A 72,089-nucleotide genomic window follows, 5' to 3' on the forward strand; every position below is an offset into this window, starting at 1 on the left:
GACATGCACTCATCATTATTTTTCTAGAATGCTCATAGTGCTTCACATATATCTTTTGAGCTAGATACTTTTGCTCTATGTGCTTCACTTATATCTTTTAGAGCACGGCTGTGCGTGACTTGGTAGTTGGCATATGCTATGAAAGTAGTCCCCAAAGTGATAGGTATCCAAAGAGGATACAAAAACCTCCATCTTCATGTGCATTGAGTAGAAAGACAAGTCTTTATTCCTCTCAGTTAGTTTTGAGACGTGGATTTGGTAATATTAAGAGCTATGTTAGTAGGGTGTCGTGAATCTAGAGATACTTGTGTTGAAGTTAGTGATTCCCATAGCATGCACGTATGATGAACTGCTATGTTAGTAAGTCGGAGCATAACTGCTATGGTATAGATGCACTTTCACCTTCCACCATTGTTAGCCTCTCTAGTGCCGTCCAATTCTCGTCGGTGCACAAACCCATCATATGCCTTCCTCAAAACAGCCTACCTACTATGGCATTTTCATAGCCATTCCGAGATATATTGCCATGCAACTCCCACCGTTCCGTCTCATGACTTGTGCCGTAACTCTCATATTGCCATTGCATGATCGTAAGATAGCTAGCGGGATGTTTCGATGTCATAAGCCATGCTAGATCGTTGCACATCCCGGTACACTGCCGGAGGCATTTCCTATAGAGTCATCATCATTTTGAGCTTTGAGCTGTGAGTAAATAAAAGTGATGATCATCATTATTAGAGGATTGTCCCATGTGAGGAAATAAAAAAAGGAGTCCAAAGAGCCCAAATAAAAAAAGAGAAAAAAAGAGGCCCAAGTGCCCAAATAAAAAAAAGAGAAAAAGAGAGAAGGGACAATGCTACTATCTTTTACCACACTTGTGCTTCATAATAGCACCATGTTCTTCATGATTGAGAGCTTCTTGCTTTGTCACTACCATATGCTAGTGGGAATCTTCATTATATAACTTGGCTTGTATATTCCAATGACTGGCTTCCTCAAAATTTCCCTAGGTCTTTGTGAGCAGGCAAGTTGGATGCACACCCACTAGTTCTCCTTTTGATCTTTCACATACTTATAGCTCTAGTGCATCTCTTGTATGGCAATCCCTACTCATTCACATTGATATCTATTTATGGCCATCTCCATAGCCCTTTGATACGCCGAGTCAATGTGACCATCTCCTCCTTTTTTTCTCACAACCACCACCACACTTTATTCCACCTATAGTGCTATATCCATGGCTCGCACTCATGTATTGCGTGATAGTTATAAAAAGATTGAGAAAGTAAGAGTGTGAAAGCAATTACTTGGCCAATACTGGGGTTGTGCATGATCTACATTAGTTGTGTGAGGATGATGGAGCATAGCCAGACTATATGATTTTGTAGGGATAACTTTCCTTGGCCTTGTTATTTTGAAAGTTCATGATTACTTAGCTAGTTTGCTTGAAGTATTATTGTTTTCATGTCAATAGGAAACTATTGTTTCGAATCTTACAGATCTGAACATTCATGTGACGTGAAAGAAGTTGCAATGTACAACTATGCTAGGTAGCAGTCCACATCAAAAATTCATTCTTTATCACTTCCCTACTCGAGGACGAGCAGGAGTTAAGCTTGGGGATGCTTGATACGTCTCCAACGTATCTATAATTTTTGATGGTTTCATGCTATTATCTTGTCAAACTTTGGATGTTTTGCATGCCTTTTATGTATTTTTTGGGACTAACTAATTAACTCAGTTGCAAGAGCCAGTTCCTGTTTTTTCCATGTTTTTGACCCCTTTCAGAGGAGGATTTTGAACGAAGTCCAAAGGGAATGAAACTACCAAAAAGATTTTTTCTGGAACAGAAAAGATCGGGAAGCTGGAGAATCAGGGAAGGGGGCTACCAGGGACCCCACAAGCCCTCATGGCGCGGCCAGGGGGGCCCGCGACCCCCTGGCTTGTGGGCTCCTTGAGTCTCCTTTGCCCTAGATTTTGCGCCTATATATTCCCTTAAACTCCATAAAAAATCTGGAGATCATAGAAAGTACTTTTCCGCCGCCGCAAGCTTCTGACTCCGCAAGACCCCATCTGGGGATCGTTCTGATGCCCTGCCGGAGGGGGATTCGGACACGGAGGGCTTCTTCATCAACACCATGACCTCTCCAATGATGTGTGAGTAGTTCACCATAGACCTACAGGTCCATAGCTAGTAACTAGATGGCTTCTTCTCTCTCTTGGATCTTCAATACGAAGTTCTCCATGATCTTCATGGAGATCTATCCGATGTAATCCTCTTTTGCGGTGTGTTTGTCGAGATCGGATGAATTGTGGATTTACGATCAGATTATCTATGAGTCTTATTTGAGTTTCTTCTGATCTCTCTTATGCATGATTTCATATCCTTGTAATTCTCTTCGAGTTGTGGGCTTTGTTTGGCCAACTAGATCTATGATTCTTGCAATGGGAGAAGTGCTTTGTTTTGGGTTCATACCGTGCGGTGACCTCACCTAGTGACAGAAGGCGTAGCGAGGCACGCATCGTGTTGTTGCCATTAAGGGTAAAAAGATGGGGTTTTCATCATTGGTTTGAGATTATCCCTCTACATCGTGTCATCTTGCTTAAGGCGTTACTCTGTTCGTCATGAACACAATACACTAGATGCATGCTGGATAGCGATCGATGTGTGGAGTAATAGTAGTAGATGCAGAAAGTATCGATCTACTTGTCTCGGACGTGATGCCTATATGTATGATCATTGCCTTAGATATCATCATGACTTTGCGCGGTTCTATCAATTTCTGGACAGTAATTTGTTCACCCACTGTGATATTTGCTATTTTGAGAGAAGCCTCTAGTGAACACTATAGCCCCGGGGTCTACTCCACACCATATTTTCAGCCTTACTCTTTTTACTTTGTTGCACTTTCCGCCTTCAGATCTCACTTTGCAATCAATCTTGAAGGGATTGACAACCCCTTTATAGCGTTGGGTGCAAGCTCTTTTTTGTTTGCGCAGGTATTCTGGACTTGACAAGATTCTCCTACTGGATTGATACCTTGGTTCTCAAACTGAGGGAAATACTTACGGCTCCTGTGCTGCATCACCCTTTCCTCTTCAAGGGAAAAACTGACGCAAACAAGAGAAGTAGCAAGAAGAATTCCTGGCGTTGCGAGGGAAGGACTTTTGTTGCCATAGCAGAGACATCTTTTTTTGTTACGTCCAAACAAATTTTCTTGAGATTGAAGCAAATTATGTCATGAGTGGAAACAAAGTTTTGCTGCATATTAAAAGGAAAATAAAATGTTACATGGGATGCATTTTTCATCGAAGCAAATTCTCTCTATACAAGAAGCAAAAAATGTTGTCTAGGAAAACTATTGAATGAAGCCCTTCAAAAGAAGATACTATGTAAATAGAAGAGTTGAGATGGAAATAATCCTTTAGTCATTGCAAAAATAATGCTACGATCGAGATGCTTCCATTGCATAAAAGTCGATACAAAAGATATGTCTATTAAAAAAAGATGCTTCCATAGATAAAGAATAATGCTTTCCATGCCATCTTAGTATGCTGGGATGCCAAAAATACATCTCCAATAATAATTATTTTCTTGTATTTATTGTTGATTAAACCAAATCACAAATTGCCAGAAAAAGAATCTGAAAATAAAGATATCTGGCGTGTTTTTTTTTGCAGGCAATATCTAGTGTGATTTATGCGAAGCAATATCAACTAGCAGACAAGTAGAACTAATATTTTACGTACTAGGAAGCAAACATGGAAGCAAAGGAAGTCGGCGAGAGTGTCGGACGTGTTTACCAAAAACAGTTACACAAAGCAATCAATTAACGAACCAATCTAACAAACCATGTGTGGGCCATGATAGCAGATTGGACTACTGACACGCTTGTAATACAATGGTCTCGGACTAGTCTGATGGGAGGCAAGGGATCAGTAGTCTAATCCCTAGCGCTGTCCTACAAGTTATCCCAAAGGTTTAAGTTGGCACAAACACCAATTTAAACACAAAAACACAATCATTACAAAGGCAATAATCATATCATCACACCTAAGTAGGATGTAAAAAGAAAAAAATTAAGATAACTGTTGGGTTGCCTCCCAACAAACGCTATTGTTTTATGCCCTTAGCTAGGCATAATGTATATGATCAAGTGTTTTCATCTTTGACACTCAATAAATAAGTAGACCTCATGATAGATTCATAAGGTCGCTTGTTTATATTTCTAGGAAAGTGTTCCATCTCTTTCTTTAATGGTAATTGGAACCTTCCGTTGCCCTCTTTCATATCAATAATTGCACCTATGGTTTGTAGGAAAGGTCTTCCAAGTATTATTGGACAAGTCGGATTGCAATCAATATCAAGCACAATCAAATATACAGGCACATAATTTTTATTTGAAATAACGAGAACATCATTAATTCTACCTAAGGGTTTCTTAATGGTACAATCCATGAGATGCAAGTTTAGGGAATACTCTTCAATGTGGGTGAGACCAAGCACATCACAAAGAGATTTAGGTATTGTTGATACACTAGCACCAAGGTCACACAAAGAATTGCATTCATATTTATTCATCTTTATTTCGACAGTAGGTTCCCACTCATCATGCAATTTTCTAGGAATAGAAACTTCAAGTTCAAGTTTCTCATCATATGCTTTTATCATCGCTTCCACTAAATGATTAGTGAAAGCCTTGTTTTGTTCATAAGAATTGGGTGAACTAATAATGGATTGCAACAAGGAAATACATTCTATTAAAGAGAAACTTTCATAATTAAAGTCCTTATAATCCAAAATAGTGAGCACATCACTAGATAAAGTTTTGACCTCTCCAAGCCACTTTTTTCAATTTTAGTATTAGAATCATCACCGTCCAAGCAAATTGGACGTTCACTAGATAAAGTTGACTAATTTCCAGTCCCTTTATCATTAGCATTCAGATAAGTAAATAAGGATTCAATAGGAGAAGTGCCAATCATTTAAAGTTTTTCAACATGGTCGTTAACGGGATAAGATTCCGGTTTGGCGGCAATCCTATCTACTAGAGTGGTTTGCTTATCTGAGATTTTTCCTAACTAATCCTCGGTCTTAGAAAATTGTGATGGGAGGTTAGATACTTCCTTATTGACTTCATAAAGTTGATTACTAATAGTATCGAGCAAAGTTGAGTGTTCTCTAATTTTAGAAGCAAATAATTCATTATGCTCAAATTGCGAAGTCGTGAAAGTTTTCATAGAGTTTTATATTTACAAGATTCTTAGGTAATAGGAGATATTGTGGAATCTATCTTGGGACATGGGGTGACCAAGCAAGCAAAACAACAAGCAGGACAAGTAAACTAGAGAGCGGAGATGCAAACTAGTGACAAGCTAAGCAAGCAAAGGTAAATATTTTTGATTTTTTTTAAACAAGCAAGATATAAAAACGGATAAAAAGGAGACAAAGTGAATGCCAATTTGTGTGAAGTTACTTTATAGTTGGGGATGATATTCCCCGGCAGCGGTGCTAGAAATCGTTCCTAATGCTTGTGATCTGCGTTGGATTTTCCTTGAAGAGGAACTGGTTATAGCAGCATAGTGCGGGTAAGTATTTCCCTCGATAAAGAGACCAAGGTTATCGAACCAATAGGAATATTAATCCTCAACCGTTTTCAGTGGATACACAGAAAAGAGCAAACAACTTGCACCCAACGCGGACAAGAGGGTTATCAGTCCCCTTGTTCTTGTTATTTGCAAGCAAGTGAGTTCTGTAGATAACTGTCGAGAATAGTAAGTAAAATAAAAGATAAAATAAGGCAGTAAGGAAAACATAAGTTTTATGAATATATAAGTGAATAGACCCGGGGGTCGTAGTATTCCCTAGTGGCATCACTCAAGAACGAAACATATGATGGGTAAAGAGATTAATGTTGGGGAATTGATAGAACAACAAATAGTTATGCAATTTTCACGGCAATGATCATGTGTATATAGGCATCACGTCCATAAGCAAATAGGAAGACTCCGGCCTACAGCTACTACTATTACTGCATCCATTGACCGCTATCCAGCATGCATCCAAATTATTAAGTAAAACAGAGTAATGATTGGGGGATGATGACATGATGTAGATATAGTAAACTCACTCAATATGAATAAATCCCATCGTTTTATCCTTAGTGGAAACAACACAAAGATGCAACTTGCCCCCTTCTGTCACTGAGATATAGAAACTCGTCAGGTTGAACCCCACTACAACACACATCTACCACTGAAGAAAGATCAAACTACTTGGCCAAAGAAATTTGATAGATAGGATAATTTTTTACGCTGTGATAATCATGCAAATGAGAGCAACAATAATTCATAGAAGACTAAAATATTTTTCATGAATAATCTGGACATATACCCACAATTCATCGAATCCCAACAAACAAACCATACAAAAGAATTACATCGGATAGATCAAAGCAAAGATGTGATGATCGTTGTATTGAAGATCAAGAGAGAGAGAGAGAGAGATTGCATGTAGGTACTAACTACGGACTCATAGGTATGAGGTGGACTACTCACACATCATCATGAGGGCATAGAGGATGATGAAGAGGCCCTCAATGATCGATCCCCCTCCGACAGAGTGCCAGAATAGAGATCTGGATGGGAACGTCGTGGAACAGAGACTTGTGGCGGTGTAAAAAGTGTTCCGTGGATGCTGTCGTGGGAATGAACCTAAAAGTAGATGTGTTGGGGAACGTCGCATGGGAAACAAAAAATTTCCTACGCGCACGAAGACCTATCATGGTGATGTCCATCTACGAGAGGGGATGTGTGATCTACGTACCCTTGTAGACCGTACAGCAGAAGCGTTAGTGAACACGGTTGATGTAGTGGAACGTCCTCACATCCCTCGATCCGCCCCGCGAACCGTCCCGCGATCAGTCCCACAATCTAGTGCCAAACGGACGGCACCTCCGCGTTCAGCACACGTACAGCTCGACGATGATCTCGGCCTTCTTGATCCAGCAAGAGAGACGGAGAGGTAGAAGAGTTCTCCCGCAGCGTGACGGTGCTCCGGAGGTTGATGATGATCTTGTCTCAGCAGGGCTCCGCCCGAGCTCCGCAGAAACGCGATCTAGAGGTAAAACTGTGGAGATATGTGGTCGGGCTGCCGTGGCAAAGTTGTCTCAAATCAGCCCTAAAACCCCACTATATATAGGAGAGGGAGGGGGGAGCCTTGCCTTGGTGTCCAAGAACCCCCAAGGGGTCGGCCGAGCCAAGGGGGGAAGGATTCCCCTCCCAAACCGAGTCCTACTTGGTTTGGAAGGTGGAGTCCTTCTTCCCTTTCCCACCTCCTCCTTTTTTTTCCTTTCCTCTTTGATTTTCTTCCCAATGCGCATAGGCCTCTCTTGGGCTGTCCCACCAGCCCACTAAGGGTTGGTGCGGCACCCCAAACACCTATGGGCTTCCCCGGGGTGGGTGGGCCCCTCCCGGTGAACTCCCGGAACCCATTCGTCATTCCCGGTACATTCCCGGTAACTCCGAAAACCTTCCGGTAATCAAATAAGGTCATCCTATATATCAATCTTCGTTTCCGAACCATTCCGGAAACCCTCGTGACGTCCGTGATCTCATCCGGGACTCTGAACAACATTTGGTAACCAACCATATAACTCAAATACGCATAAAACAACGTCGAACCTTAAGTGTGCAGACCCTGCGGGTTCGAGAACTATGTAGACATGACTCGAGAGACTCCTCGGCCAATATCCAATAGCGGGACCTGGATGCCCATATTGGATCCTACATATTCTACGAAGAACTTATCATTTGAACCTCAGTGTCAAGGATTCATATAATCCCGTATGTCATTCCCTTTGTCCTTTGGTATGTTACTTGCCCGAGATTCGATCGTTAGTATCCGCATACCTATTTCAATCTCGTTTACCGGCAAGTCTCTTTACTCGTTCCGTAATACAAGATCCCGCAACTTACACTAAGTCACATTGCTTGCAAGGCTTGTGTGTGATGTTGTATTACCGAGTGGGCCCCGAGATACCTCTCCGTCACACGGAGTGACAAATCCCAGTCTTGATCCATACTAACTCAACGAACACCTTTGGAGATACTTGTAGAGCATCTTTATAGTCACCCAGGTACGTTGCGACGTTTGATATACACAAAGCATTCCTCCGGTGTTAGTGAGTTATATGATCTCATGGTCATAGGAACAAATACTTGACACGCAGAAAACAGTAGCAACAAAATGACACGATCAACATGCTACGTCTATTAGTTTGGGTCTAGTCCATCACGTGATTCTCCTAATGACGTGATCCAGTTATCAAGCAACAACACCTTGTTCATAATCAGAAGACACTGACTATCTTTGATCAACTGGCTAGCCAACTAGAGGCTTGCTAGGGACAGTGTTTTGTCTATGTATCCACACATGTAAATGAGTCTTCATTCAATACAATTATAGCGTGGATAATAAACGATTATCTTGATACAGGAATTATAATAATAACTATATTTATTATTGCCTCTAGGGCATAATTCCAACAAGATGTGTAGGGTGCGAATGGAGAGGGCAGATTCCTAGCTATGGCAAGCTTGTACGCAAGATGTATGAGTTCAGGCCCCTCTCGTAGAGGTAACAACCCTACGTCTCAGTGCTCGGGAGCTCTTGCAGTGTGGAATGTGTGTTACAGGGGGTGTGAACCCTTGTGCCGGAGGGGAGGGGTGGCTTATATAGAGTGCGCTACCCTTCATCAAGGCCCCCAGCATCTAAGGGTTGATCAATAAGGTTTAAAGGTGTACGTTACTGATAACATATGTAGGTAATTAATGCTATTCACGATCATCAGCTGAACGCTCGCCCATTGGCCTCCCTGGAGGTGGCTTCTAGTCTTCTGCGTCAACTGGTGTCTTCCGAGTGGAAGTTGGTTGTCGAGTGAAGAGGAATATCTTCCAAGTGACTTTTAGATGCCATGGCCATCCAGTCGGAATCGTCTTTGTGACCCTCCAGCTAATAATGAGGTATCCTTAGGTAGGACACTTAGGTCAGGCATGTGACCCTACCCTAGGTACATATCCCCATCATTAGCCCCCGAATGGATTGGGGTTCGAGTGAGGAAAGGGTCGATGTGGATTCTGTTGAGCCATACTGATCTTGAATATACTTCTGGGTTTGATAGAACTTCGTGTCGACTGAAATCTTCGTCATTCACCTTGATCGATTCTATTGCAAAGCATGTGCAAGTGAATTTAAGTAATTGAAGTTAATCCGAGTGACTGACGAGATCTTGAGACGTGACAGATCACTTCGTCAGGTCCGAATTTCACGGGATTCAAAAATTTTGGTTTCGCGTGCTGCGCGTTGATGACGCAACCACTAGGGCAAGTGGGGCAAAGACGCCTAGATTATCAAGCCTTCATTATCTCCATGTGTCACATCTCCTCTGTTATCGAGATATGCAGAGATCTGGGGGGCTACCTGTCAGCGAATCACTCGGGCGATTATATAAATCCGGCCGGCATTAGGGTTGAGGCAGTGCTTTCTCCTGTTTCTTCCTTGCCTCCTCTCCACCTCCGTTTCGCACGCGCTGCTTGGTTCATCTCCACCACTGAGGCAATGACAAAGGGTAAGACAACCAAGCTTGAGTGCGCCAAGAAGGGCAGGAAATCGAAGAGAATAGGCGGCCGAACTGCGCTGCTGCTGGGGAATGTTCAAGCACATCTTCTCTGTGCGATCCCAAACAGTGAAGAAAGCGAACCCGAGTGACAATAGGACTCACGTCATCCAGTTATGAGGCGGTCTAGGGATCCAAAAGAGGGGTAGGAGTACGTATCCCCAATTGACCCTTCCAGAATCGGTCCGGAATTGACAGTCGACATGGTTCTATTGCAATGAATGTGAAGAGGGGTAGGAGTACAATCCAACAGCTACTCCAAGCAAGACCTTAGCATCTAGCAACAGGAACGTGAAGCACGACACGGCCGTTGCGACTGACTGTGTAGAAAAGGCTGCCAAACAGCCTAAGCCTGATGCGCCCAAACCTCGGAAGGCTCTGCCCCGTATGAGGATTGTCGTGCCAGTTGCTTCAACGTGAGTATTGATACGTCCATTTTGCATCATGTTTTCATGTTGATATTGATCGCATCTTTGGCTATTATTTCACTTCACGGTACTATTCTTATGCCTTTTCTCTCTTATTTTGCAGGGTTTACATGAAGAGGGAGAATGTCGGCAACTTGAATTCTGGCCTGAAAGTGGAGCAAAGTTGAGATACCTATTCTGCGCAACTCCAAACGCCGTAAAAATAAACGAAGAATTTGTTCCTGATTTACAAAAAATACTGGGTCGAAGAAGTGCCATAGGGGCACCAGGGGGTGCCACAAGCCTGCACGGCGGGACCACCCCCAGGCCGCGCCATGAGAGCTTGTGGGCAGCCCACTGGCCAACTGGCCCCCCTCTAGAGCTCAACTTTGGAGGATTCGTCCAGGAAAAAATCAGAGAGGAGCTTTTTCGTGATTTCACCGCCGCCACGAGGCGGAACTTGAGCAGAACCAATCTAGAGCTCCAGCAGGACGATCCTGCCGGGGAAACTTCCCTCCCGGAGGGGGAAATCGTCGCCATCGTCATCACCAACACTCCTCCATCGGAGGGGACTCGTCACCATCGACATCTTCATCAGCACCATCTCATCTCCAAACCCTAGTTCATCTCTTGTAACCAATCTCCGTCTTGCGACTCCGATTGGTACTTGTAAGGTTGCTAGTAGTGATAATTACTCTTTGTAGTTGATGCTAGTTGGATTACTTGGTGGAAGAGTTTATGTTCAGATCCTTGATGCTACTCATTACCTCTCTGGTCATGCATATGATTATGCTTTGTGAGTATTTACTTTTGTTCTTACTTTTGTTCCTGAGGACATGGGATAAGTCATGCTAATAGTAGTCATGTGAATTTGGTATTCGTTCGGTAATTTGATATGTTGTATGTTGCTTTTCCTCTAGTGGTGTTATGTGAGCGTCGACTACATAACACTTCACCATTATTTGGGACTAGAGGAATCCATTGGGAAGTAGTAAGTAGATGATGGGTTGCTAGAGTGACAGAAGCTTAAACCCTAGTTTATGCGTTACTTCGTAAGGGGCTGATTTGGATCCACTAGTTTAATGCTATGGTTAGACTTTGTCTTAATTCTTCTTTCGTAGTTGCGGATTCTTGCGAGAGGGGTTAATCATAAGTGGGATGCTTGTCCAAGTAAGGGCAGTACCCAAGCGCCGGTCCACCCACATATCAAACTATCAAAGTAACGAACGTGAATCATATGAACATGATGAAACTAGCATGAGAGAAATTCCCGTGTGTCCTCGGGAGCGTTTTTCCTCCTATAAGACTTTGTCCAGGCTTGTCCCTTTCTACAAAAGGGACTGGGCCACTTTTCTACACCGTTGCTACTTTTGTTACTTGTTGCTTGCTACGAATCATCTCACCACACAATCACTTGTTACCGACAATTTCAGTGCCTCCAGATTTTACCTTGCTGAAAACCACTTGTCAGATCCTTCTGCTCCTCATTGGGTTCGACACTCTTACTTATCGAAAGGACTACGATTGATCCCCTATACTTGTGGGTCATCAAGTATTCATCTCTCTTTTTTTGTCATTGTGACTTTCTATATCTTTGACGACCGAGTGAAATTTCCATGCGAGAGCTGCTACCTCGATGACGACGCATGTCGGGGCCAAAGAAGATCCCATGGACTTGGATGATGTGGACATGCTTGCTCCTCAACAAGGTATGGTAAGTATTTATTTTGCTCTATTTTTTAGATTGAATCCGTCGACTGAACTTAACAAACACTATTGATTGACAACCTCAGACGTCATTCTCTTGGATGAAGAACAAGAACCAGAGCGTATGGCTATGGAACCACCTCAGGCCATGCCTGCAACGCCTATGTCGAGTGTTCCTCGAGCCAGTTTGACTGCTCTGATCATGGCTCCTCTGACTGGTTCAACTGTTGTGACAGCTGGGCCGACTACGCCTCCTCCGGTAACTCTCGTTACCACTGCTGCCATACTGACGCCTTCAACACTTGCATAGTCTATGCAACATGTCCCGGAGGATCAAACTGGAGCTATGAAAGAAGCCATGATTCAAGACGGACTGATGATGCAGCGGACCCGAGAGGCGTACGAGGCTAGTAATTTCGCATATGATGCCGGTTCGGTGCTTCAAGCGAACATCCGAGTAAGTGCAATTGTAAGTTAATTTCTGATTGGATCTTGTCAATCTTGCTTTCCGATTGAATCTTGTCATTCTTGCTTTTACACCCACAGGGGGTATACTATGAGGTTGTTTGTCTTTATTCCAGTGGGGGCACGCTGAGTGAACCCACTGGGTGTAGTCGCCGAGACCGTTGTCGAATGCTTGCATCGGCAGGTGTCTGATTTCAAAAGTTATTCTTTGTTTCGGACTCGGCCAGGTCGGACCTGGTCAAGTGGTTTTATATCTAGTGGGGGCACGCTGAGTGCACCCATTGGGTGTAGTCCCCGAGAGTAATGTCGATCGTTTACAAAGGGCATTAGTCTTAAGAACTTGGGTGGGTACGGTGGGCCGCTATTTGGTCAAATAAACTATATTTCTCCACTCGGAAGTAGAAAAAATACCAGTGTCGACTAAATGATTCCCTTGATGTTTTTCAGAAAGCCTGTGAGATTCGATCTAATTATGCCAAGGTGGATTCAGAGATGAACCAGCTTAAGCTGGATTTGGAGGTGAAGAACAAGGACTTTGATGCCTTGAAGAAGACACTCGAAGACAAGGACAAGGTCCTTGAAGAGGATAAGGAAAGGTTCGAGGCTGCTGAGAATAAGCTCTTGGACGTTGGTAAGTTGGATGACGAAAACATGAAGTTGAAGAAACAACGACTCGAATGGGGAAAAAAGCTTGATCAAATGGAGAAGAGGGGAAACGCCATGGAAAAGTTTGTGAAGCACTTCCTGACCAACATGCTCGTGACACTTTGTGGTATGCTTCCTTCATCGAGTGAATATTTACGTACTTTACCGAATGAATTGTGACTGATTGTTCATTTTTTTCCCTCGCACTGAATTCTACCCGGACTTCGACAAGGAGACTAATGAGGTGGAGCCGTATCTAGATCCCACCAAGTCACATGTTCCAAATGCTACGATCATAGACATGTTCCGTGTCAACGCTCACCTCTTGAAGGTCCAAGGGTACATTGCTCGACTGCGAGCTGTTGTGGGGAAGATTGACAAGGAGTTGTGGCATGAAGATACTTTCCAAACTGATCTGAAATCTATGATGAGCCACATGGGTCAGATTCCCGATATAGTGTAGGCGTGGAAGAAGTCTGTTGCATGATGCAGAGCTGATGTGACCCTTTCACTTGTCAGAGTACATTGTAAGGAAGCAAGAAAAGACAAGTTGAAGGCACTCCAGGTGGAAAATACGAAGAAACTCCAGCTTGAAGATTTTATGAAGACCTTCATCAGTGCAGCAACTCGCATTGCTAATGGGATCGACCTTGATACCTTCATTGAGCCTGCAAGTCCTGCTGAGACTTGAGATCAAACTATGATCACTTCAAAACTTTAATTCGCCTCGGTATGTCGAGTGTTACTGTATCATTAAAACTTCAATCGGGTGTGGAACCCGAGTACCTTTTGTCTGCATGGACGACGTTTAATCCGTGTTGGATTCCTTTAAATTTATCTGCATTTGGGATTTGCTTGATTTTTGAATGTTCTCTAGTGAAGAGGTTGCCATTTATTCTGAAAAGTTTTTGAACTTAGGCGATTTATTCGCGGCTAAGCCCCCGAGTGAAAGGATTTCCCTTCACTCTGAGTATATGTTATACTTAGGCGATGACTTGTTCGCAGCTAAGTGTCCGAGTGAATACGTTGTTATTCACTCGGAAGGGGTTTTAACTTAGGCGAATACCTGTTCGCAGCTAAGCCCGTGAGTGAGAGGATTGTTGTGCACTCGGAGTAGTTTCTATACTTAGGTGAAGGCTGATTCGTAGCTAAGCATCTGAGTGAATAGATTGTTACTCACTAGGAAAGGTTTTAACTTAGGCGAAAACATGTTAGCAGCTAAGCCCCCGAGTGAGAGGATTGCTCTTTACTCGGAGTAGTTTCTATACTTAGACGAAGGCTGATTCGCAGCTAAGCATCTGAGGGAATAGATTGTTACTCACTTGGAAGGGGTTTTAACTTAGACGAAAACATGTTCGCAGCTAAGTCCCTGAGTGAGAGGATTGGTCTGCACTCGGAGTAGTTTCTATACTTAGGCGAAGGCTGGTTCATGACTCTGTGACAACAGACCTTCCCCTGCAACGGCACTAGAAGAATGCTGCTAGCACTCCCCGGCAACGAAACTAGAAGAATGTTGTTGATGGCCCACCAGCGCGTGGGTTCGCAGCAGTTTTCGAGGGTAGAGTATTCGACCCAAATTTGTTGATTCGCCAAGCAGGAGGTGAGAGGATACTCTCGAGAATTAGCAGCTGAATTTATCAGATTCAACCACACCTGAAAGATTAGTATCTGCAAGCAAAGTGTCTGCAGCAAAGTAGTATGATAACAATGGTGTCAAAAACGATCTGTTGACGGCAGACTATTCCTAACGATTGTATCAATGGCGCCAGAAGTTGCCCGTTGACCGTAATTGTCTGTTCCCGTCAACGACCAGCGAACCAAAATTGTAGCAGGTAGCAACAGTGTATCGAGTAATAGCAGTGGCAAGGAACAGCAGTAATGGCAGCAGTAGCAAGTAGCAACAGTAGTAACAGCAGTAGCAGCACGGCAAGACAAGCAACAGTAGTAGCAGCAGAGCAAGACAAGTAACAACATCAGTGGGACAAACTCATAGGCAATGGGTCGGTGATTTGTTTGGATGATATTCATCATGCATAGTAATAACACAGAGAGATATGTGGCTAGCTCCCGTTCGTCAATGTGATGTAGGCATGCATTCCGTGTGTCGTCATACGTGCTTAGGGAAAAGAACTTGCATGACATCTATTGTCCATCCCTCCCGTGGCAGCGGGGTCCAAAAGGAAACTACGGGATATTAAGGTTCCCCTTTTAAGACAGAACCAGATCAACGCATTAGAACTTGGTGAACACAAGAACTCCTCAAACTATGGTCATCACCGGGAGTGGTTCCGGTTATTGTCACTCCGGGGTTGCCGGGTCATAACACATAGTAGGTAACTACAACTTGCAAGATCGGATCTAAAACACACATATATTGGTGACAACATAATAATTTCAGATCTGAAATCATGTCACTCGGGCCCTAGTGACAAGCATTAAGCATGGCAAAGTAGTAGCAACATCAATCTGAGAACATAGTGGATACTAGGGATCAATCCCCGTCAAAACTAACTTGATTACATGATAGATCTCATCCTACTCATCACCGCCCAGCGAGCCTACGAATAGATTACTCACGAACGATGAAGAGCTTCATGGAATTGGAGAGGGAAGAAGGTTGATGATGATGATGATGGCGACGATTTCCCCTCTCCGGAGCCCAAAACGGACTCCAGATCTGCCCTCCAGATGAAGAACAGGATGTGGCACCGCCTCCGTATCGTAAACACGACGAAATCTTCTCTCTTTATTTTTTCTAGGACGAAAGTGAATTTATAGAGCTGAGATTGGGGGCGGCAGAGCCACGTGGGCCCCACAAGCTTGCTGGCCGTCACCAGGGGGTGGCGGCTACAGGGCTTGTGGATCTTTGCACAGGTATTTTTCATATTTTCCAGAAATATTCTCCGTAAATTTTTAGGACGTTCTGAGAACTTTCATTTCTGCACAAAAATAACACCAAGGCAATTCTGCTGAAAACAGCGTCAGTCCAGGTTAGTTCCATTCAAATCATGCAAATTAGAGTCCAAAACAAGGGCAAAAGAGTTTGGAAAAGTAGATACGATGGAGACGTATCAGTTCGCAGCTAAGCATCCTAGTGAATAGATTGTTAATCCCCCAAGCTTAAAACCTTGCTCGTCCTCAAGCAACTCAATTGAGAAACTGAGAGAGAAAGAAAAACTTTGACAAACTCTGTTTGATCTTGTTGTTGCAACTATGTCTAACTTATAACCAGAATTTCAGCAAGATCACAAGTTAACCACATAAGCAAGTGACACAAAGGTCTCACGGTAAACTAATATCAATGGCATAATCAGCTAACGAGCAAATAATAATGAGTTTCAAATACAAACACTTTAATCAAAACAAGCATGAAGCAATACGAATAGGTGGTATCTCGCTAGCTCTTTCTGAGACCGCAAAACATAAATGCAGAGCACATTCAAAGATCAAGGGTTGACTAAAAATTGTAATTCATGGCAACGTAGATCCAGTCATAGTCATACTCAATATCAATCAAAAGCAAAGCATAAAAATGACAGATGTGCTCTCTAATTGGTGCTTATAGAAGAAGAGGATGACTAAACAGGAAAATAAATAGACAGACCCTTCGCAGAGGGAAGCATTGATTTGCAGAGGTGCCAGAGCTCAAGCTTTGAAAATAGAGATGATAATTTTGGGTGGCATGCTTTCATTGTCAATGCAATGACCAAGAGTTCTCAATATCCTCCATGCTACTCATGCTATAGGCGGTTCGCAAACAGAAAAGTAAATGTTTAACTCCCCCGCCACCAATCAATCACACTCCACTGCTAGCCGAATCCTCGGGTACCATCCATACTAACATCAGTCCGGGGGGAGTCTTGTTTTACAGTTATGTTTTTGATTTAAGTGTGGAACTGGGCATTCCAATTACCGGCCTCTTTCTCGTGAATGACAGTGAATAAACACATGTCGAGGATAACACTCCTAGCCTGGAAGATACCAATAGCTCCCTATCACCACATGAGCGGTTCGGGCATGCAAACCAGATTATTTCTTGAAGGTTTAGAGAGTGGCACATGCAAATTTACTTGGAACGACAGGTAGATACCGCAAATAGGTAGGTATGGTGGACTCTCATGGAAAAACTTTTGGGTTTATGGAAGTGGATGCACAAGCAGTATTCCGCTTAGTACAAGTGAAGGCTAGCAAAAGACTAGGAAGCGACCAACTAGAGAGCGACAACAGTCATCAAGATGCCATGAGTTGGACTAACATTGAATGCAAGCATGAATAGGATATAAATCACCATGAACACGAACATCATAGAGGCTATGTTGATTTTGTTTCAACTACATGCATGAACATGCGCCAAGTCAAGCCACTTGAATCATTCAAAGGAGAATACGATCCTATCATACTACATCATAGTCATCTCAAAATCTATGTTGGCATTCAACACAAACCATTATAAACCCTCAGCTAGTTAAGCATGGCATCAGAAACTATGATCTCTAAGTTGTCATTCCAAACATGGTTCTCTCACAACAAAGTTGAATCAGGCATGACAAGCTAGTCATATTTACAAAAACAAAATAGATAGAGTTCATACCAGCTTTTCCAGTCTCAGTCACTTCATCATATATCATCATTATTGCCTTTCATTTACAAGATCTAACAATGTGAACAATAATAAGAGTGCTCGTGCAAAGGACTAAGCTGAATCTGCAGGCAAACACAAAGGAGAAGACAAAGTAATATGGCTCTTTGAAAGCTAAATAGGTATGCATGCAAGAGCCACTAAACATTATAACCAATATCTTCTACTTTGACCCAAAGAAAAAGAAAACTATTTACACGGGAAAGCTCCCAACAAGCAAATGAAGAAAGAAAAAAATCTTTTTGGGTTTTCTCAAAAGGACACAAAACAAGAAAACAAAAATAAACTAGCATGGATAATACAGTGGCAAAGTGTAAACACGGACTAACAAATTGAAAGCATAAGCATGAATGTAGGGTCGGTGAGAACACGTACTCCCCCAAGCTTAGGCTTTTGGCCTAGTTTGGTCTACTCCCAAGGTGGGAAATAACCAGGTCCGGGATACTCCGGAGCAGACTATGGATGCCACTGCTACGTGAGCTCCTCTGGCTCCCACGGATAAACTGGCGTCTGGTAGTCGACTGGCGGCCTGGGCACGGGCACGTGTGGTTGGGCCAAGCCCCAATATGCGTAGATGTCCGAGGGCATAATAGTGTACCTGCCTGCATGAAGATCGAACGAAGAAGGAGCAGGCAAAGTAATAGTCTCTCGAGTACCCTCACTAAATACCAGGTTATAAATCATCCGTCTACTAGCATCTCTATCTAGAAAATCATGGCGAACCATGCTGTCATAATCCAGATATTTCTCAGGGAGAAGCATCTCTCCTTCCTCTCCCAGTCTAACGGGTATCTCAAAGTGTCTGGCAAGACGAGTAGCATAGATACCTCCATACACGACACCCTTGGAATGGTTGGTGTTCAACCGCTGGGCTACTATAGCACCTAGGCTATAAGTCTTATCGTTATAAAGGCCTTCGCGCAAAACCGCAAGGTCTGGAGAACTAAGAGATCTAGCCTCCCCACGGCCAATCAAACATTTTCCCACAAATAATGAGAAGTACCGAAGCACAGGAAAATGTATGCTAGCAATTCTAGCGCGAGACACTCCCCTCTCCTCTCCAACAGCAATAGTACCAATGAAGTCCTCCAAATCCCGTGGACGAGGGTCACGGATATCCCCAACATAAGGTAATTTGCATACGTAGCAAAATCCTATAGCGTCATGCAATGGGGGATGTCGTATATCATGAACTCAACCATGGGAGGATTCTTCCTCGGATAAAAGTTGAAGCTTTGTACGAAGATATTAGTGAGGAGGAGATATTGCGGACACTTATCTTCAATGGACGCGTTAAGACCTGCGTTCTCCACCAAGTAATAAAAGTCTTCATAAAGCCCAGCGGCGCACAAAAATTCATCACTTGGCCACTTGCATGCTCGAACTTCTGTGACTCGAGGGACCATGTACTTGGGGTGGTTCTTCTCATCCTTCTTGGGGTTACGGCTTGAAGAGTCTCTCAAGAACCTCCTCATCTTTTCCTTTTTCTAGCTCTGAAAAATTCTGAAATTTTTAGAGACTTCGAAAGAAAAGTGAATAAAGATTAACCCAACTTGTAGCAACTACACCTACTAGTGCCTAGAGAACGTATCACGCGCTAAAACTACTTGGGACCAGCTAAATCAACATTTCTAGCTCAAGAACAGGGTCACCAAGGTAGCAAGAATACGCGAAGGATAAAGCACTAGAGCAAAAACTAATTGGACCAATGGAGGAGTCACTTACCAAGGAGTAATTTCCCCAAAACGGATCGGAGAATGGTGCTTTGAGCAAGGAGATCGAAAATCACAGCCAAATGAGCAAGAACACGGGTTTCAGTTGTGAAATGGGTTTTTCTCGAGGTGGAAGAAGAGGATGGGAGCTGGAATGAGTGGAGGGGGTCCCTGTGGGCCCCACAAGCTTGCTAGCCGCCACCAGGGGGGCGGCGGCTGCAGGGCTTGTGGCCCACTGGTCAGGCCCCAGGCCAGCTCTCAGGCCCAGTATTTTTCAAATATTCCAGAAAAAATCATACTAAATTTTCAGGACCATCGGAGAACTTTTATATTCGGGGTATTTTTCTCCGGGACGCTAAAACAGAAAACAGGAAAAACTAAACTAAATCTATCATATTTCTTCTAAGCAATAGAAAATGAAAGCTCAAAACAGAGGTATGTGACTCTTTGATTCATCCATTTCATGGTCATCGAAAGAAATCCGGCAATGGGGTTGATCAAGTCCTCATGACAAAACCTTCTCGAATCACAAGAGAGAACGGAGAATTTTCAAATACCCACTAAGTCACCTCAATGGGGATATGTATCTCCCCAACAAGCAAATCGTACATCATCTTGACATGAGGAATAGGGCATTCAAAGCTCCCAATAGGAATCGATGAAGTCTTTTCGATAGCATTGATGCAATGTACTTGATATCGTTTCTTCGGAAAGTGCACTGTGTGCTCATTACCGTTGACATGGAAAGTGACATTGCCTTTGTTGCAATCTATAACAGCCCCTACAGTGTTTAAAAAGGGTCTTCCGAGGATGACAGCCATGGCATCGTCCTCGGGAATATCCAAGATAACAAAGTCTGTTAAGATAGTGGTATTAGCAACCACAACAGGCACATCCTCGCAAATGCCGATAGGGAAAGCAGTTGATTTGTCGTCCATTTGCAGAGAAATTGTAGTGGGTGTCAACTTATCCAATTCAAGTCTACGATAAAGAGAGAGTGGCATAACACTAACATCGGCTCCAAGGTCACATAAGGCAGTTCTTACGTAGTTTCCTTTAATGGAGCAAGGTATAGTGGGCACTCCGGGATCACCAAGTTTCTTAGGAGTTCCACCTTTGAAAGTGTAATTGGCAAGAATGGTGGAGATCTCAAGATCTGGTATCTTCTATTTATTGGTCACGATATCTTTCATGTACTTGGCATACAGACACATTTTGAGCATATCAGTTAACCGCATCTGCAGAAAGATGGGTCTTATCATCTCAACGAAGCGATCAAAATCCTCATCATCCTTTTTCTTGGATGGCTTAGGAGGAAAGGGCATAGATCTCTGAACCCATGGCTCCCTTTCTTTACCATGCTTCCTAGCAGTGAAGTCATTCTTATCGTATCTCTTAGGTTGTGGGTTAGCAGGATTAACCGTAGGTTCAATCTCCACATCCTCATCATTGCTAGCTTGAGCATTATTATGAACATCACTGTCCATATTGTCACTAGGTTCATGTTCATCACCAGATTGTGTTTCTGCATCAGACGCAGAAATATCATTAGGTTCTTCAGGTGTGACAGAATTTGGTGAACTAACATGTAGGTTTCTATCATCCTTCTTCTTCTCCTTAGGATGACTGGGTGTATCAGCATTAATTCCTTCAGAATGTTCATCAATTCTCTTAGGATGACCTTCAGGATACAAAGGTTCCTGAGTCATTTTGCCTCCTCTAGTAATGAATCTCACAGAGTTGTCATTTAATTCATTGAGCAAGTCATTCTGAGCTTTAAGTACTTGTTCTACTTGAGTAGTAATCATAGAGGCATGTTTACTCAGAAGCTTCAGGTCCTTGACATTTCTTTCTACACAATCACTTAAATGGCTAAGCATACGAGTACTTTGTTCTAAATGTCTGCTAACATAATCATTGAAACTCTGTTGTTTGGCAACAAAGTTGTCAAGTTCATCAAGGCACAGGCTAGCAGTTTTAACAAAAGGAATATCATTCTCATCAAACCTACGCACAGAATTTACTTCCACTACCTGTATCGGGTTATCGAGACCATGGATCTCCTCGATAGGTGGTAGATTTTTGACATCCTCAGATCTAATGCCTTTCTCTTGCATAGATTTCTTGGCTTCTTGCATATCTTTGGGACTAAGGAATAGAATACCTCTTTTCTTTGGGGTTGGCTTAGGAGGTGGTTCGGGAATAGTCCAAGCATTATCGTTGATCAAGATGTTATTCAGTAGGGTCTCAGCTTGTTCTACAGTTTGTTCCCTAAAAACACAACTAACACAACTATCTAGGTGGTCTCTAGAGGCATCGGTAGCTCCGTTATAGAAGATATCACGTATCTCGTTCTTCTTAAGAGGGTGATCAGGCAAAGCATTCTGTAGCTGGACGAGCCTCCCCCAAGCTTGTGGGAGACTCTCTTCTTGGAGTTGAGCAAAGTTGTATATTTCCTTCAAGGCAGTTTACTTCTTATAGGCAAGGAAATATTTCTCACAGAAGTAATAGACCATATCCTGGGGACTACTCACACATCCAGGAGCAAGAGAGGTGAACCAGGCTTTAGCGTCATCCTTTAGAGAGAAAGGAAACAGCTTAAGGATGTAGTAGTGGCGGATCTTCTCCTCACTAGTGAAAAGGGTGGCTATATCGTGTAGTTTGGTAAGATGGGCTACGACTGTCTCAGACTCATAACCGTGAAAAGCATCAGATTCGACTAGAGAGATTATCTCAGGGTCGACAAAGAATTCATTATCCTTATCGGTGATAAAGATAGGTGAAGTGGCAAACTTTGGGTCGTATTTCATCCTAGTTTTCAGAGATTTTTCCTTCCACTTGAGAAGTAATTTCTAAGCATCATAGGCATCCTTACACGCAAGAAAATCCTCAGCTATCTCTCCCTCCATAACATAACCCTCAGGTATATCAGGCAATTCATATCTAGGAGATCTAGATCTAGCAGGAGCAAAAGCAGGTTCTATCTCAATAGTATCGGCAGTTTCAGAAGTATCACGAGCATTGGCAGTAATTCTAGCAATATGAGCATCAAGGAACACCCCTAGTGGAACATCAGGCAAAGTAGTGTCTCTAGCAGTATCAAGCATAGCATCTCTAGCATCATCAGGCATAGCATCTCTAGCAGTATCAGGCATAGCATCTCTAGCAGTATAAGGCATAGCATCTCTAGCATCATCAGGCATAGCATCTCTAGCAGTATCAAGCATAGTATCAAGCATAGCATCTCTAGCAGTAGCATCATAAGCATCATCAAGCACAGGCGACATATCAAGATTTCTAGCAGGAGGTCATGTCGCAAACTTACTCATAACTGAAGGTTAATCAAGTGCACACCTAGATGGCAGTTCCTTACCTCCACTCGTAGTTGAGGGCAAGACTTTGGTTTTTGGGTCCTTCAGATTCTTCATAGTGATCAGCAGATATAAATCCCAAGTGACTCAGAGAATATAGCAATACCTCCCCAGCAACGGCTCCAGAAAAATGTTGATTCTCTGACAATAGACCTTCCCCTGCAACGGCACCAGAAGAATGCTGCTAGCACTCCCCGGCAACGAAACTAGAAGAATGTTGTTGATGGCCCACCAGCGCGTGGGTTCGCAGCAGTTTTCGAGGGTAGAGTATTCGACCCAAATTTGTTGATTCGCCAGGCAGGAGGTGAGAGGATACTCTCGAGTATTAGCAGCTGAATTTATCAGATTCAACCACACCTGAAAGATTAGTATCTGCAAGCAAAGTGTCAGCAGCAAAGTAGTATGATAACAATGGTGTCAAAAACGATCTGTTGACGGCAGACTATTCCTAACGATTCTATCAATGGCGCCAGAAGTTGCCCGTTGACGGAAATTGTCTATTCCCGTCAACGACCAGCGAACCAAAATTGTACCAGGTAGCAGCAGTGTAACGAGTAATAGGAGTGGGAAGGAACAGCAGTAGCAAGTATCAACAGTAGCAAGCGACAGTAGTAACATCAGTAGCAGCAGAGAAAGACAAGTAACAGCAGTAGCAGCAGAGCAAGACAAGTAACAGCAGCTGTGGGACAAACTCGTAGGCAATGGGTCGGTGATTTGTTTGGATGATATTCATCAAGCAACAGTTATAACACGGAGAAATATGTGGCTAGCTCCCGTGGCAGCGGGGTCCAAAAGGAAACTACGGGATATTAAGGTTCTCCTTTTAATAAAGAACCGGACCAATGAATTAGCACTTGGTGAACACATGAACTCCACGAACTATGGTCATCACCGGGAGTGGTTCCAGTTATTGTCACTCCGGGGTTGCCGGGTCATAACACATAGTAGGTAACTACAACTTGCAAGATCGCATCTAAAACACACATATATTGGTGACAACATAATAATTTCAGATCTGAAATCATGGCACTCGGGCCCTAGTGACAAGCATTAAGCATGGCAAAGTATTAGCAACATCAATCTCAAAACATAGTGGATACTAGGGATCAATTCACATCAAAACTAACTCGATTACATGATAGATCTCATCCTACTCATCACCGCCCAATGAGCCTACAAGTAGATTACTCACGAACGATGAAGAGCTTCATGGAATTGGAGAGGGAAGAAGGTTGATGATGACGATGGCGACGATTGCCCCTCTCCGGACCCCAAAACAGACTCCAGATCTGCCCTCGAGATGAAGAACATGATGTGGCGGCGCCTCCGTATTGTAAACGCTACGAAATCTTCTCTCTTTATTTTTTTCTGGGATGGAAGTGAATTTATAGAGCTGAGATTGGGGGCGGCAGAGCCACGTGGGCCCCACAAGCTTGCTAGCCGCCACCAGGGGGTGGTGGCTACAGGGCTAGTGGCCCACTGGCCCATCCCCTCCAGTGGATCTTTGCGCAGGTATTTTTCATATTTTCCAGAAATATTCTCCGTAAATTTTCAGGACGTTCTGAGAACTTTCATTTCTGCACAAAAATAACACCAAGGCAATTCTGCTGAAAACAGCGTCAGTCCAGGTTAGTTCCATTCAAATCATGCAAATTAGAATCCAAAACAAGGGCAAAAGAGTTTGGAAAAGTAGATACGATGGAGACGTATCAGTTCGCAGCTAAGCATCCTAGTGAATAGATTGTTAATCACTCGAAAGGGGTTTTAACTTAGGCAAAAACATGTTCGCAGCTAAGCCCCCGAGTGAGAGGATTGCTCTACACTCGGAGTAGTTTCTATACTTAGGTGAAGACTGGTTCATAGCTAAGCATCCGAGTGAATAGATTGTTATTCATTCAGAAGGATTTTTTAACTTAGGCGAAACATGTTCGCAGCTAAGCCCCTGAGTGAGAGGATCGCTCTTCACTCGGAATATTTTCTATACTTAGGCGAAGACTGGTTCGCAGCTAAGCATCCGAGTGAACAGATTGTTATTCACTCGGAAGGGTTTATTAACTTAGGCGAAACATGTTCGGAGCTAAGCCCCCGAATGAGAGGGTCGTTGTTCAATCGGAGTATTTTCTATACTTAGGCGAAGACTGGTTCGGAGCTAAGCATCCGAGTGAATAGATTGTTATTCACTCGGAAGAGGTTTTTAACTTAGGCGAAACATGTTCATAGCTAAGCCCCCGAGTGAGAGGATCGCCCTTCACTCGGAGTATTTTCTATACTTAGGCGAAGACTGGTTCGTAGCTAAGCAACCGAGTGAATAGATTGTTATTCACTCGGAATGGTTTTTGAACTTAGGCGAAACATGTTCGCACTTAAGCCCCCGAGTGAGAGGATCGCTCTTCACTCGGAGTATTTTCTATACTTAGGCAAAGACTGGTTCGCAGCTAAGCATCCCAGTGAATAGATTGTTATTCACTCGGAAGGGTTTTTTAACTTAAGAGAAACATGTTCACAGATAAGCACCCGAGTGAGAGGATCGCTCTTCACTCGGAGTATTTTCTATACTTAGGCAAAGACTCGTTCACAGCTAAGCATCCGAGTGAATAGATTGTTATTCATTCGGAAGGATTTTTTAACTTAGGTGAAACATGTTCGCAGCTAAGCCCCCGAGTGAGAGGATCGCTCTTCACTCGGAGTATGTTTTGGGTGAGAAACTGCTCAATCGGAATCGACACAAAATGAAGAAATTATGACTTCGACAAGCAACATTGTTTAGTAAACTCTCTTATTACATCAATCCAACTGGTTGTCAAGCATAAAAACACCTTAGTAGATCTACATTCCAAGCTCGGGGTTCATCGGCCCTCTTCTTGAGGTTGTAGAGATGATAAGCTCCATTGTTCAGTACCTTGGTGACGAAGAATGGTCCTTCCCACGTAGGGGGTAGCTTGTGAGGTCTCTATTGATCCACTTGGAGTACCAGATCACCTTCGTGGAATGCCCAACTCCTGACATGTCTTGCATGAAAGCGACGAAGATCGTGTTGATATGCAGTTGACTGAATTAAGGCCATCTGACGCTCTTCCTCCAAGAGATCCACTCTGTCTTGATGCACCTGTTCAGCTTCAGCCTCCGAGTATAAATCCCCACGAGGGGGGGTGATACGTCTCCATCGTATCTACTTTTCCAAACTCTTTTGCCCTTGTTTTGGACACTAACTTGCATGATTTGAATGGAACTAACCCGTATTGACGCTATTTTCAGCAGAATTGCCATGGTGTTGTTTTTGTGCAGAAATGAAAGTTCTCGGAACGTCCTGAAAATTTACGGAGAATATTTCTGGAAAATATGAAAAATACCTGCGCAAAGATCCACCGGGGGGATGGGCCAGTGGGCCACAAGCCGTGTTGCCCCCCCCCCCCCCCCCGCCCCCCTGGCCACGACAACCAAGCTTGTGGGGCCCACGTGGCTCTGCCGCCCCCATACTCAGCTCTATAAATTCACTTTCGTCCCGAAAAAAATCAGAATAGAAGATTTCATCGCGTTTGCAATACGGAGGCGCCGCCACATCCTGTTCTTCATCCGGAGGGCGGATCTGGAGTCCGTTTTGGGCTCCGGAGAGGGCAAATTGTCGCCATCGTCATCATCAACCTTCTTCCCTCTCCAATTCCATGAAGCTCTTCATTGTTCATGAGTAATCTATTCGTAGGCTCGCTCGGCGGTGATGAGTAGGATGAGATCTATCATGTAATCGAGTTAGTTTTGACGGGGATTAATCCCTAGTATGCACTATGTTCTGAGATTGATGTTGCTACTACTTTGCCATGCTTAATGCTTGTCACTAGGGCCCGAGTGCCATGATTTCAGATCTCAAATTATTATGTTGTAACCAATATATGTGTGTTTTAGATCCGATCTTGCAAGCTGTAGTTACCTACTATGTCTTATGACCCGGCAACCCCGGAGTGACAATAACCGGAACCACTCCCGGTGATGACCATAGTTTGAGGAGTTAATGTGTTCACCAAGTGCTAATGTGTTGTTCTGGTTCTTTATTAAAAGGAGAACCTTAATATCCCGTAGTATCCTTTTGGACCCCGCTGCCACGGGAGGGATGGACAATAGATGTCATGCAAGTTCTTTTCCCTAAGCACGTATGACTACACACGGAATGCATGCCTACATCACATTGACGAACGGGAGCTAGCCACATATCTCTCTGTGTTATAAATGTTGCATGATGATTGTCATCCAACGAATCGCCTACCCATTGCCTACAAGTTTGTCCCACTATTGCTGTTACTTGTTTTGCTCTGCTGCTGTTACTTGTTTTGCTCTGCTGCTGTTACTTGTTTTGCTCCGCTGCTGTTACTTGCTTTGCTCTGTTGCTGTTACCACTGTTGTTGCTGCTGTTACTTGCTACTGTTGTTACTCGCTACTGCTGCTACTTGCTACTGCTGTCACTACTGTTGTTCCTTGCCACTGCTGCAACCTGCTACAATATCTTTTTCTCGCACCGTTGCCGGGAAAGAATATTTCCCGTCCACGGGCAACTTCTGGCGCCATTGATACAACAGTTTGGAATTGTCTGTCGTCAACAGATCGTTTCTGGCACCGTTGCTATCATACTACTTTGCTAGTGATACTTTGCTTGCAGATACTAATCTGTCAGGTGCGGTTGAATCCGACACATTCAGCTGCTAATACTTGAGAGTATCCTTTCACTTCTTGTCGGACCAACAAATTTGGGTTGAATACTCTATCCTCGAAAACTGCCGCGGACCCACGCGCTGGTGGGCCATTGCAAGACAATTGCTAATTGTTGAGCAACTGAGAGCAGTTCTGGCTCCGCTGCCGTGCAGACATCAAGTCAGGATCACGTCAACAGCATTTTTCTAGTGTCGTTGCCGGGGACTGCTAGCAGCATTTTTCTGGCGCCGTTGCCAGGGAAGGGATTGTTATATTCTCTGAGTCACTTGGGATTTATATCTGCTGATCACTATGAAGAATCTGAAAGATCCAAAAACCAAAGTCTTGCCCTCAACTACGAGGGGAGGTAAGAAACTGCCATCTAGCTCTGCACTTGATTCACCTTCAGTTATGAGTAAGTTTGCGACACCACCTCCTAGAAATCTTGATATGTCGCATGTGCTTGATGATGCTTATGATGCTACTATGCCTGATACTGCTAGATATGCTATGCCTGATACTGCTAGAGATGTTATGCCTGATACTGCTAGAGATGTTATTACTGATACTGCTAGAGATGCTATGCTTGATACTGCTTTGCCTAATGATGCTAGAGATGCTATTTTGCCTGATGATGCTATGCTTGATACTGCTAGAGATACTACTTTGCCTGATGTGCCACTAGGGGTATTCCTTGATGCTCATATAGCTAGAGTTACTGCCAATGCTCGTGATGTTTCTGAAACTGCCGATACGATTGAGATAGAACCTGCTTTTGCTCCTGCTAGATCTAGCTCTCCTAGATATGAATTGCCTGATATACCTGAGGATTACGTTATGGAGGGAGAGATAGCTAAGGATTTTCTTGCGTGTAAGGATGCCTATGACGCTGAGAAATTACTTCCCAAATGGAAGGAAAAATCTCTAGAAGCTAGGATGAAATACGACCCGAAGTTTGCCACTACACCTATCTTTATCACCGATAAGGATTATGAATTCTCTGTCGATCCTGAGATAATCTCTCAAGTCGAATCTGATCCTTTCGACGGTTATGAGTCTGAGACGGTCGTAGCCCATCTTACCAAACTACACAATATAGCCACCCTTTTCACTAGTGAGGAGAAGATCCGCTACTACTATATCCTTAAGGTGTTTCCTTTCTCTCTAAAGGAGGACGCTAAAGCCTGGTTCACTTCTCATGCTCCTCGATGTGTGAGTAGTCCCCAGGATATGGTCTATTCCTTCTGTGAGAAATAATTCCCTGCCCATAAGAAGCAAGCCGCCTTGCAGGAAATATAGAACTTTGCTCAACTCAAAGAAGAGAGTCTCCCACAAGCTTGGGGGAGGCTCATCCAGCTACAGAATGCTTTGCCTGATCACCCTCTTAAGAAGAACGAGATACTTGATATCTTCTATAACTGACTTACCGATGCCTCTAGAGACCACCTAGATAGTTGTGCTGGTTGTGTTTTTAGGGAACGAACTATAGAACAAGCTGAGATCCTACTGAATAACATCTTGGTCAACGATAATGCTTGGACTATTCCCGAACCACCTCCTAAGACAACTCCGAAGAAAAGAGGTATTCTATTCCTCAGTCCCAAAGATATGCAACAAGGCCAAGAAATCTAGTCAAGAGAAAGGCATTAGATCTGAAGATGTCAAAAATCTACCATCTATCGAAGAGATCCATGGTCTCGATAACCCGATACAGGTAGTAGAAGTAAATTCACTTCGTAGGTTTGATGAGAGTGATATTCCTTTTGACAAACCTGCTAGTCTATCCTTTGATGAATTTGACAACTTTGTTGCCAAACAACAGAGTTTCAATCATTATGTTAGCAGACATTTGGAAAAAAGTACTCGTATGCTTAGTCATTTAAGTGCTTGTGTAGACAGAAATGTCAGTGACCTGAAGCTTCTGAATAAACATGCCTCTATGATTACTACTCAGGTAGAACAAGTACTTAAAGCTCAGAATGACTTTCCCAATGAATTAAAAGACAACTCTGTCAGAGTCATTACTAGAGGAGGCAAAATGACTCGGGAAATTTTGTATCCTGAAGGTCATCCTAAGAGAATTGATCAAGATTCTCAAGGAATTAATGCTGATACACCCAGACATCCTAAGGAGAAGAAGAAGGATGATAGAAACCTACATGTTAGTTCACAAAATACTGTCACACCTGAAGAACCAAATGATATTTCTGCGTCTGATGCAGAAACACAATCTCGTGATGAACATAAACCTGGTGACAATATGTACAGCAATGTTCATAATGATGCTCAACCTAGCAATGATAAGGATGTGGAGATTGAACCTACGATTAATCCTGATAACCCACAACCTAAGAGATACGATAACAATGACTTCACTGCTAGGAAGCATGGTAAAGAAAGGGAGCCATGGGTTCAGAGACCTATGCCCTTTCCTCCTAAGCCATCCAAGAAAAAGGATGATGAGGATTTTGAGCACTTTATTGAAATGGTAAGACCCGTCTTTCTGCAGATGCGGTTAGTTGATATGCTCAAAACGTCTCCATATGCCAAGTACATGAAAGATATCGTGACTAATAAACGGAAGATACAGATCTTGAGATCTCCACCATGCTTGCCAATTACACTTTCAAAGGTGGAACTCCTAAGAAACTTGGTGATCCCGGAGTGCCCACTATACCTTGCTCCATTAAAGGAAACTACGTAAGAACTGCCTTATGTGACCTTGGAGCCGGTGTTAGTGTTATGCCTCTCTCTCTTTATCGTAGACCTGAACTAGATAAGTTCACACCCAATGAAATCTCTCTGCAAATGGCCGACAAATCAACTACTTTCCCTGTCGGCATTTGCGAGGATGTGCCTGTTGTGGTTGCTAACACCACTATCTTAAGAGACTTTGTTATCTTGGATATTCCCGAGGACGATGCCATGGCTGTCATCCTCGAAGGACCCTTTTTAAACACTGCAGGGGCTGTTATAGATTGCAACAAAGGCAATGTCACTTTCCATGTCAACGGTAATGAGCATACCGTGCACTTTCCGAAGAAACGATATCAAGTACATTGCATCAATGCTATCGAAAAAACTTCATCGATTCTTATTGGGAGCTTTGAATGCCCTATTCCTTGTGTCAAGATGAAGTATGACTTGCTTGTTGGGGAGATACATATCCCCATTGAGGCGACTTAGTGGCTATTCGAAAATTCTCCGTTCTCTTTTGCGATTCGAGAAAGTTTTGTCATGAGGATTTGATCAACCCCATTAACGGATTTCTTTCGATGACCATTAAATGGATGAACCAAGGAGTCACATACCTCTGTTTTAAGCTTTCACTTTCTGTTGCTTAGAAGAAAAATGATAGATTTACTTTAGTTTTCCCTATTTCCTGTTTTAGCGTCCGGTAGAAAAATACCCCGAAAAAAATGTTCTCCGATGGTCGTGAAAATCTAGTATGATTTTTTCTGGAATATTTTAAAAATACTGGGACTGAGAGCTGGCCTGGGGGCCACACCAGTGGGCCACAAGCTCTGTCCCCGCGGCCACCCCCCTGGTCGCGACAAGCAAGCTTGTGGGGCCCACAGGGACCCCTCCACTCATTCCAGCTCCCATCCTCTTCTTCTACCTCCCAAAAAAAATTGTTTCGCAGCTCAAACCCGTGTTCTTGCTCATTTGGCTGTGATTTTCGATCTCCTTGCTCAAAGCACCATTCTCCGAACCGTTTTGGGGAAATTACTCCTTGGTAAGTGACTCGTCCATTGGTCCAATTAGTTTTTTCTCTAGTGCTCTATCCTTCGCGTATTCTTGCTACCTTGGTGACCCTGTTCTTGAGTTTGAAATGTTGATTTTAGCTGGTCCCAAGTAGTTTTAGCGCCTGATACGGTCCCTAGACACTAGTAGGAGTAGTTGCTACAAGGTGTGGTTGGTCTTTATTCACTTTTCTCTTGAACTTCAAAATTTCAGCAAAAAGAAATTATGTTCAGGAGGAAGTTTCATGGTGGTTCCTCAAGTAAGAAGGGTCCCCGTCTTTCTATTCGGGAGCCCGAACCTTATCAACTAAGGGACGCACCGGTACAACCATGTGAATGGCCTTCCGATGAGTTCATGATCGAAGCAGGCTTCAAGGATGAGTTTGATACACTTGTCCGCAATGTCGGGTTACAAGAATTCCTCTCAGATAAATGTGAACAGTATGCTATGCTCACTGCCTCTTTCGTGCGTAGATTTAAATTTTCAGTTGGCCATGACTCATCCATACTGTTTCATCTGTATGATAAACCCTACGCCATGGATTTGGAGGATTTCAATAGGATTTGTAAAATACCCGATGGGGGTCACCTTAAAGATCCTGCTAAGTCTTCTGTTAGAGATTTTTTTCTCTAGTATATCTGTTGGAGAAACTAGAGACATCACGCAAGCTACCATAGGAAGCATTCATTTGCCTGCCTTGCACTACTTTGCCCTCTTCATAGGTAGATGCATTAACGACAAGGTTGAACATTGTCACCTATGCGCATCCGACCTTAGTATTCTTAAGAGCGAAGTGACGGGTGACAAAAGCTTCAACATGGGAGCTATTATAGCAAGAAGTCTGAATAAGAATGCTATTGATGGGGATTTCTTTGGTGGCATCTATGCCACTCGCATAGCAAATTTTCTTGGAGTACCCATCCGCGCAAGAGGTCCCCCGCTCCATACAGTTTTCCTTGACCGGGTCGCTACGACACGCTACCAGTTCCTTGAGAGGGATGATGAATCCCTCCTTTACCGATTGATATTTAACCGGTAGCTTGTTTTCCATATTACCCTTCCTACTCGTGCTTTCTTTGACTTTCAGGTAAAACAGAGATACTACATAACCATAGGAGAGGCAGAGGAGTATGACAGGGAGGCGACGGTTGCTCGTCTCCGTGAGGCAGCTATTCAGGTAGTGGCTGCAGCGCTCCTGTATAACCCCGATTATGATTTTGGGTTTCGCCACGACCGTCCTTGGGAGTAGGCCAAGCTCGGCCAAAAGCCTAAGCTTGGGGGAGTACGTGTTCTCACCGACCTTACATTCATGCTTATGCTTTCACTTTGTTAGTCGGTGTTTACACTTTGCCACTGTATTATCCATGCTAGTTTATTTTTGTTTTCTTGTTTTCCTGTTTTGTGTCCTTTTGAGAAAACCCAAAAAGATTTTCCTTTCTTCTTTTGCTTGTTGGGAGCTTTACCGTGTAAATAGTTTTCTTTTTCTTTGGGTCAAGGTAGAAGATATTGGTTACAATGTTTAGTGGCTCTTGCATGCATACATGTTTAGCTTTCAAAGAGCCATATTACTTTGTCTTCTCCTTTCTGTTTTCCTGCAGATTCAGCTTAGTCCAATGCACGAGCACTCTTATTATTGTTCACATCATTCGATCGTGCAACTAAAAGGCAATAATGATGATATATGATGAAGTGACTAAGACTGGAAAAGCTGGTATGAACTCTATCTATTTTGTTTTTGTGAATATGACTACCTTGTCGTCCCAGATTCAGCTTTGTTGTGAGAGAACCATGTTTGCAATGGCAACTTAGAAACCATAGTTTCTGATGCCATGCTTATTTAGCTAGGAGCTTATAATGGTTTATCTTGAATGCCAACATAGATTTTGAGATGACTATGATGTAGTATGATAGGATGGTATTCTCCTTTGAATGATTCAAGTGGATTGACTTGGCGCATGTTCATGCATGTAGTTGAAATAAAATCAACATAGCCTCTATGATGTTCATGTTCATAGTGATTTATATCATGTTCATGCTTGCACTCCATGTTAGTCAAACTCATTTCATCTTGATGACTATTGTCGCTGTCTAGTTGGTCGCTTCCCAGTCTTTTTCTAGCCTTCACTTGTACTAAGCGGAATACTGCTTGTGCATCCACTTCCATAAACCCAAAAGTTTTTCCATGAGAGTCCACCATACCTACCTATTTGTGGTATCTACCTGCCGTTCCAAGTAAATTTGCGTGTGCCATTCTCTAAACCTTCGGGAAATAATCTGTTTTGCATGCCTGAACCGCTCATGTGGTGACAGGGGGCTATTGGTATCTTCCATGTTAGGCGTGTTATCCTCGACATGTGTTTATTCACTGTCCTTCACGAGAAAGGGGCCGGTAATTGGAATGCCCAGTTCCACGCTTAAGTCGAAAACATAACTGTAAAACAAGACTCCCCCCGGATTGATGTTAGTATGGACGGTACCCGAGGATTCGGCTAGCCGTGGAGTGTGATTGATTGGTGGTGGTGGAGTTAAAACTTTACTTTTGTGTTTGGGAACCGCCTATAGCATGAGTAGTATGGAAGATATTGAGAACTCTTGGTCATTGCATTGACAATGAAAGCATGCCACTCAAAATTATTATCTCTGTTTTCAAAGCTTGAGCTCCGGCACCTCTGCAAATCAATGCTTCCCTCTGCGAAGGGCCTGTCTATTTGTTTTCCTGTTGAGTCATCCTCTTCTTATTTAAAGCACCAATTAGAGAGCACCTCTGTCATTTTTATGCTTTGCTTTAGATTGATATTGAGTATGACTATTACTGGATCTTCGTTGCTACGAATTACAATGTTTAGTCAGCCCTTGATCTTTGAAAGTGCTCTGCATTTATGTTTTGCGGTCTCAGAAAGAGCTAGCGAGATACCACCTATTTGTATTGCTTCATGCTTGTTTTCATTGAATTGTTGGTATCTAAAACTCATTATTATTTGCTCGCTAGCTGATTATGCCATTGATATTAGTTTACCGTGAGACCTATGTGTCACTTGCTTATGTGGTTAACTTGTGATCTTGATGAAATTTTGGTTATGAGTTAGACATAGTTGCAACAACAAGATCAAACAGAGTTTGTCAAAGTTTTTCTTTTTCTTTGAGTTTGTCAACTGAGTTGCTTAAGGACAAGCAAGGTATTAAGCTTGGGGGAGTTGATACGTCTCCATCGTATCTACTTTTCCAAACTCTTTTGCCCTTGTTTTGGACTCTAACTTGCATGATTTGAATGGAACTAACCCGTATTGACGTTGTTTTTAGCAGAATTGCCATGGTGTTGTTTTTGTGCAGAAATGAAAGTTCTCGGAATGTCCTGAAAATTTACGGAGAATATTTCTGGAAAATATGAAAAATACATGCGCAAAGATCCACCGGAGGGGATGGGCCAGTGGGCCGCAAGCCCTGCTGCCACGCCCCCCCCCCCCCTGGCCGCGGCAACCAAGCTTGTGGGGCCCACGTGGCTCTGCCGCCCCCAAACTCAGCTCTATAAATTCACTTTCGTCCCGAAAAAAATCAGAAGAGAAGATTTCATCGCGTTTGCGATACGGAGGCGCCGCCACATCCTGTTCTTCATCTGGAGGGCACATCTGGAGTCCGTTTTGGGCTCCGGAGAGGGGAAATCGTCGCCATCATCATCATCATCAACCTTCGTCCCTCTCCAATTCCATGAAGCTCTTCATTGTTCGTGAGTAATCTATTCGTAGGCTTGCTGGGCGGTGATGAGTAGGATGAGATCTATCATGTAATCGAGTTAGTTTTGACGGGGATTAATCCCTAGTATCCACTATGTTCTGAGATTGATGTTGCTACTACTTTGCCATGCTTAATGCTTGTCACTAGGGCCCGAGTGCCATGATTTCAGATCTGAAATTATTATGTTGTCACCAATATATGTGTGTTTTAGATCCGATCTTGCAAGTTCTAATTACCTAATATGTGTTATGACCCGGCAACCCCGGAGTGACAATAACCGGAACCACTCCCGGTGATGACCATAGTTTGAGGAGTTCATGTGTTCACCAAGAGCTAATGCGTTGTTCTTGTTCTTTATTAAAAGGAGAACCTTAATATCCGGTAGTATCCTTTTGGACCCCGCTGCCACAGGAGGGATGGACAATAGATGTCATGCAAGTTATTTTCCCTAAGCACGTATGATTACACACAGAATGCATGCCTACATCACATTGACGAACGTGAGCTAGCCACATATCTCTCCGTGTTATAACTGTTGCATGATGATTGTCATCCAACGAATCAACGACCCATTGCCTACGAGTTTGTCCCACTTCTGCTGTTACTTGTTTTGCTCTGCTGCTGTTACTTGATTTGCTCTGCTGCTGTTACCACTGTTGCTGCTGCTGTTACTCGCTACTACTGCTACTTGCTACTGCTGTCACTACTGTTGTTCCTTGCCACTGCTGCTACCTGCTACAATATATATTTCTCGCACCGTTGCCGGGAAATAATATTTCCCGTCCGCGGGCAACTTCTGGCGCCATTGATACAACAGTTAGGAATAGTCTGCCGTCAACAGATCGTTTCTGGTACCGTTGCTATCATACTACTTTGTTACTGATACTTTGCTTGTAGATACTAATCTTTCAGGTGCGGTTGAATCCAACACATTCAGATGCTAATACTTGAGAGTATCCTTTCACTTCCTGTCGGGCGAACCAACAAATTTGGGTTGAATACTCTACCCTCGAAAACTGCCACGAACCCACACGCTGGTGGGCCATTGCAAGACAATTGCTAATTGTTGAGGAACTGGGAGCAATTCTGGCTCCGTTGCCGTGGAGGCATCAAGTCAGGATCACGTCAACAACATTTTTCTAGTGTCGTTGTCGAGGACTGCTAGTAGGGGCTATGAAGGATATCACTTGGCAAGACAGCTTCAGCTCCATACACCAAGAAGAAGGGTGTGCGTCCAGTCGACCGGTTAGGGGTTGTTCTCAAGCCCCACAGAACAGATGGCAGTTCAGTTACCCAGGCTCCAGCTGCATGTTCCAAGTCCTGTATGAGTCGCGGTTTCAGCCCTTGAAGGATAAGGCCATTTGCCTACTCAGCTTGTCCATTGGTTTGGGGGTGTGCGACGGACGCATAATCCAATCGAGTGCCTTGAGCAGAGCAAAAGCGCCTGAACTCTTCTGAATCGAAGTTGGAGCCATTGTCTATTATGATACTGTGAGGAACTCCGTATCCAAATGTTATATCTCTCATGAACTTGATGGCGATGCGTGAGTCCAACTTCTTTATTGGCTTGGCTTCAATCCATTTAGTGAACTTGTCGACTGCAACAAGCAAGTGTGTAAATCCACTCTGACCTATTCGGATGGGGCCGACCATATCCAAACCCCAAACAACAAATGGCCAGACGAGCGGAATGGTCTTCAAGGCAGACACATGCTTGCAAGACAAGTTAGAATCGAATTGGCTACCTTCCCAATGATCAGCAATATCTTTGGCCATCTCGTTAGCACGCGGCCAGAAGAACCCAGCTCGATATGCTTTGGCAACAATGGTCCGAGAGGATGCATGATGGACACAGGTCCCCAAGTGGATTTCTTCCAGGATCAATCGGCCCTCCTTAGGGGAGATGCACCATTGAGCTACGCCGGTAACACTTTCTCTGTACAGCTGATTGCCCATCACAGTAAAAGCCTTCGATCTGCGAACAATCTGCTTAGATTTGACTTCATCTTCAGGGTGTTCTCTTCTCAGGATGTATGCAGTGTACGGTACTGTCCACTTGGGTGTTATCACTAAGATTTCCATAACTAGATCAACCACCACTGGGACGTCAATCTCACTCGGTTGGAGGTGCTCACCGGTTGTGGGGGCTCTTCAGTGAAAGGATCCTCTTGCACCGAAGGAGTACGCAAATGCTCCAGGAACACATTGTTGGGGACAGGTTTCCGAGTGGATGCATATTTTGGCCAGTTCATCAGCTTCTTGGTTTTTCAGTTGGGGGACATGGTGGAGCTCCATACCTTCAAACTTCTTTTCAAGTTTCCTTACTACATTGCAGTATCCAATCATGGCGGGGTTCCTGACATCCCATTCCTTCATCACCTGATTGACCACCAAATCTAAGTCGTCGTATACCATCAGGCGTCGGACGCCGAGTGAGATGGCCATACGCAACCCGTAGAGGAGGGCTTTGTATTCATCCTCATTGTTGGAGGAATTGAAATGAATATGGAGGACATAATTAAGCTTGTCGCCTTTTGGAGACACCAATACCGCACCAGTGTCGGACCCATTTAACATTTTGGAGCCATCGAAGAACATAGTCCAATGTGCCGAGTGAATTTGAGCTGGCTACTGTTGTTCCACCCACTTGGCCATGAAATCAGAAAGGGCCTGAGACTTGATAGCTTTCCCTCAAATTAGATGTCAAAATATAACAGCTCAATGGCCCATTTAGCCACTCGACCCGATGCGTCTCGATTGTGAAGAATCTCTGCTAGTGGAGCATCGCTGACGACTGATACAAAATGATCTTGAAAGTAAACCTCCACCTTCTTTGCTGACAAGTATATTCCATAAAGGAACTTCTCGTAATAGGGATACCTTTGATTCGAAGGGGTCAATACTTCAGAAATGTAATACACTGGGCGCTGGACCTTGTAGGCTTCGCCTTCTTCTTTTCTCTAGACGGTCAGAATCATGCTGACGACTTGACTGGTAGCTGCGATGTTTAAGAGTAGTGGTTCTTTGTTGTGCGGAGTAGCAAGCACCGGCTGGGTGGAACGCAGGGCCTTGAGCTCGACAAACGCTACTTCTGCTCGTCATTCCACTCGAACACATCAGATTTTTTTCATCAGTCGGTATAAAGGCAATGCCTGCTCCCGGAGACGAGAGATGAACCGACTCAATGCTGCCAGACAGCCTATGAGCCTCTGGACGTCGTACAGCGGCACGGGGCTTTCCATCCGGACGATGATGCCGATCTTCTTGGGGTTAACATCGATCCCACGTTAGGAAACGAGGAAACCGAGTAACTTGGCGCCAGGGACTCCGAAAGTGCACTTAGCTGGGTTTAGCTTGATGTCATACTTCCTCAGGTTGGCGAATGTCTTTGCTTGGTCAGTCAACAGGTTGGAACCTTTGCGTGACTTAACCACAATATCATGCATGTATGCTTCAAAGTTCCGATTGATCTTATCAAGCAGGCACTTCTGGATCATACGCATGAAAGTTGCACCAGCATTCTTCAGACCAAAAGGCATGGTAATATAACAGAAACACCCGAAAGGGGTGATGAAGGCCGTTTTTATTTCATCTGGACCAAACAGACGGATCTGATGGTAGCCAGAATAAGCATCAAGAAAAGATATACGCTCACACCCCGCAGTCGAACCGATAATTTGATCGATGCGGGGGAGCGGGAAGTGATCTTTCGGGCAGATCTTATTAATGTTCTTGAAGTTGATAAACATACGAAGGTATTTGTCCTTCTTGGGGACCATGACGACATTCGTGAGCCACTCGGAGTGGTAGACCTCGTGAATGAACTTTGCCTCCAATAGTCGCGCCACCTCTTTGCCGATTGCTTTTCTCTATTCTGCTGCGGACCGTCGCAAATGCTCCTTGACAGGCCTTGCCTTCTGATCCACCCTCGATCGTTGCTCGGCCAGCTCCCTGGGTACACCCGGCATGTCAGCAGGCTTCCATGCAAAGATGTTCTAGTTCTCACGGAGGAACTAGATGAGCTCGGCTTCCTATTTGCTGTCGAGTGTTGTAAATATTTTGGTCGGATCAGCATTGGGATCTGTCGGGTGGAAACTCCCTGGCTTGACGTCACCTGCTGATTGGAAAGCAGACTCAGAAGCGGGCTTCTTGGAGCGCATCAAATCGGCATGATCAGCATTCTTCCGATATTCCTCGAGTTCAATCACAACCATCTGTTGATCAGCAATTTGAGAGCCTTGTTGCAAGCACTCTTCGGATCTCGGTCGATTACATGTGACTGTAATGACTCCCTTGGGTCCTGGCATCTTCATCTTCAGATATATGTAACATGGTCGGGCCATGAAACGAGCATAGGCCGGACGGCCAAGGATGGCATGGTATGCACTCTGGAAATCTACAACCTTAAATTTCAACTTCTCCATGCGAAAGTTCTTGTCGGAGCCAAAAACGATGTCCATAGCAATCTGGACGAGTGACTTGGCCTTCTTTCTGGGCATGAATCCATGGAACTGCATAGTGCTCTCGCTGAGGCGGGACATCAGAATACCCATCCCCTTATGAGTTTCTGCATATAAAATATTCATCTTGCTCCCTCCATCCATCAGGACCTTGCGAAACCGAACGCCCTCCACAACTGGGTCGACCACCAGAGCCTAGCGACTAGGGGTAGCGACAAGAGATGGGTGATCCAACTGATCAAATGTTATGGGCGTCTGCGACCACTTGAGGTTTGTGGGGGTGGAGGGCATAGCCATATTGACTTCTCTATTGATGATCTTCAATCGGCTCCTGCTCTCTACGTCAGCAAAAAACATTAGGGTTGCTTGATCTTTTGGGAAATCATATTTCTATTTGTTGTTATCCATTTCAGGATCCTTTTCACTCGACTCATCCTCTTCAAACTGTTGGATCAACAGTCTGCACTGATGGGTGGTGTGCTTAGGCAATATCAAGTTGTCGTCTTTGTATTTCTTCGTGTGAAGTACACACGGTTGATCCAGAACATCCCACTGACCCTTGGACTTCTTGGGGAGGAAACTGTCCTCTGGACTTTCCCTTGAATTTTCCTTGTGCCGCTGGGGTGGCTGCCTCTGCTGGAGTGGAACCATCAGCCTTGCACATCTGCTTCCGATTGGAATTGTCGTCGGCATTGTTATCGACTGCTTGCCCTTTATCGCTCCGGATGTGGTTTTCTTCTTCGTCGTTGGCATATCGGGCAGCAATCTCCATCATCTTACTCGTGGACATGTCGCCTGTACAACGGAACTTCAAGTACAACTCTTTGTATATGACGCTAGCTTTGAAGGCCCACACTGCCTGGTGCTCAGAAACATTCTCCACCGTGTGATGAAGGGTAGTCCACCGCTGAATGTAATCTCTCAAAGACTCACTTGACTTCTGCACACAAAGTTCTAGCTCGAACAGACTGGCTGGACGCTTGCATGTGCTTTGAATGTTTTGATGAACACTCGGGCGAGATCCTCCCAACAGTAGATGCTAGAAGGAGCCAACTGATTCAGCCACGCCCTGGCCGAACCATCCAACATTAGAGGCAAATGCTTCATGACGACGCTGACATTGCCTCCGCCAATCTGCACAACAACTCAGTAGTCGTCAAGCCATGTTTCCGGCTTGGATTCTCCTATGAACTTACTAACTCTAGCCGCCAACCTGAAGTTTGGGGGAATATCAGCATAATAGTTTGCTTTACTGAGGCACTCAGGACCAAAAACTACACTACCACTTCCACTCGGACCTTCTCTGTCGAAACGATCTCTGTGAGCTATGCCCGTGTCAATCCTTTTCTGCGTGACTACACTTGTCGCATCAAATCCTGGATTCCGCTCATCACCGAACGGGTGCCTGTCGTCGTAGTGTGGGGACACGTACGTACCACTACTCGGAGGAGAATACACCTGACGGCGGTCATCACAGTGATAACGGGGGATGAACTGGTTTCGCCCCTGGTCTCTGCTAATTCTCTCGGTAACCCTCATCTCTGCGACGCTGAGGTGACCCTGGACTGTAAACTGAACGGACTGTATCTGCTCTGGGTGAATTGTTGTGCACCTATTGAGCGACTGCGATACAGCTGAGTTTTGTTGTTGCGCTGCTTGAAGCAAGGTGCGAATCTACTCTAAGCCTCTACCAGCCTCTTAATCTGATGGCTAAATAGAATCTTCTATCTTAGTGGCGGCTGCAACATTTAGTACCGGAGTACGATATACCTCAATGTTGTCTCGTCGACCACTCGAGAAGAGTTGTCGCTGATGCCGAGTGGAAGTTGAAGTACGACGACTGTCGTGTTCAGTCGACGGTTCGCTGACCTCGTGTTCGCCGCAACCGAACCCGGGTGGGCTCTCAAGAGAACCCACCATGAAGACCTCTGCTGCTGGGTTGCAACTCTCGCACTCGGAAGGAACATCAGACTGATCTGATGTCGAGTAGATCAGGTTCCGTAGAGGTTCGGCGGACTCGATGGCAGCAACCTGCAGAGACGACGGAGATGACACCTGGTGAGCCACTGCGTGCATCACTCATCGCTGGATTCGTGAGCGACCGGATCGCTTGTGACGAGGAACTGCAGAGTGAACGGTCGACAACGGAGTTGACGTCTGCCGAAGGAGTACGCCAAAGGACCTTGCACGGAAGTCCATTGCTCCACGGATCGGGAGCCCCTCAATGTCGAGAGGCGCCTCCTGAAGCCATGTCGAGTCATCGGCAACGAAGATGAGCGCGCCAAAATAGATCTCGTCGCCCATGAATGAATCAGAGCCGGAAGACATGACGGAGAGTGAAGATTGCAAACTGGCCGGAAGTCGCTTAGACGCCTGCCCCATGGTGGGCGCCAACTATCGTGGGAATGAACCTGACAGTAGAAGCGTAGGGTACGAATGGAGAGGGCAGAGTCCTAGTTACGACAAGCTTGTACGCAAGATGTTTGAGTTCAGGCACCTCTCATAGAGGTTATATCCCTACGCATCAGTGCTCAGGAGCTCTTGCAGGGTGGAATGTCTGTTACAGGGGGTGCGAGCCCTTGTGCCAGAGGGAAGGGGTGGCTTATATAGAGTGCGCTACCCTTCATCAAGGCCCCCAGCATCTAAGGGTTCGATCAATAAGGTTTAAAGGTGTATGTTACTTGTAACGTATGTAGGTAATTAATGCTATTCATGATCATCAGCCGAATGCTCGCTCGCTGGCCTCCCTGGAGGTGACTTCTCGTCTTCTGTGTCTACTGATTTCTTCCGAGTGGAAGTTGCTTGTCGAGTGAAGAGGAATATCTTCCGAGTGACTTCTTACCGAGTGACTTTTAGATGCCATGGCCATCCAGTCGGAATCTTCTTACCGAGTACCCTTAGGTAGGACACTGAGGTCAGGCCTGTGACCCTACCCTAGGTACATATCCCCATCAGATGCCTCTAGGGTTTATGAAATATTAGAGAATTTATAGGCAATTGAACAAGGAAAGAGGTGCCACACGGAGTCCACAAGGCATTAGGGCACGCCGACCCGTCTAGGAGTGCCCTGATGCATTGTGGGCTCCTCGTGCAACTCGAGGTCTCCTCCCTAAGCTTCCAGGTCTTCTTTTGGTCCAGAAAAAATCACCAAAACTTTCGTGGCAATTGGACTTCATTTGGTACTGAAAGCCTGAAGAACAAAAAATATGCGGAAAACAACAACTCGCACTTGGTACTGGATTAATAGGTTAGTGCTCAAAAATAATATAAATTATTGCATTATGACCCAAAAGTATCTTAAGATGATAATATAACTGCATGGAACAATAAAAAATTATATATACATTGGAGATGTATAAGTCTCTATCAGTCGTTTGATTTTTACTAGATGTTTTAACATTCAACATTTGAGAAAGCGTAGACTTTGGTACACCCCTTTATCTAACCATCTATTTCTGCATCACGATTCGTGCAAGAACTTTTGTATTTTTTGTTTCTTTCACATAAAACAACATATGAACTTCAAATCTTGCGCACCAATAAAACATTTTTACTACAATGTGGGAAAAGCTTTTGGATTTTTTCGACCAACATAAATATATAAAATGAGTTCTTTACTCAAAAAACTGATTTTGTATATTTATGTTTGATGAAAAAATCTAAAAAAACCCGCATTGTAGTATGAATGTTTGTTTTCATGCAAAGTTTGAAGTTTATATGTTTTTTACGTGGAAGAAACAAAAAAAAAGAAAATTTCATGTAGTACATCTGTTCTATAGCACAGATCTTAAAGTAACATTGAAGGGTAAGGATAAGAAGTGTCATAAGTTCCGAGAAATCCCCTAGCGTAGGCTAGGGTTTCATATCCTTACGGCGATCCCCCGCCGTAAGTCCACCATTGTCGGCGTCCCCATCGATCTACCGTGCATGTGCTACACTACCCCGCACTCACCCCTCCCCGTTCAGTTTGTTCTTGTTTGCGCCACAAGGAAACCCTATACGCGCTATCCATGGCGGTGGTGTCAGATGCGTTTTCCTCGACGAACCATGATTCCCATGGGAAATAGCATGACCTCGGGGATTTCTTTGACAAGTTGGATCTCCACGAGGAGGAGTTTGATGATGTTGTGGTTGAGGAGGAAGCCCTTGAGCTTCTTGAGGAGATTCATTGGGTTGCCCTAGCTAGGGTTCAGACCTTGAATTTTTTTAGCCAGACAACGTTTTACAAGGACATGCGGGTGGCATGCAATTGCTCCCAGCAAGTTCGTTTTCGGCCGATAGGGTCGAATCTGTTTGTGGTGCAAGTTTGCTGTCTTGGTGATTGGGACCGCATTATGCAACAGGGACCATGGCTCTTCCGTAACATGGTTGTTTTGCTGGCTCCTTATGATGGGTTCACAAAAGCTGAAGAGGTGCCGATAGTGTATATGCCCATCTGGTTGCACATACACAAGTTGCCAGACGGGTATTGTAGACATGCTCTTATCGTTAAGTTGCTTCGCGCTGTAGGAGAAGTTCTTGAGCCAGAATTAATGGGAATTCCAAAGGAGACTATGTCCACGTTAGAGTGAAACATGGTATCAGGAAGCCTCTCACCAAATTCCTTAGCATTGTCACGGACAAAACTCGGAACGTTTTCGCAGTGCGATACGAGAAGTTGGCAAGGTTTTGCAGTGCTTGCGGTATCATTGGGCATGAGCACAAGGAGTGCGGCAATGGTGTGTTTGAGGAGAAGGATCTCAAGTTTGGCACCTACCTATACGCTGATCACCTGGTACGTGGTAGATCAAACTGGGAGGATCAGACTGGGAACAAGGCCAATATCAACCCATCTGTGTCCAGTCCAGTGGTGAGCAAAGAATTACAAGTGGCGAAGGGGGAACAAAGGCACAAGGCGTCTAGCCCGCTTAAAAACCCCAGCCTATTGACATGGACTTGGATAAATCTTCTCGTAAGCGTCTTAATGTGAATGGGGGTATTGATATACCAGCTGCAGATCGATCCTCTACCCCGAGGGGGAAAGTAATGTTGATTACTGATGGACAAGGAGCTGATGTCCAGGATGAGCCAAGCAATACCGTGGGTAGCAAAAGAGCAAAGGTTGTCGATGAAACATTAAACTCTGAAGCAGTTCCGGCGGGCTCCATGGTGGAGTGCCGCCAGTCTCAATGAGTCACCTAGTTTGGAAATGTTGGGGGGTGGGGAACCAGCGGACAATTCGTGAAGTTTGGGCTCTTGTAAAAGCCCATTCCCCAAGCTTGGTCTTTCTTGCTTAAACGAGACGGCCAAGTGCTAAAGTTGAAACGATGAAGTGGAAACTAGGATTGAAAGGCTTCTGTGGTGTGGATTGCGAGGGCCGTGGGGTTGGACTCGCTTTATTCTGGGAGGAATCCCTCAATGTGACAGTACTTGAGTCTTGTAAGAGATATATTGATGTAGCTGTTGTACATAATGGAGCTGGGAAGACTTGGAGGTCTACCTTTCTTTATGGAGAACCATGTGTGGAACATCGTCAGCGCATGTGGGATCATCTAATCCATTTAAAGGGAACCTCAGCCCTCCCTTGGGTTGTTTATGGTGACTTTAATGAAGCTCTTTGGCAACCTGAACACTTCTCCAGAACTACCAGAGGGGAAAGCCAAATGGAGGTGTTTCGAGATACTCTAATGCTGTGTGAACTTGTGGACTTAGGGTTCTCTGGAATGCCTTATACGTTCGACAATGGCCAGAGTGGACAAGGCAATGTGCGAGTTCGGTTGGACCGGGCATGTGCATATGATGAGTGGAGGGAGTTGTTCCCGTATGTGAGGGTGCAACACCTCGTTTCCCCTCGGTCGGACCATTGCCCCGTTTTGTTGTTCCTTGATGTATCGGAAGATCCCCACCGTAAGGGGTCGCCAAAATATGAGATAACGTGGGAACGTGATTCAAAGCTCCTGGAGATTATATCAAAGGCGTGGAGACGGTCCCGACCAGTGGGCGACTTAGGAAATGTTGCGGCTTCTCTGAAATCTGTTATGGCGGACCTTCGAATGTGGAACAAAGAAAACTTTGGGCAGGTGGAGAAACAGATTGAGAATCTTCGCAAGGAGCTGGAAAACCTACAGCTAAGCAGTGTGGATCATTTATTGATTCATCAGAAGATGCAAAATTTGGACGAGCTCCTCTACCGTGAAGAAATGATGTGGTTGCAGCGTAGCCATATTGTTTGGTTGAAGGAGGGTGACCGCAACACACACTTTTTCCATTGGCAAGCACTTTGGTGTGCGGGGAGGAACAACATACGCAGATTACAGAAGCTTGATGGTTCGTGGTGCAACTCTCCTTCAGAGATGGAGCGTATGGCTGCTTCATACTTTCAGGAGGTATATACGAAAGACCCAACCTTAGCTCGGGATGCCATTCTGGATGTTCTTGTGCCGAAGGTTTCGGCTGAGATGAATGATCGTGCGCTCGCACATTTCTCAGATTCTGAGATATCATATGCTATGTTCCAAATTGGACCGTTGAAGGCACCTGGTCCTGACGACTTTCCGTCTCGGTTTTACAAGAGAAATTGGGGTTGTCTGAAGGAGGAAATCATAATGGCGGTCCGACGGTTCTTTGTCACACGTCATATGCTAGAGGGGGTCAACGATACGTGCATTGTTTTGATCCCAAAAGTCCAACACCCAGCATTGCTGCTGGATTTTTGCCCAATTTCTCTTTCCAATGTCATATATAAGATAGTCTCAAAGTGCATGGTTAATAGGCTAAGACCATGTCTTTCGGATCTGATTTCCGAAAATCAAAGCGCGTTCATTCCAGGTCACCTAATTTCGGATAATTCTATAATTGCTTTTGAGTGTATCCATCATATCCAATCATCTCCAGGGAGTACTGATTTTTGTGCTTATAAGCTAGACCTTTCAAAGGCATATGATCGAGTTGATTGCGATTATTTGGATCATGTACTTTTGAAATGGGGTTTTGCATCACGGTGGGTTGCCGAGGTTATGGAGTGTGTGCGGTCTGTCAGTTGTTTAGTTAAATTTAACGGCCGCTTATTGAAGCAATTCTCACCTACTTGTGGTATACGCCAAGGTGATCCTTCATCACCCTTTCTATTTCTCGTTGTGGCTGATTCTCTGTCATCTCTATTACATGTGGCAGTCCAACAAAGAGAGCTGGAGGCTATCAAAATTTGTAGAAGAGCTCCTGCTATTTCACACTTGTTATTTGCGGATGATTCTTTGCTCTTCTTTCGTGCAACTGGTGATTTGGCGATGATTGTCAAGGATGTGTTGAACACTTATGCTTCAGCTACGGGTCAACTTATAAACCCATCAAAGTGTTCCATTCTGTTTGCTGACGGTTGTCCAAGTCAAGTTGCACAGGATCTGAAAAAGATTCTGGGTGTAACACAACAAGCATTTGAACCAAAATACTTGGGTCTCCCAGTCATTGCAATCCGGGTTGAGAAAACGTTTGGTCGATTGGAGTGAACGGTATTCATCTTTTGCTAGTAAGGAGGTGCTTATAAAGGCTGGTGCTCAAGCCATCCCGATTTATGTCATGAGTATCTTCAAGATCCCTCTCTCTGTGTGTGATGAATTGACAAAAATGATGAGACAATACTGGTGGGGGTGGAAAATGGGAAGAAAAAGATGGCATGGGTTGCTTGGGAACAAATGCCTCTCCCTAAATCTCAAGGTGGTTTGGGTTTCCATGATATGCGTGCGTACAACCAATCATTGTTAGCCAAACAGGCCTGGAGGCTTCTCACCGCTCCAAACTCGCTATGTGCAAGACTTCTACGTGACAAGTACTTCCCTAGCGGCAACCTTGTTGATACGGTATTCCCTGCAAATAGTTTGGCACTGTGGAAGGGCACCGAATATGGCTTCGAACTGGTGAAAAAGGTATGATTTGGCGGGTTGGGAATGGTGCAAGCATAAGGGTTTGGAGGGATCCGTGGATTCCTAGGGGTCCTCCTTTTACCCCTATCTTGCCAAAGTGCAATTGTTGCCTCAATAGAGTAAAGAATTTTCTTGGTGAACATGGAAATTGGAAGATTAATTTGCTGCAAAAGTTATTTTGCCCTGCTGACGTCGAATCTATACTGAAGATCTGGACCTCCCCGCGCCAACTGGATGACTTTGTGTCATGGCCATGGGATAGATCAGGTAATTTGTCGGTCAAGAGTGCCTATCATTTTACAATGTCAACCTTGTGGGATCAAATCAATCCGGGTGCGTCTACTTCAGCACCATCTGGTGACCGTCCGGTGTGGAAACTTGTCTGGAGTGTGGCTGCACCCCCCCCCCCCCAAAAATGCGGCACTTTGCGAGGCAGGTCATATCGGGATCGCTTCCTACAATGGTTGAGAAACAGCGGAGACATATAGGAACATCCGTTGTCTGTGTTCTATGTGATCGGGATGAGAAGACGTCATTTCATGCATTGTTTGTGTGCCCTAATGCTGCTCGGTTATGGCATACAATGCAATTGCACTGGCCACTACCTAACAGGATGGATATCACATGTACGGGGACGAAGTGGTTACTTCATCTTCTTGCTGAGTCGCATGAGCTTATCAGTAGTAGGATCATCATGGTGCTATGGCGGATTTGGCACTTGCGGAATGATATCATACATGGTAAAACCATTCCCCATTGGACGTTCCTTGCTCGTTTCTATGAAGCTACTACAATTCCTTCCAACAAATATCGCTAAGCGTTGAGGATGTTTTGAAAGGGAAACCCCCAGTTCTTGCAACTGTCGATACACAGGTCTCGCCAACTACCGTTCATCCTTGTAAGCCATGGTCGGCCCCGGCGATGCATGAGGTGGCATTGTCTGTTGATGGATCTTTTGATCCTGCGGATGGGTCAGCGGGCTCTGGCATGTTTCTTAGAGACAATAAAGGGGCTGTTATGTTTGCTTCCTATCGCAAACTGATCCATTGCAATGAGGCTCTTGAAGCAGAACTACAAGCTATGAAAGAAAGGCTAGAGCTGGCGGTGGTGCACTCTCAGGCCACTATTTTACTTCAGCCCAATTGTGATGTGGCTCTCAAGATGATTGAGGAGGAATCCTTTGATAGATCGGCGTATGGTCATATAGTATCGGATATTAGGAGGTATCTCATGAATAGGGTTGTTATTTCTCTTAAAATTAGTCGGGAATAGAATAGAGTTGCTCATTGTTTAGCGAACAATGGTAGATGTGGTGATAGCACAGCTTGTTGGTTGGGCCAGCCACCCCCATGCATTACCAAATTAGTTGCTGAAGATTGTAATTCTATACTTTTGGAATAAAACCCTAAGTTTCATGAAAAAAAGTATAAGAAGTGTCTGAAGCGTATGCTTCAAAAATCCACATTCATGTTTTGACGGAGTGATCTTTGATGGCTTTCGATTACTGGTGGGCTTGCCAAAGCATTCCTTTGTGTGGGTTAGATTTTGTCGGCTGAGAGCATGGTTAATAGTATAGCCAACAGTTGGCTATAAACCATCTTATAGCCCATCTTATAGCTAGCTTGTACAATAGTTAGCTATAAAAGAGTACTAATTTTATCATATATGGCCCACCTTTCATTCTCACAAAGCACCTAGGAGCATGTGCTAGAGCTAGCTCTTCACGAAGAGCCTACTTCCCTTCTCTCTCCTCTTGTCTCTCATCCAACTCATCAAAAATATAGTATTTTAATCCTTACAGCCTGCTGACTGTACCTTATTGTACTTGCTCTGAAACGTTCTCAGCGCGTATCGTGTCTCGATCTATGCTCATTGTGTCCTGTGTCATGCGGCACTACTGGGGGATTGGTTGAGGCAGGCACACCCAGCTTGTGCACCCTCGTCCCGATGATGGGTGGGTGATACGTCTCCGTCGTATATACTTTTCTGAACTCTTTTGCCCTTGTTTTGGACTCTAATTTGCATGATTTGAATGGAACTAACCCGGACTAACGCTGTTTTCAGAAGAATTGCGATGGTGTTGTTTTTGTGCAGAAATAAAAGTTCTCGGAATGACCTAAAAATTGAAGGAGAATTTTTCTGGGATTTATGAAAAATACTGGCGCAAGAATCAGCGGATGAAGTGGAGCCATGAGCCCACAAGCCCACCACGCGCGGGCCCCCCTGGCCACGCCTGGCAGGCTTGTGGGGCCCACAACGCTCCACCGCCTCCAATCTCAGCCCTATTTAGTCTGTCTCGCCCGGAAAAAAATCAAGGAGAAGAGTTCATCGCGTTTTACGATACGGAGGCACCGCCACCTCCTCTTCTTCATCTGGAGGGCAGATCTGGAGTCCGTTCTCGTCTTTGGAGAGGGGAGATCGTCGCCATCGTCATCACCAACCTTCCTTCATCGCCAATTCCATGATGCTCTTCACCGTTCGTGAGTAATCTCATCGTAGGCTTGCTGGACGGTGATGGGTTGGATGAGATCTATCATGTAATTGAGTTAGTTTTGACGGGGATTGATCCCTAGTATCCACTATGTTCTGAGGTTTATGTTGCTACTACTTTGCCATGCTTAATGCTTGTCACTAGGGCCCGAGTGCCATGATTTCAGATCTGAACCTATTATGTTGTCGCCAATATATGTGTGTTCTCAATCCTATCTTGCAAGTTGTAGTCACCTACTATGTGTTATGACCCGGCAACCCTGGAGTGATAATAGCCGGAACCACTCACGGAGATGACCATAGTATGAGGAGTTCATGTATTCACCAAGTGTTAATGCTTTGGTCCAGTTCTTTATTAAAACGAGAACCTTAATATCCCGTGGTTTCCATTAGGACCCCGCTGCCACGGGAGGGATGGACAATAGATGTCATGCAAGTTCTTTTCCCTAAGCACATATGACTACATACGGAATACATGCCTACATTAGATTGAGGAACTGGAGCTAGTTACTTATCTCTTTGTGTTATTACTGTTACATGATGAATAGCATCCGACATAATCATCCATCACCGATCCAATGCCTACGAGTCTTTTCCTACTGGTCTTTGCTACGTTACTTTGTCGCTACTGCTGTCACTGTTGTTACTGTTACTCTGTTGCTACTTTGTTACTTTGCTGCTACTGGTTACTGTTGCTACTGCTGCTATCACACTACTTTGCTACTTATACTTTGCTGCAGATATTAAATCTTTCAGGTGTGGTTGAATTAAAAACTCAACTGCTAATACTTGAGAATATTCTTTGGCTTCCCCTTGTGTCGAATCAACAAATTTAGGTTGAATACTCTACCCTCGAAAACTGTTGCCATCCCCTATACTTGTGGGTTATCAGTGGGCTAGAGGTGCTCCCAGTGCTTCTCGTCAGTTGCGCTAGCTCCACTTCTCACGGGATCTAGCATTCACAAGCGGTAGTGTGTCGCATGAGTTGGCTGCACGGGCTGACCGGGGTGCGCCGTCGCATGTGCACCTGGATGGTGCACACTTTCCCAACCTTTGCGATGACCTGTGCCCCTTGCTCCTACTGAACCTCCTCATCAGTTGCAGCGCCAGCCATGCGTGGGCTCCTCATGGACTCTCCTGTGGGATTTAGGGTGTGTTTGGTTTCAGGATGAGGTGGAATCGGACGGGTTGGTTCCATCCCTAGCAGCCATTCTCGTGTTTAGTTGGGTTAGGAATCGGAATTGGGTCATCCGCATGTAGGGAATATTCCCTCCAGATGCTTCGATTCCGCCGATTTGGAGGAACCGACTCGTTATTCACCGGGGAGGCACAGCTATATTCTCTGAGTCACTTGGGATTTACGTTTGCTGATTACTATGAGGAATCGATAGATCCAAGAACTAAAGTCTTGCCCGCAACTATGAGGGCGGGTAAGGAACTGCCATCTAGCTCTGCACTTGATTCACCTTCAGTTATGAGTAAGTTTGCGACACCCCCTCCAGCTTGAAATCTTGATATGTTGCCTGTGCTTGATGATGCTACTTCTGCTGACCATGATGCTTATGATGATGCTATGCTTGATACTGCTTTGCCTGATGATGATATTCTTGATATTGCCTTGCCACTAGGTGCATTCCTTGATGCACAAATTGCTAGAGTTGCTGCTAGATGTGATGATACTTCTGAAACTGCTGATACTATTGAAGTAGAACCTGCTATTTTGCCTGCCAGAGCTACCTCTCCTAGATATGAATTGCCTGATATGCCTGAGCGTTATTTTATGGAGGGAGAGATAGCTGAGTACTTTCTTGCGTCTAAGGATAGCTATGATGTTGAGAAATTACTGCTTAAGTGGAAAGAAAAATCTTTGAATGCTAGGATGAAATACGACCCGAAGTTTGCTACTTCGCCTATCTTTGTGACCGATAAGGATTATGAATTCTCTGTCGACCCTGAGTTAATCACTCTGGTCAAATCTGATCCTTTTCACGGTTATGAGTCTGAAACGGTTGCAGCCCGTCTTACCAAACTGCACGATATAGCCACCCTATTCACTAGTGAGGAAAAGATCCGCCACTACTATATCCTCAAGTTGTTTACTTTCTCGCTAAAGGATGATGCTAAGACTTGGTTCACTTCTCTTGCTCCTGGTTGTGTGCGTAGCCCCCAGGATATGGTCTACTACTTCTCTAGAAAAAAAATCCCTGCCCATCAGAAGCAAGTTACCTTGCAGGAAATATACAACTTTGCTCAAGCTGAACAAGAGAGTCTCCCACAAGCTTGGGGGGCTTGTCCAGCTACTAAATGCTTTGCCTGATCACCCTCCTGAGAAGAATGAAATACTTGATATCTTCTATAATGGACTTACCGATGCTTCCAGAGACCACCTAGATAGTTGTGCTGGTTGTGTTTTTAGGGAACGAACCGTAGAACAAGCTGAGATTCTATTGAATAACATCTTGTGCAATGAGAATGCTTGGACTATTCCCGAACCACCTCCTAAGCCAACTCCGAAGAAAAGAGGTATTCTATTCCTCAGTCTTGAAGATATGCAAGAAGCTAAGAAATCTATGCGAGAGAAGGGCATTAAATCGGAAGATGTCAAAAATCAACCACCTATCGAAGAGATCCATGGTCTTCATAAGCCGATACACGTAGTAGAGGTAAATTCTCTGCGTTGGTTTGATGAGAGTGATATTCCTTTTGATAAACCTGCTAGCTTATGCCTGGATGAATTTGATAACTTTGTTGCCAAACAACAGAGTTTCAATGATTATGTTAGCACACAATTGGAACAGAATGCTCGTATGCTTAGTCATTTAAATGCGTGTGTGGACAGAAATGTCAATGATCTTAAGCTCCTAAGTAAACATGCCTCTATGGTTACTACTTTGGTAGAACAAGTACTTAAGGCTCAGAATGACTTGCTCAATGAGTTGAATGACAACTCTGTCAGGGTCGTCACTAGAGGCGGTAGAATGACTCAGGAACCTTTGTATCCTCAGGGTCATCCAAAGAGAACTGAACAGGATTCTCAAGGAGTTAGCACTGATGGACCTAGTCATCCTAGGAAGAAGAAGAAAGATGATAGGGATTTGCACGCTAGCAACCCTGTTGCTGCTACACCTGAGAGTCCAAACGATGTCTCTGTCTCTGATGCTGAAACACAATCTGGTGATGAACATGAGCCTAATGATAATATCAATAGTGATGTTCATGAAGATGCTCAGCCTAGCAATGATAAGGATGTGGAGATTGAACCTGTTGATCTTGATAACCCACAGCCTAAGAATAAGAGATACGATAAGAATGACTTCACTTCTAGGAAGCATGGTAAAGAAAGGGAACCATGGGTTCAGAAACCCATGCCCTTTCCTCCTAAACCATCCAAGAAAAAGGATGATAAGGATTTTGAGCGATTTGTTGAAATGATTAGACCTGTCTTTTTGCTAATGCGTTTGACAGATATGCTCAAAATGTCTCCATATGCTAAGTACATGAAGGATATTGTGACTAATAAGAGGAGGATACCTGAGGTTCAGATTTCCACCATGCTTGCCAATTATACCTTCAAGGGTCGAACTCCTAAGAAACTAGGTGATCCTAGAGTGCCCACTATACCTTGCTCCATTAAAGGCAACTACGTTAGAACTGCTTTATGCGACCTTGGAGCCGGTGTTAGTGTTATGCCTCTCTCTCTTTATCGTAGACTTGAGCTGGATAAGTTGACAGCCACTGAAATCTCTCTGCAAATGGACGACAAATCAACTGCTTTCCCTATCGGCATTTGCAAGGATGTGCCTGTTGTGGTTACCAACGTCACTATCTTAACAGACTTTGTTATTCTGGATATTCCCGAGGACGATGCCATGGCGGTCATCCTCAGAAGACCCTTTTTAAACACTGCTGGGGCTGTTATAGATTGCAACAAAGGCAATGTCACTTTCCATGTGAACGGTAATGAGCATACGGTGCACTTTCCGAAGAAACAATATCGAGTACATTGCATCAAGGCAATCGAAAAAACTTCATCGATTCTTATTGGGAGCTTTGAATGCCCTATACCTCCTATCAAGATGAAGTATGATTTGCTTTTTGGGGAGATACACATCCGCATTGACGTGACCTAGTGACTATTCAAAAATTCTCTGTTCTCATTTGCGATTCAAAAAGGTTTGTCGAGGAAACTTGATCAACCTCATTGACGGATTTCTTTCTATGACCATGAGATGGATGAATCGAGGAGTCACAAACCTCAGTTCCAAGTTTTCACCTTAGGTTGCTTAGAAGAAAAATGATAGATTTAGTCTAGTTTTCCCTGTTTTCTGTTTTAGCGTCCCGTGGAAAAGTACCCCAAAAATAAAAGTTCTCCGAACATCCTGAAAATCCAGTATGATTTTTTCTGGAATTTTTGAAAAATACTGAGACGAAGAGCTAGTCTGGGGCTGCACCAGTGGGCCACAAGCCCTGGAGGCGCGGGCACCCCCCCTGACCGCGCCTACCTGGCTTGTGGGGCCCACGTTCACCCCCTCCACTCATTCTAGCTCCCATCTGCTTCTCTTACCTCCACAAAAAATTGTTTCGCAGCTCAAACCCTTGTTCTTGCTCCTCTTGCTGGGATTTTTGATATCTTTGCTCAAAGCACCATTCTCCGAACTGTTTTGGGCAAATTACTCCTTGGTAAGTGACTCCTCCATTGGACCAATTAGTTTTTGCTCTAGTGCCTTATACTTCGCGTATTTTTGCTGCCTTGGTGTCCCTGTTCTTGCGCTTTGCATGCTAATTTTAACTGGTCCCAAGTAGTTTTGATGCGTAATATGGCCTCTAGGCACTTCTGGGAGTAGTTGCTATGAGTTTAGTTGAGCCTTGTTCATTTTTCCTTTGGGTCACCGAAAATTTCAGAAAAGGAAGATGTTCAGGAGAAACTATCATGGTGGTTCCTCAAGCAAGAGAGGTCCCCGTCTTGCGATTCGGGAGCCCGATCCTTACCAACCAAGGAACTCATAGGTACAACCATGTGAATGGCCTTCTGATGAATTCATGATTGAGGCAGGTTTCAAAGACGAGTTGGATACACTTGTTCACAACGTCGGACTCGAAGAATTCCTCTCCGATAAATGTGAACAGTATGTTGCTCTCACTGCCTCTTTTGTTCATAGATTCAAATTTTCAGTTGGTCGTGGTACATATGTACTGTTTGATCTCTATGACAAATCGTATACCATGGGTTTAGAGGATTTCAATAGAATTTGCAAGATACCTATTTGGGGTAGTCTCAATGATCCTCCTAAATCTTCGGTTAGAGAATTTTTTTCTCTGGTATTACTGTTGGAGAAACTAGAGATATTACGTAGGCTACCATGGGGAGCATTCATTTTCCCGCCTTGCATTACTTTGCCCTCTTCATAGGCAGATGCATTAATGGCAAGATTGAGCATTGTCACCTCTGCGCACCCGACCTTAGTATTCTTAAGAGCGCAGTAACGGGTGATAGAAGTTTCAACATGGGAGCTATAATAGCAAGGAGGCTGAATAATAATGCTAATGAAGGGGATTTCTTTGGTGGGAGCTATGCCACTTGCATTGCAAATTTTCTTGGAGTACCCATCCACGAAGGAGATCCCCCGCTCCATACAGCTTTCCTTGACAGCATCGCTTTGACACGCTACCAGTTCCTTGAGAGGGATAATGAATCCCTCCTATACCGTTTAATATTTAACCGGCAGCGTGTTTTCCATATTACCCTTCCTGCTCCTGCCTTCTTTGACTTTCAGGTAAAACGGAGATATTACATAACCAGAGGAGAGGCAGAGGAGTATGAGAGGGAGGCAAAGGCTGCTCGTCTCCGTGAGGCAGCTATTCAGGCAATGGTTGCAGCGCTCCCGTACAACCCCCATTATGATTTTGGGTGTCGCCCGGACCATCCTTGGGAGTAGACCAACTTAGGCCAAAAGCCTAAGCTTGGGGGAGTACGTGTTTCTCACCGACTTTACATTCTTGCTTATGCTTTCACGTTGATAGTCGGCGTTCACACTTTGCCACTGTATCATCCATGCTAGTTTATTTCTTTTTCTCGTTTTCTTTTCGTGTGTCTATCTAGTTTGAGAAAACCCAAAAAGATTTTCTTGATCTTATTTTGCTTGTCGGGAGCTTTCCCATGTAAATAGTTTTATTTTTCTTTGGGTCAAGGTAGAAGACCATGGTTACAATGTTTAGTGGCTCTCGCATGCATATCTGTTTATCTATTAAAGAGCCATATTATTGTGTCTTCTCCTTTGTGTTTGCCTGCAGATTCCAGCGTAGTCCAATGCACGAGCACGATTATCATTGTTCACATCATTCGGTCGTGCAAGTGAAAGGCAATAATGACGATATATGATGAAATAACTGAGCCTGGAAAAGCTGGTATGAACTCGATCTATTATCTTTTTGTAAATATGACTAGCTCTTCGAACATGATTCAGCTTTGTTGTGAGAGAAACATGTTTGCAATGACAACTTAGAAATCATAGTTTCTGATGCCATGCTTAATTAGCTAGGGTCTTATAATGGTTTGTCTTGGATGGCAACATGAATGTTGAGATGACTATGATGTAGTATGATCGGATGGTATCCTCCTTTGAATGATTCAAGTCGCTTGACTTGGTGCATGTTTACGCATGTAGTTGAAACAAAATCAACATAGCCTCTATGGTATTCACGTTCATGGTGATTTATGTCCTACTCATGCTTGCATTCAATGTTAGTTAATCTCAATGCATTTTGATGACTGTTGTCGCTCTCTAGTTGGTCGCTTCCCAGTCTTTTGCTAGCCTTCACTTGTACTAGGCAGGAATACTGCTTGTGCATCCACTTCCATAAACCCAAAGTTGTTCGATATGATTCCACCATACCTACCTATATGCGGTATCTACCTGCCGTTCCAAGTAAATTTGCATGTGCCACTCTCTAAACCTTCAAGAAATAATCTATTTTGCATGCCCGAACCGCTCATGTGGTGACAGGGGGCTATCAGTATCTTCGCTGCTAGGCGTGTTATCCTCGATATATGTTTATTCACTATCATTCACGAGAAAGGGGCCGATAATTGGAATTCCCAGTTCCATGCTCAAATCGAAAAGATAATTGCAAACAAAACTCCCCCTGGATTGATGTTGGTATGGACGGCACCCGAGGATTCCGCTAGTCGTTGACTGTGATTGATCGGTGGTGGGGGAGTCAAAACTTTACTTTTCTGTTTGGGAACCGCCTATAGCATGTGTAGTGTGGAACATGGTGAGAACTCTTAGTCATTGTGTTGACAATGAAAGCATGCCACCCAAAATTATTATCTCTGTTTTAAAAGCTTGAGCTCTGGCACCTCTGCAAATCAATGCTTCCCTCTGTGAAGGGTATGTCTATTTATGTTCTTGTTGAGTCATCCTCCTCTTATAAAAGCACCAATTAGAGAGCACCTCTGTCATTTTTATGCTTTGCTTTTGACTGATATTGAGTATGACTGTGACTGGATCATCTTTGCCATGAATTACAATGTTTAGTCAGCCCTTGGTCTTTGAAGGTGCTTTTGATTTATGTTTTGTGGTCTCAGAGAGAGCTAGCCAGATACCATATGTTTGTACTGCTTCATGTTGTTTTGATTGAAGTGTTGACGTTTGAGATTTATTATTATTTGCTTGCTAGTTGATTATGCCATTGATATGAGTTTACCGTGAGACCTAGATGTCATTTGTTTATGTGGTTTGCTTGTGATCTTGCTGAAATTCTGGTTATGAGTTAGACATAGTTGCAACAACAACATCAAACAGAGTTCGTAAAAGTTTTTCTTTTGTCTCTTTCAGTTTGTCAACTGAATTGATTGAGGACAAACCAGGCTTTATGCTTGGGGGAGTTGATACGTCTCCGTCGTATCTACTATTCCGAACTCTTTTGCCCTTGTTTTGGACTCTAATTTGCATGATTTGAATGGAACTAACCCGGACTAACGTTGTTTTCAGCAGAATTGCCATGGTGTTGTATTTGCGCAGAAATAAAAGTTCTCGGAATGACCTGAAAATTTACGGAGATTTTTTCTGGAATTTACGAAAAATATTGGTGCAAGAACTAGCGGAGGAAGTGGAGCCGTGAGCCCACAAGCCCACCATGCGCGGGGCCCCCTGGCCGCGCCTGGCAAGCTTGTGGGGCCCACAACGCTCCACCGCCTCCAATCTCAGCTCTATTTAATCCGTCTCGCCTGGAAAAAAATCAAGGAGGAGAGTTCATCGCGTTTTACGATACGGAGGCACAGCCACCTCCTGTTCTTCATCTGGAGGGCAGATCTGGAGTCCGTTCTGGGCTCCGGAGAGGGGAGATCGTCACCATCGTCATCACCAACCTTCCTTCATCGTCAATTCGGTGATGCTCTTCACCGTTCGTGAGTAATCTCATAGTAGGCTTGCTGGACGGTGATGGGTTGGATGAGATCTATCATGTAATCGAGTTAGTTTTGACGGGGATTGATCCCTAGTATCCACTATGTTTTGAGATTGATGTTTGTCACTAGGGCCCGAGTGCCATGATTTCAGATCTGAACCTATTATGTTGTCGCCAATATATGTGTGTTCTCGATCCTATCTTGCAAGTTGTAGTCACCTACTATGTGTTATGACCCGGCAACCCCGGAGTGACAATAGCCGGAACCACTCCCGGAGATGACATAGTATGAGGTGTTCATATATTCACCAAGTGTTAATGCGTTGGTCCGCTTCTTTATTAAAAGGAGAACCTTAATATCCCGTAGTTTCCATTAGGACCCCGCTGCCACGGGAGGGATGGACAATAGATGTCATGCAAGTTCTTTTCCCTAAGCACGTATGACTACATACGGAATACATGCCTACATTAGATTGATGAACTCGAGCTAGTCACTTATCTCTCCGTGTTATAACTGTTACATGATCAATAGCATCCGACATAACCGTGCATCACCGATCCAATGCCTACGAGTCTTTTCCTACTGGTCCTTGCTACGTTACTTTGTCGCTACTGCTGTCACTGCTGTTACTATTACCCTGTTGCTATTGTTGTTACTTTGCTGCTACTGGTTACTGTTGCTACTGCTGCTATCACACTACTTTGCTGCAGATACTAAATCTTTCAGGTGTGGTTGAATTGACAACTCAACTGCTAATACTTGAGAATATTCTTTGGCTTCCCCTTGAGTCGAATCAATAAATTTGGGTTGAATACTCTACCCTCGAAAACTAGTGCGATCCCCTATACTTGTGGGTTATCAGTGGGCTAGAGGTGCTCCCGGTGCTTCTCGTTGGTTGTGGTGGCTGCACTTCTCACAGGATCTGGCATTCACAAGCGGTAGTGTGTCGCATGGGTTGGCTGCACGGGCTGACCGTGGTGGGCTGGCGCATGTGCACCTGGATGGTGCACACTTTCTCAACCTTTGTGATGACATGTGCCCCTTGCTCCTACTGACCCTGCTCATCAGTTGCAGCGCCAGCCATGCGTGGGCGCCTCGTGGACTCTCCTCGCACAGAGGGTGGACCGACAGTTGTGATGCATGGGAGTCTCGTGGCCTCTCCTCTTGGATTTACAGCTGCACACAGGGTGGACCGATCATTGCATACGCGCCGCGTGCGTACCCAGCGTTTCGTGTGGCTGCCACATCATTGGTTCCATTTGTCGGCCTCTTCCATTGTTCTCCTTTGTGTCGGTGTTTTGGTGTAGTTAGTATGGATAGGACAGGTCGTAGGGGAAGGGGTTTGTTGATGAAGATATACCCATCGGTCCTTGCATGGGATGACTTGTGGGGTATTCTGCTACCTGGTCCTATGTGTTAGTGGTTGGCGTTTGTTTGGCTTTCGTCCAGTTTCTCCATCCGGGTTTAGAGGGAGTTGTTGGGCTACCTTGTGAATTTCATCGCGTGATCCTGACTCCTACACTATGGTCATGTCTCTCATTTCCGGTTTACTACGACTGATGCACGGTTCGACCAACCGGACATGTGAGGGTCATGTTGTGCATCCGCTTCGGTGATCCTGCGCGGCTGGCTTAGCCCGTCAGCCTGATGCATGTAGGACAGTTGTGTTAGGTTGGCAACTTAGGACATGTGTCTTTGTCGTAGTGGTGGGTTGGTTGGCATGTTGTGCTGATGCCTTGTGTGGAGAGAGCATACGCCCGTCCCTTTCCTCCCCATTCATCCTTCGTTCGTTGTTCATTTTCCCTCTTTCGCTGTCCATTTTTGTTGTCCAGTGCTCGCCTCATTCGCTACACCATGCTCCCCTTCCTTTCCGTGCCTCTACGGCTGACTAATCTTCGTTGTCGTTGGTATGTGTCATACGTCTTCGACATATATCTATAATTTTTTATTGTGTCATGTCAATATTATACAACTTTCACATATCATTGGCAACATTTTATGTGATTTATTGGACTAACATATTGATCCAATGCCAAGTGTCAGTTCTTGTTTGTTGCCTGTTTTTTGTTTCGCATAATATCAACATCAAACGAAATCCAAACGCGACAAAAATTTACGGAGAATTATTTTGTAATATATGTAACTTTTGGGAGTTGGAATCAATGTAGACGGAGGCCCATGACCTCCACTACCCACCAATGTGCAGCCTATACCCACCGGCGCGCCCTGCCCTTTAGTGACCACACTGTGAGTCAGTTGGGGCTCTTCTTCGGACGCAAGAAAAAGATAATTTACGAAAATAAACCGTGTAAAAATTTCAGCCCGGTCGAGTTACAGATCTCCGGGAATTTAACAAACTGTGAAGGACCAGAAAACGGGAACGCGAAAAAGAAGAGGATAGAGAGGGAGATCCATTCTCGGAGGGGTTCCTACCCCTCTGCCACCATGGAGGCCATGAACCAGAGGGAAACTCTCCTCCCATCTAGGGGGCAAGGAAGAATAAGAAGGAGGGGGCTCTATCCCCCTCTCTCCTAGTGGCGTCAGAGTGCCGCCGGGGCAAGGAGCATGACGGCGATCTACATCAACAATCTTACTACCGTCAAAACCAACTATCTCGCCCTCTATGCAGTGGTGTAACACCTCTTTTACCGTTGTAACTCTCTACTTAAACATGGTTCTCAATAGTGCATACTTTTTCCCAATGATATGTAGCTATCCTATGATGTTTGAGTAGATCTGTTTTGTCTGTGATATGATGTTATTGATATACGTTGTGTGTTGACATGGTGTTCCTCTAAGGTGTCTCCCGTGAGGCGCACACGTGAAGGATACACGCTGGAGGATTTGCAATATGTTCATGATTCCCATATAGTGGGTTGCGAGAATGATAGAAACTCACACCCGAGTAAGGGAGTTGGCGTATGGGAGTAAAGAGGACTTGATGTTTAATGCTATACTTGGGTTTAGCTTAATGATTTCTAGTAGTTGCGGATGCTTGATAGAGGTCCAATCATAGTTGCATATGATCCAAGTACGGAAATTGTGTTAGCATATGCCGCACCCTCATTACACATCATAAATATCTATCATTATATATTCAATTGCCCATGGACAATATTTTTCTTGTGTTACAGAAAAAGATTTCTACTAAACATCCCCTAACTTTTATTTCCATGCTCTTTATTTTCTTGCAAAAGAGCACCTAGCTTTTATTTACTTGTTCTTTATTATCTTGCAAACCTATCTATTAGACCTACTAAGTACTTCTAGTTTTATTCTTGTTGTAGGTAAAGCAAACGTTAAGTGTGCGTAGAGTTGTATCAGTGGTCGATAGAACTTGAGGGAATATTTTTTTCTACCTTTATCTCGTCGTTTGGCTCGACACTCTTATTTACCAAAAAGGGGTACAAACGACCTCCCTATACTTGTGGGTTATTAAGACATTTTTCTGGCGTCGTTGTTGGGGAGCAATAGTGTGGGTGAATATTCTTCTGTGTGCTTGTTTACTTTATCACTAAGTAATTTTTATTTTGTTCTTGTTTTCTATCTTTAGTTATGGGTAGGAAACGCAAAATACCAAAAAAATTAGTTGTACCTACCTAACCAATGGTTGAAGAACCACCCAAAATCTATCATACTGCTGAAGATTTTTATTTGGATCATCTTCCATCCCTATGTGCTCATGCACAAACCCCAACTAGTTTAGTTGAGGGCTGATCATTAGATGAGCATGCTTATTATGTGCGACACTGTTTATCTCAAAAAGGGAAACTTTTATGGCATCATATTAATACTTTGCGTTTCTATGCTTGCAAATTATGTGAAATATACGATTTTACTCGTTGTTCTAAAGACCCTAAGAAACACCTTCCCTACCAATGTGAGTTTAGTGATAATGGAATCTTATCTTATTATTCTAAAGGTGTTTATAGTTATTATGATGTTGAACAAATTGAAGAATTTGTTGCTTTTAAGGGTGCTTATGAAATTGCTTCTTTTATTGAAAAGTATGATGCTACTCTTTACAAATCTAATTTTTTTGCCATAATTATTGCTATGAAAACTATGCTTCTAATGCTTATGTTGAACTATATATTAAGGACTCCTTTGCTGTCCAAGAAGATATTAATATTTTGGAGGACTCTATGGAAGAAGAAATTGATGAAACTGCGAGATCATTGGATGAAAAAGATGATGAGGAGAGTGAAGAACAAAAGGAGGAAGAGTGGATTAGCTACCCATGCCCACCTTCTAATGAGAGTAACCACTAGTAGAAAACAGGGCTTTGGTCCAGCTGATGTAACGGCTTTAATCCTAGTTCTGTTACGAACTGGGACCAATGGGGGAATCAGTCCTGGTTCGTGAGGGCAGGGTGCCGAACGGGCATCGACAACCATCAGTCCCGGTTCAGATGGGACCTTTAGTCCTGTTTTGATCCATGAACCGGTACTAAAGGGGTGGTGGCAACCGTTCACCTGGTGCGAGCCCTTTTAGTCGTGGCTCGTGGCTCACACCGGGATGAAATGTCCAAACCGTTCGATTTCCGTGCCTCAGAAGTTGTTCCGCGCGAGATTAAGCGCTACAGTAACCGCGACACTTCAATAAATGTGTCTCCATTCGATCTGTTCGTCCTCCTCTCCTCTCTTCTTCCGCATCCTCTCTCCGATATGTTCGTCTCCCTCCTCTTTTCTTCCCCATCCTCCACCATGAATCCAATCACTCACTATGGGAAGATCTCGCACATGGCACAACCAATCTAGATGTCGTCTACACGAACGACAGCTCCAAAGTGATGTTTTTTCTTTCCATGTTCGAGGAATGGCTTCAAGAGGAGAAACACAAGTTCATGGGCCTCGATCTCGAGTACACGGCCGATGGTCGCGATGTTGCCTTCGTCCAACTTTGTTTAAGGCAACATGTCATGGTCTTTCAATCGGCAAGGTACAAAACTTGTCATAGTTTTAATTGGGGCTTTTCTTTGATTCATAGGATAGGAAAATTGCATAGGAATAAAAGGGTTGGGAATGTCGAGAACATGTCATAGTTTCCTTGATTCATAGGAAAAATTCATAGGAAAATAGGTGTTTTTCTTTGATTCATATAGGAATGGGGCTTTTCCATGATTTTCATAGGAAAATTGCATTGAATATAAAATTGCATAGGAATAGGAGGATTAGGAAAATTGCAAAGGAATAGGAATTAGGAGGATAGGAGTTAGGAGGATAGGAATAGGATAGGAAAATTGCATAAGAATTTTCCTTGTACATGTTGGCCATCATGCGAACATGTCGTAGTTTAGGGGCTTCTTTTGATTCATAAGATAGGGAATGCATAGGAAATAGGAAACTTGCTATGATTTTTATTATACTTTGCCGAATTATACTTGTTATGATTCTATTATCACTAGTAGAAAATGGCCCATTTGTCCCGGTTCCAGAGGCCCATTAGCCCTGGTTCTTGAACCGGGACTAAATGGTAAGGACTAAAGCCCAAAACTTTTAGTCCCGGTTCTCTTACGAACCGGGACTGAATGGCCTCCACGTGGCCGCTGCGAGGAGCCCGGGCAGGAGGGCCTTTAGTCCCGGTTGGGCACACCAACCGGGACAACATGGCATCCACGCGTCAGCATCTGGCCGGAGTTGGTGATTTTGTTTTTGTTTTTTTGAATGCGGGGGGTGTGGAGGGTTAATTTAGTGGTTTCATATTGTGTTAGCTAGCTAATAGAGAGAAGTACCCTCTCTTTCTCTGTGCTTGGTGGACGCTAGCTACTATACATATAGAGAGAAGATGACGCTAGCTAATAAGAAAATGAAGGAAACCATTTACAATACTTAACATCTTTTACAATATAACATCTTTTACAATGCCTAACATCATCTACCTAAGATCCAATCACAAATAGCTCACATGGTATTCTCCGTCTTTAGGTATGACATGGTCAAGAAAGAATCCCGCCAATTCCTCTTGAATTGGTCATATGCCATCATCTGATAGGGGTTCATTCCGCTTCTTCCAGATCTAATTTAAAGAAGGGGGCCAATACATGCATATATATGAATAAAACTCAACACAATTGATGGTAATATATAAAATAAAATTGTGAATATTATTTACGTACTTCAAATTGTTCGTCATAGATGCCCCGCCCACAGGTCGAGAGGCGAATAAACTCGCATAAGTAGTATGAACATTTTTCAGTCCCAACTACCTGATACAAGCATTGGAATTATAATGAACTTCCGCTTCATGCACAACTAAGGAGGAAGGTTATACATACATAGAGTCACAGGCCATGTGCTATGCTTGCTGCTGTACTCCCCAAAAGGATTAACACCATCTGCACTTAAACTAAACCATACGTTCCTTGGGTCACGTGTAAAGTTGCTCCACTTTCTCTCGATCTTTCTCCACTGCGACCCGTCAGCGAGTGCTCTCAACTTCCTATATTTCTTACGGTCTTTTATGTGCCATTGCATCAACTCGGCATGCTTTTTGTTTCTGAACAGACGTTTCAACCGTGGTATTATAGGAGCATACCACATCACCTTGGTAGGAACCATCTTCCCAGTGAGCCAGCCCTCAACATCACCAGGGTCATCTCTTCTGATCTTATACCGCAATGCGCCGCATACCGGGCATGCGTTCAAATCCTCGTACGCAGAGGAGGCAGTCATTAGGGCATGCATGTATCTTCTGCACCTCCAATCCTAGAGGGCATAGAACCTTCTTCGCTTCGTACGTACTGTCGGGAAATTCGCTATCCTTTGGAAGCTTCTTCTTCATTAATTTCAGTAGCGAACTAAATGCCTTGTCAGATACACCATTGTCTACCTTCCATTGCAGCAATTCCAGTGCGTTACCGAGCTTTGTGTTGTCATCTTCGCAATTTGGGTACAATCCTTCTTTGTGATCCTCTAACATGTAATCGAACTTCAACTTCTCCCTTTCACTTTCGCATTCTCTATGTGCATCAACAATGACCCGACGAAGATCATCATCGGGCACATCGTCTGGTTCCTCTTGATCTTCAGGTTCCCCCACTGCAGCATCAACGTATTCAGGGGGAGGGTAGTTGTCATCATCCTCTTTTTCTATGTTGTATTCCATCATAACCCGTGTTTCTCCATGCTTGGTCCAAACATTATAGTGTGGCATAAAACCCTTCTGAAGCAGGTGGAAGTGAATGGTTTTATAGTCAGAGAATTCCTTCGTATTCCCACACACAGTACATGGACAATGCATAAAACTATTCTGCTTGTTTGCCTTAGCCGCTTCGAGATATTTTGCAGGGCATTAATATACTCGAAGGTGCGTCGGTCACCGTACATCCATTGATGGTTCATCTACGTGCGTTATATAATAAAGTGTATTAAAAACAACACAAATCTTGATGAAAATGGAGCTTGAACAAGGAGCTTCTAAAGGAGAAAGCTTAAGTGTGGCTCGGGCATTTCATCAAACACCTCATCTGCATAGGTGGTGAGATGGAGCAGCACAAAGCTCTCCCACGGCCGACCGAAACAGAGCAGTGCACTGCTCTGCTCGCGGGGGTATATCAACCGTTGGTCCCGGTTTGTGGTTGGAACCGAGACCAAAGGACAACCTGAGGTCCGGCTCCATCCACAAACCGAGACTTCTGGTTGTTGGCTAGGAGCGAGGCACATTGGTCCTGGTTCATGTCTGGAACCGGGACCGAAGGTGACAAACGAACCGGGACAAATGGCCCACGAGGCCCGGCCGGCGCCCTAGCCTCACGAACCAGGACCTATGCCCACATGGGTCTCGGTTCGTGAGTGAACCGGGACTAATGGGATTTCATCAAGTGGACAAAGCCCTCTTTTCTACTAGTGTATACTTTTTATAAAATATAGTATTTAACAGATTTGTTCCATTTTGTTGTTGCAGTAGTGACAAGCACTGTCCAAAACTCATAGAGTTCCTTTGAAGTGGCATGTATTTTGCTATCATTGATATAACGAATGACAAGATCAATATGAGGTGCACTTGGGGTATTGAGATACTAGCTGAATGCCACATTGATCTTCAGGGTAGGTTCATGCTTGACCATGACAAGACTTCAATGGCTCATCTGGCTGCTGCCCTGATCGACGAGGAGTACGCTCATATGAATACAAAATTTCCCAAGTCAGGGCACAAACTTTGGGAGAAGACCCCACTTGACCCTATCAACATTGAGTATGCATCAATAGATGGTATGTTGCATACGACTTGTACCACAGGATTCGAATATGCAATTATGGGCAGCGTCACCTCGTACCGCTAGTATCTCCTGCTTCGGGGTATTCTGATACGGACAACGAGTGGTGTTTGCAATGGCGAACACTTTTATCTCTATTGTGTAGTGCTTGGGGGTCTCTCCTGATTCAGATGAGTAGGTTTGCAATCCGGAAGAGTAGGATTGAAGTACTTTCTATAATGGATATCTGAACTATTATTTATATTATGTCCCTATTTAAGTATGGTTTGTGTGTAAGAATATTTAGTATGATGTGAGCAAGCTTTCTGAAGCATTGTGACGTATCCAGTTTTTGTCGTAACCCTCTCAGCTTTTTAACACATGATATGTGGGTGAAATGATGATGCCATGCCAACTTTCAACCTTTTCACATTTGATTTGTAGTGCTTTTCAATTTCACGGTCATTTAGCTCAACAGATTAGTAAATGCAAGAAAAATACCAAATGAAGTCAAAAAGGATTGAAAATCGATGATGTGGGTTTGAATGGTGCATGTTGAACGCACAAAAATCTGGAATTGAAATAAGTTCAAAAAATGAAATCCCTTTGTAACACATGAGTTTTCGTGCGAAAACCTGATACTTCGAAAGAGATTGTCAATTTTGTACACGAAGTGCATCCAGTTTTTGTCGTAATCCTCTCAACTTTTTTGACACATGCTATGTTGGTAAAATGATGACACCATGCCAAATTTCAACCTTTTCAGAGATCATTTGTAGTGCTTTTCAATTTAAAGTTCATTTAGCTCAAAAGATGAGTAAATGCAAGGAAAATACCAAATGAAGTCAAAAAGGGTTAAAAATTGATGATGTGGCTTTGAATTGTGCATGCTGAACGCACAAAAAGTCTGGAGTTGAAATAAGTTCGAAAAAATGAAATGCCTTTGTAACACATGTTTTTTCATGCGAAACCAAGATACTTCAAAAGAGGCTGTCAATTTTGTTCACGAAGTGCATCCAGTTTTTGTCGTAACCCGCTCAACTCTTTAACACATGCTATGTGGGTGAAATGATGATACCATGCCAACTTTCAACCTTTTCACAATTCATTTGTAGTGCTTTTCAATTTCAAGGTTATTTAGCTCAAAAAAATTAGTAAATGCAAGAAAAATACCAAATGAAGTCAAAAAGGGTTGAAAATTGATGATGTGGCTTTGAATGGTGCATGTTGGACGCACAAAAAGACTGTAGTTGAAATAAGTTCAAAAAATGAAATCCCTTTGTAACACATGATCTTTCATGCGAAACCCTAATACTTCGAAAGAGACTGTCGATTTTATACACAAAGTGCATCCAGTTTTTGCCGTAATCCTCTCAACTTTTTAACACATGCTATGTGGGTGAAATGATGATACCATGCGAAGTTTGAACCTTTTCAGAGTTCATTTGTAGTGCTTTTCACTTTCAGGGTCATTTAGCTGAAAGAATAAACTAATATAAAAAAGAATGAACCAAAAAAGTATTAAATAAATGTATCGAAGTATTTAGTTGTTAAAAAGAATGAACTAAAAAGTATTAATGTAAAAAAATGCCACCTACTCGGCCACCACGGCCTACATACGAGCAGAAACCCTACACGCTAGTTGGGCCAGGATGCAGGCCCGCGGAAGGCTCACATGCAGAGACAGTGCGCTTAGGCCCGTACGCCTGCATTAGAAAGAATCTTGAGAGGGTTGGCGCAGTCGCTCTTATAAACCACTCTTGTTGCCTCTCAACTAGCGAGGTGGGACTAAGAATCCAACTGCCTGACGCTGTGCCTGCTGCTATCCCACATAGAACAGCGCCACAAAGTGACACGTTGACAGAGGATGGGCTTGCGTTGGTGTTTCCCTTGAAGAGGAAAGGGTGATGCAGCACTGGAGCAGTAAGTATTTCCCTCAGTTTGAGAACCAAGGTATCAATCCAGAAGGAGTGTCTCGTCAAGTCCAGAGTACCTGCGCAAACACAAACTAACTTGCACCCAACGCTTCAAAGGGGTTGTCAATCCCTTCAAGATTGTTTGCAAAGTGAGATCTGAAGGCGGAAAGTGCAACGAAGTAAAAAGTGTAAGGCTGAAAATATGGTGTGGGGTAGACCCTGGGGGCCATAGTCTTCACTAGAGGCTTCTCTCAAAATAGCAAGTATCACGGTGGGTGAACAAATTACTATCGAGCAATTGATAGAACCGCGCAAAGTCATGACGGTATCTAAGGCAATGATCATACATATAGGCATCACATCCGAGACAAGTAGACCGATACTTTCTGCATCTACTACTATTACTCCATACATCGACCGCTATCCAGCATGCATCTAGTGTATTGAGTTCATGACGAACAGAGTAACGCTTTAAGCAAGATGACATGATGTAGAGGGATAATCTTAAACTAATGATGAAAACCCCATCTTTTTACCCTTGATGGCAACAACATGATGCGTGCCTCGCTACCCGTTCTGTCAGTGGGTGAGGTCACCGCACGGTATGAACCCAAAACCAAGCACTTCTCCCATTGTAAGAATCATAGATCTAGTTGGCCAGACAAAACCCACAACTCGAAGAGAATTACAAGGATATGAAATCATGCATAAGAGAGATCAGAAGAAACTCAAATAAGATTCATAGATAATCTGATCATAAATCCACAATTCATCGGATCTCGACAAACACACCGCAAAAGAAGATTACATCGGATAGATCTCCATGAAGATCATGGTTAACTTTGTATTGAAGATCCAAGAGAGAGAAGAAGCCATCTAGTTACTAGCTATGGACCCGTAGATCTATGGTGAACTACTCACGCATCATCGGATAGGTCATGGTGTTGATGAAGAAGCCCTCTATGTCCGAATCCCCCTTCCGGCAGGGCACCAGGATGTGCCCCAAATGGGATCTTGTGGAGACAGAAGCTTGAGGCGGCGGAAAAGTGATTGCGATGATCTCTTGATTTTTTCTGGAATTTATGGGAATATATAGGCGAAAGACCTAGGGCAAAGGGCGTCCAGGGGGCCCACAAGCCTGGATGGCGCGGCCTACCCCCCTGGCGGCGGGGTGGGGGCTTGTGGGGCCCCTGAGGCTCTCCTTCCTTGGCTCCCAAGCTTCCCGATCTTCTTCTGTTTGAGAAAAAATCTTTTCGGGGATTTTCTTCCGTTTGGACTCCGTTTCAAAATCTCCTCTGAAAGGGGTCAAAAACATGGAAAAAACAGGAACTAGCACTTGGCACTAAGTTAATAAGTTAGTCCCAAAAAATATAAAAGGCATGCAAAACATCCAAAGTTTGAAAAGATAATAGCATGAAACCATCAAAAATTGTAGATGCGTTGGAGACGTATCAACCATCCCCAAACTTAACTCATGCTTGTCCTAGTTGGGAAGTGATAAAGAATGAATTTTTGATGTGGAATTCTACCTAGCATAGTTGTACTTTTCAACTTCTTTCACGTGATATGAATGTTTAGATCCGTAAGATTCAAAACAATAGTTTGCTATTGACATGAAAACAGTAATACTTCAAGCAAACTAGCAAAGTAATCATGAACTTTCAAAATAACAAGGCCAAAGAAAGTTATCCCTACAAAATCATATAGTCTGGCTATGCTCCATCATCCTCACACAACTAATGTAAATCATGCACAACCCCGGAATTGGCCAAGTAATTGTTTTCGCACTCTTACTTTCTCAAACTTTTTATAACTATCACGCAATACATGAGCGCGAGCCATGGATATAGCACTATAGGTGGAATAGAGTGTGGTGGTGGTTGTGAGACAAAAAGGAGGAGATGGTCACACTGACTCGGCGTGTCAATAGGCTATGGAGATGCCTATTAATAGATATCAATGTGAATGAGTAGGGATTGCCATACAAAGGATGCACTAGAGCTATAAGTATGTGAAAGCTCAAAAGGAAAAGTAGTGGGTATGCATCCAACGTATTTGCTCACGAAGACCTAGGGCAATTTTGAGGAAGCCCATCATTGGAATATACAAGCCAAGTTATAAAATGAAGATCCCCACTATCATATGGTAGTGACAAAGAAAGAAGCTCTCAATCATGAAGAACATGGTGCTAACATGAAGCACAAGTGTGGAAAAAGATAGTAGCATTGTCCCTTCTCTCTTTTTCTCTCTTTTCTTTTTTTCATTTGGGCTCTTAGGCCTCTCTTTTTTTCTCTTTTTTTGTTTTTGGGCTCTCTGGCTTCTTTTTTTTATTTCCTCACATCAGACAATGCTCTAATAATGATGATCATCACACTTTTATTTACTCACAGCTCAAAGGTCACAATGATGATGACTCCATGGGAAATGCCTCCGGCAATGTACCAGGATGTGCAACGATCTAGCATGGCGTATGACGTTGAAACATCTCGCTAGCTATCTTACGATCATGCAATGGAAATATGAGAGTGACGGCACAAGTCATGAGACGGAACGGTGGGAGTTGCATGGAAATATATCTCGAAATGGGTATGAAAATGCCATAGTAGGTAGATATGGTGGCTGTTTTGAGGAAGGAATTTGGTGGGTTTGTGCACCGGCGAGAATTGCGCGGCACTAGAGATGCTAGCAATGGTGGAAGGTGAAAGTGCATCTATACCATGGTCTCACATTAGTCATGAAGAACTCACATACTTATTGCGAAAGTTTTTTATTTGTAATCGAAACAAAGTGCTAAACGCACACTCCGAGGGGAAGGGTTGGTAGGTGTTAACCATCGCGCGATCCCGACCTCAACACAAAGGATGACAATCAATAGATCAATTATGCTCTGACTTCCTAACATAGCGGTTCACCATACGTGCATGCTACGGGAATCACTAACTCCAACACAAGTATTTCTAGATTCACAACACCCTACTAACATAACACTTAATATTATTGAATCCACGTCTCAAAACTAATTGAGAGGAATCGAAACTTCTCTTTCTATTCAATGCACATGAAGATGGAGGTTTTTGCTTCCTCTTTGGGTACCTATCACATTTTGGGACTACTTTCATAGCATAAGCCAACTAGCAAATCACGCACCGCCGTGCTCTAAAGATATAAGTGAAGCACATAGAGCAAAAGTATCTAGCTCAAAAGATATAAGTGAAGCACAATGAGCATTCTAGCAAAATCACGATGAGTGCATGTCTATCTCTCTCAAAAAGGTGTGCACCAAGTATGATTGTGACACAACAAAAAAGTCTCCTAAGATACAAGACGCCCCAAGCAAAATACATATCATGTGGTGAATAAAAATATAGCTCCAAGTAATGTTACCGATGGATTGAAGACGAAAGAGGGGGTGCCTTCCCGGGGCATCCCCAAGCTTAGGCTTTTTGGTGTCCTTGAATTTGGCTTGGGATGCCTTGGGCATCCCCAAGCTTGAGCTCTTTCCACTCCTTATCTCTTTGTCCATAAGAACATCACCCAAAACTTGAAAACTTCACAACACAAAACTTAAACAGAAACTTGTGATAACATTAGTACAAGAAAACAAACTACCACTTCTTTTGGTACTGTAGAAAACTTGAATTCCATCTGTACTGATGATGGGATACTGTATTCTCACTTTTCCATGGCTAGTACCCCCGATACTAACCATAGTTTCATCAAAACAAGCAACCAACTCAACAAAAACAGAATCTGTCAAAAAGAGACCAATCTGTAGCAATCTGTATACTTCGTATACTTCTTGTACCTCAAAAACTCTGAAGAATTACGACGCCCTTGGAAAAAAGAATATCAATCAGCAGCAAGAAGAATCAACCCAAAATCTCTTTCTGAATAAAAATGAAAAATCATATCGTGAGCGAAAAGTTTCTGTCTTTTTCC

Source organism: Hordeum vulgare, chromosome 4H (genome assembly GCF_904849725.1).
Source record: "Hordeum vulgare subsp. vulgare chromosome 4H, MorexV3_pseudomolecules_assembly, whole genome shotgun sequence".
Classification (NCBI taxonomy): Eukaryota; Viridiplantae; Streptophyta; class Magnoliopsida; order Poales; family Poaceae; genus Hordeum; species Hordeum vulgare.